Source organism: Cyprinus carpio, chromosome B22 (assembly GCF_018340385.1).
Source record: "Cyprinus carpio isolate SPL01 chromosome B22, ASM1834038v1, whole genome shotgun sequence".
In the NCBI taxonomy this organism is placed as follows: Eukaryota; Metazoa; Chordata; class Actinopteri; order Cypriniformes; family Cyprinidae; genus Cyprinus; species Cyprinus carpio.
Window position 1 is genome coordinate 31,454,145 of NC_056618.1, and position 71,421 is coordinate 31,525,565.

The 71,421-nt window shown below is 34.9% G+C and overlaps 1 protein-coding gene across 3 annotated transcripts; it reads left to right on the top strand.

Moving 5' to 3' along the window:
- The first annotated feature begins 5,995 nt into the window (after positions 1-5,995).
- Positions 5,996-17,836, top strand: LOC109047407 (nicolin-1-like). 3 transcript variants are annotated; one of them, XM_042749584.1, is made up of 7 exons: positions 5,999-6,294; positions 7,517-7,651; positions 7,765-7,935; positions 14,144-14,258; positions 15,453-15,520; positions 17,224-17,328; positions 17,403-17,836. In XM_042749584.1, exons 1-7 carry the CDS (start codon positions 6,292-6,294, stop codon positions 17,442-17,444), a joined length of 639 nt encoding a protein of 212 aa, XP_042605518.1. In that variant the 5' UTR covers positions 5,999-6,291; the 3' UTR covers positions 17,445-17,836. The 3 variants fall into 3 exon arrangements, with proteins under 3 accessions (XP_042605520.1, XP_042605518.1, XP_042605519.1); XM_042749585.1 differs by having other exon boundaries at positions 6,001-6,192; XM_042749586.1 differs by lacking the exons at positions 17,224-17,328; positions 17,403-17,836 and adding an exon at positions 15,797-16,030 and having other exon boundaries at positions 5,996-6,294.
- The last annotated feature ends 53,585 nt before the right edge of the window (positions 17,837-71,421 follow it).

Sequence of the window (71,421 nt, forward strand, 5' to 3'; positions counted from 1 at the left end):
TTATAACGTCAGTGGTCTGACAGGAAGTTAATTCCAGCACAGATGAAGGTTAACCGCAGGTGGCTGCTGGCTTCTCACCGTTTCTCAGGAAAAACATCACCTTTGCCAGACTACTCAAAACAAGACGCGTGAGTGACAGCGAGAGAAACGATTGATTCTTGTTTTTGTACCAGTCAATGTTCCATCAGTGTGAATCTAGTTTGTTGAAAATAATGAGGGAAAGATGAGGGGGAAAAGATGCATACGAGTGATAATTAAACTTAAAAAAACACACACTTGTTTTTTTTTTTTTTTCGAAGAAAGAAAAAATATTAAAGGACTAACATGATTAAATCATAGTATGCTGGGGATTGATGTGCTTGAGCTAAAAGAGTTTTGTATTGAATGGCTTCGCTAGTTGGTTAATTAGCACTCAAATGTATCCTATTTAAAAGAATAAAATAACCAAACGTTAAAATTAACTGAACTCTCCCTCAGACCATCCAAGATGCAGATGAGTTTGTTTCTTCATCGGATTTGGAGAAATGTAGAATTACATCACTTGCTCAGTGAATGGATCCTCTGCAGTGAATGGGTGCCGTCAGAATGAGAGTCTAAACAGCTGATAAAAAACATCACAATAATCCACAAGTAATCCACAAACACCACTCCAGTCCAAAACAAATATGTTTGTGGATTTTGATGTGAGATGACAACAGGAGATTGACTTTTCCCTGGAGGAAGCGTTATTATTGATTATGGACTTGTATTTTGGCCAAAAGTGACCATTTCAAGTTAAAACCTATTTGATGAGTTTGTTTCTTACAAATACTCATCATTTTTCTTCTGAAGACATTAACTGATGGACTGGAGTGGTGTGGTGTGAGTTACTTGTGGATTATTGTGATGTTTTATCAGCTGTTTAGACTCTCATTCTGACGGCACCCATTCACTGCAGAGCATCCATTGGTGAGCAAGTGATGTAAAGCTACATTTCTCCAAATCTGATGAAGAAACAAACTCATCTACACCTGGGATGACCTGAGGGTGAGTCAGTTTCAGCACATTTTTATTTTTGGTGACATATTCCTTTAAGATTATTCAGCTATAGCTGCAGCATAAATGCGATATTACATCTTTTATCTGCACAGACGAGAGGATACGAGAGCTACATATTTCAGTCAGAAATGCCACAAATGAACCTAATAAGCATGAAATGACAAATACAATGACTAAATTTAAAAAGACATTTTCTCTAAAAGACTAATACACTGAATTTGACCTCTGTGAATCCGTTCTCTTAGCACGCCTTGAGCGTGTGCTTTTGATTCTTAACCAAGCACCAAGCAATTTTCAAGAGAAAACCATTCACAAAACCATCAGAATGTTCAAACCAGATACAAAAATAATGAAAGAAGGAAATATGTGTTCTTTTCTTTCAAAATGTCCCACAATACTTCAATCAGCTTTGCTGTAGCGTTGGCTGAAAGCACTTAGCAGCCTTTTTCCCCCGATGCAGACCCTGATTCACAATGCACGCACAATGAACACATGCACAATTTGTCGCCATTCTTCACACAGCGATACAGTTAATGGATCTCTTGATAATAGCATCTGCAGCAGGCATTAGCTGTCTCCTTCTTCAATATCTCCCTGATAAAAATTGTTTCCTCGATAAAGCAGATAGGATTTTTCCGAAACTACAACACAAATGCTGAGACAGAAGTGACATCTGAGCTCAAGGCAATGGGCCTGTAACGTTTTAGCAGGCACTTTCAGATACAAAGTCCTAAATGGCCTACATACTGCAAGTATGCTACACAAAAAAAGCATCTATTATTCATAAAGCAGAGGCTCCCTTAAAATGGGAATTGGGGTATAAACTGAGTGCAGCACAACCGAAAACCAGCCGTATGCAAAACTCCTTCTCATGTTTTGCTGATGTTTGTATATTCCTAATGGAAACATTTGCACAGATTCAGAAGAGATGTAGCACATTTGTACAGATACTGAACATTTCATATTTTTTTCAAATGTTAAAATACTTTTAGTATTAGTACGCTATCTGTATTCCCCTGAGAAGTGTAAACACTATGCCACTCTCAAAACATTGTAGTTTGTTTGAGATTCCCGACCTGCCTGACAACAGCAACACTGGTTTAACCAATTAGGTGAGTGTTTTTCGACAGCCAATCATTATCATTGTACAATTCCTTTCATGTTAGTTGACCAGAAATTACACCAAAAACATACTTTACAAATGTTTGGTGCATCACTGCATTGAAAAATATGTCGTGAAAAAATGGATTCTCTCTTGAAATTGGGTCTCTCCAGCAACTTAATAGTTAATAGTATAGTAAGGAATTAGTTATAGTACGGAAATTAAAAGAACAGTTCAACCAAAAATGAAAATGTGCTCACCCTCAGGCCATCCAAAATGTAGATGTGTTTGTTTCTTCATCAGATTTAAAGAAATGTAGCATTACATCACTTGCTCACCATTGGATCTTCTGCAGTGAATGGGTGCCGTCAGAATGAGAGTCCAAACAGCTGATAAAAACATCACAATAATCCACACCACTCTAACTAACATCTGTCCTCTTTTCCTGGACATGTCCACACCTGCATTTCTAAACTGGCTAAAGTGTCCAGTTTTTGGCTTTGTTTCCTATTGTTGCTGCAAGTCATGTCTGAAATGTAGTTTGACCAATTGCGTCCAGGCGTTTTATAAACGTTACACTTGGTCTGTTTTTAGCATTCGATTTGTGTTTTCAAATTTTCAAATTTTCTTCATAGTATGATAAAAACAACATTTGAACGTTTGTTCGTAAACAAGCAAAAAAAAAAAAAGTCAGATTGACAATGTGAATGGTTGTTTTGGTTTAAACAGACGTGTGGTTCGAAGCGTGTATTAAAATGCCAAAGTCACATGATTTCAGTAAACGAGGCTTCATTATGTCATAACTGTTCTGAATCGTTTAGAAATTTCAATGGTTTGCCATTGGGGTTGATCTCTGTGAACCCCTGAATCAAGCGAGTACACTGAGATTGCCCCCCAGTGACAAACCATTGAACCAGCTTCTATGGTTTTTACCTGATCTCGGATCAGTTTCATCCATGTGTAGAAATTTTTGATGAGACATTTGTGTAAATAAAATGATAAGAAGTAGTCTTTTACTGTCCTCTATTTACAAGCTCTGCATAAAACAAACAAAACGAGCCTTGCAAATTATAATAAAAATATTTTTAAAACTATATTTTATACAGACACTTCACATTTAATGGTATTTCCTTATTTTTATTGCATTTTATGTATTATAATTTCAATAAGACATTTGCAATGGGTTTTTAAAAGCTGTTTTTATGCTTGTTTTAGCCTGAGTTTTTGTTGCATTTACACATTATTGACCAGCAGGCGTCACTAGCATGTGGCGTTTTGAGTGCTTTGAAAAAGTGATTCATTTTGCGAAGCAATTGGTTCAACAGGAAAAAAAAATGTAGGCTTAATCGTGTGCACGATTTACTATTTTGTTCCATCGATTTATGAATTGTGCACACGATTTACTAATTTGTTTCCTCGATTTGCTAAATCGTGCACATGATTTATAAATCAGGGGAACGAAATAGTAATCGTGTGCACATTTTAGTACATCCAGGGAATGGATTAGTAAATCATGCGCACAATTTATTTATTTTTTCTTGCATATCATGTGCGGGGCTCCTTAGATTTGAAGCTTCGAAAAAGGTTTGTTTCTCCCATCACTACAAATTATAGGGTGCTATGATTTCTGTGAACCGCAGAATCCAATCATAAAAACGGAATTTACTGTTTTTTTTAATATGTTTGTTTTTAATATTACTTTAAATTTTAGGGTATTTGACGAATTTTAGACTTCAGAATTTTAGGCTATACATCAAAAGTATGTTAGTACACCTTAATCAAAACGTGTGAATATTAAGCTGCAAAAATACCATTTAAATATGAATCCTGCATGTTCTGCATGTCTCTGTGTGAATGAATTGCGGAGACGTGCGGTTCAACACACATACTGAAGTGCGCGACGCTCGCTGTGTTTTCAGCCTCTGCTGCCTCAAAATGAGTACGTGAAATCATAAACATAATCTTTAGAACTGCTCTGAGACTAACATCATGAGCATTTTACCATTTATTTCCACTTCTTTAAAACTATCATCACATCATTATACAAACAGAAACTTAAAAGTGTTCACAACAACCCGTCAAAATAAAAGTTCAGTTTAACTTGAAGAAACCGTGACCGAAATATGACTTAATGTAATGATAAAACTTCTACTACTAAATTAAAATATGTTTATGCACCGAAGATTCTTCTTGGTGTGACCAGACCTAAAGGCTGCTTACAGGCTATTTTTTTTTACATATTTTTGACGGATAGGAATGCTTAAGAGTGTGGAAAGAGCCGTGTCAGTTTGAAATCTACTAAACAAACAAACTACAGCTCCCGCCGATCATGTCAACGCCTGGCGTAGTCAGACGCACTGTTTGAGTTGCCTGGCTCACAGTGGCTTCTTTGGAAACATGTTTGATGATAAATCCTTCCCCTCAGAGTCGCTTCCCTTCCACTAGGCTGTCCTTGAAGGTATTTCTCATTGCTTCAGAAGCGCGTCTCTGAGGGGGTGTTTGATTCTCTGGCTTTGTCTGAGTGCTGGACCACGAAAAACCTCCGTTTGAGGCGAACAGACACGGAAACGCGACTGTGCACAGCAGCGTCGATAACATAAACCCTGCGCCTAAATACTAGCTGCTCCAGTAGGCCAGTCATGGGCCAGCTGGGAAAATATTGTATTTTCAGCTTCTGAACCTGGGAAGAGCAGGTTTTTGAATTTGTCACTCATTTATGTACAACGAGGAAGCAAAATATTATTTTTATTATAAATATAGAGCTGTCAATGTTTGCTTTTAATTTACATTTTGTAAATGAAATAAAATGTTATAAATCTGCCGATGTGAGTCTACAGTAAATCATAGGAAATATGCAATAACGTAATAAGTAATGATCCAATACATTATAAATAATAATAATAAAAATATGTATGCACTTATAGACTTGATACACATACTAACAGCAAAAAGTCTTTTTTATATTAACACTGTAATACAAGAAACTCCTTTTCTTTCTCCACAGGGTCCAGTCTATTGAATCAACAATTCAATAGGTTTTGTGAATCTCATGAATAATTATGCATCCTTAATTATCATGACTTTGACGGAAAGAGCATGTTATGTCATGCATGGAGAATAAGAGACACGTTGGTGGAACAGAAATGTGTTTTATATAAGAGATAAAGCCACTCATAGAGGATTCAGCACATACTGTACAAGAAATGATTGCGTTTGAAACAGAAGAGCGTTATTGCCCTCTGCCGGTGACTGTGGGTAGTGTCATAAAAAATAAATAAATAAATAAAAATAAAAATAAAACAGTTTGCAACACTGTATGAAAAGAAAGGCTTTTTAGCATATCTTATATTGACCTGAGCCTATATTTCATAATTTACGATAGGATTATGCACAAAAACAGATGATTTGCAACATGTATTACATTCTTTCCCATTAATTGTATCTGTAGTAATCATATATATATATATATATATATATATATATATATATATATCATGTATTATATATATATATATATATATGAACTGCTAGCTTTTTTTTACATTGCTTTATTTTTTAATGTTTTATTCTCAAGTCAATGTAAATAAACACCATAGTCCTATTGTGTTACCTATTTATTATTATTGTTTTGTTTTCTTTATATTGTGTCCTGCAGAGTAAAATAGAGAAAATTAGTATTACTAAATAATATTGCACAATATTTACACCCAAATGGATTTTATTCTTATCAGACTATATATGCTATTAACTTTATTATTATTATTATGTTACCGATTGTTCTGTAAAGATAGGTTTCTTTGATTAGGCATTGATTGTTTACTTTAATGACACTGGCCCTTTAAGAAAACACGTCACATACACAACTGACCGGAAGCGACACGCGGAGCTGCAACTATCAACACATGAAACCATAAACCATCACAAAGCTGCTTCCGATTCCTGCACAGATTACTCTGCTGCTCTAAAGCGCCTCGGCACCATTTAAGGGCACGACTCGGCTATTTAATACAAGATAATTTTAGTCCAAAGAGCGAGTCACACAGCTGAATATAGTAAGTACTTCAGTGATGCATACTGGACGTGTTTGAACATAGACGGCATGTTCAAGCAACATAAACGCGCTATTCTCACAACGGCCTTTTTTGCCATACATGGTGTGTTTTATTTTTTTTATTAATTTTTTTGTTCCAAATGCTTTGATCAGATTTGTATGTCATCCAGGGTTAAAAACAGAAAAAAATCTAATTTTTGTTAAATAATAATTATAATAATCATAATAATAATAATCATAATAGAGGTCATACTGTTGTTGTTGTTTGGAAATGTCTTTACATTTACAAACAACATTTATTACCTCTCTCTCTATAAAGTTTTTGGTTATTGCAGAGCTTTCAGCAATAACTTTAATAATAATAATAATAATAATAATAAGAATAATAATAATAATATAACAATTTATAAACCTCACTGGAACATGAATTCTAATTAAGTTGTTACCATTTTTATTATTATTATTAGCTATATATATATATATATATATATATATATATATATATATATATATGAGAATGAAATCCACGAGTGTAAATATTATGTAGTACAGATCTGAATACAAAAAAAATGACAATATGTAAGCTATAAATAAAAAACAATATTTATGTTCTTGTGTCTTTACATTTATTAATACAAGACAAAGTTCAGAATATTCAAAATTATTTTAAAATGCATGAAGATTTTTTATTTATTTTTTTGGGTTGTATTTATATTTGTACTACATAATATTTACACTCATGGATTTTATTCTCTTCAAATTTAAATATATATTAATAACACTAATAATGAGCAAATTTGACAACAAATTAGCATTCATGTTCTTGTGAGGTTTTATGAATTGTGTTGTTATTATTAGTAGTAGTAGTAGTATGTATTTATTTATTTATTTATTTATTTAAGTTATTGCTGAAATCTATGCAATAACAAAATAATAATAATAATATAGAGATGTTGTAGAAGCTTGTTTGAACTGCTATATTTTATTTTTAATGTTATTTTTAAAGTAATATTTTCAAATTAAAACCATTAATTATTATTAGTAGTAGTAGTATTACTGTTGTTGTTTTTATTATAAGGCAGCTAGTAGTAACAACAAAGATAATTGTAAGACTAATCTAAATATTAAAAATAATAAAATGATTAGTTATTTTTATTAGTAGTTGTTTTAATGAAACTAAAATTCAGAAATAATATTAATAATAAAGCCTGAGGTTACGTGTCTTGATCATGGATCAGTTTTTTTGTCAAGTTTGAACCTACGTTCTTTAAGGGCCTCAGTCTGATCATATGCTTTTGAGTTCTGATCTGAGTTTTTCTCATCAGAGGTCAGTCATGAGTGCTAACGCAGTGAGCTGCACAATAAAATCACCCGTGGCGCTGCAGATTGGAGACGCTGTATCTGATTCATCTCGACCTGGCGTCTATATAACAGACATCACCCTCGCCGAGCCTGTGAACGTGAGTATCTCTCACATCAGTTCAGAAAGATCACAGTTATCGATCGACCGGCATGGGTTTATTAATGCCTGACACACAGCGTATGCTGCTATATCTCCTGTGCTTGTGTCTAGATTCAGGAAATCTCTTTCAAGAACTACTACACGGCGTATTTGACGGTCCGTTTGCAGCGGAGAGAGGACGGTTCTGCGAAGTGGGTCACTTGTTTGAGAAATTACTGCCTCATGAGCAACCCACATGCTGAGGACGGGTCACATGACTATTTCTCCATCTACAGACATCAGGTAGGAATGAGAAACAGACAGGAAACCAAAACACTGATCGTTTGGAAATGAACAGCGTGAACATTATGCTGAGTTTGTGTTTTTTTTCTTTTTTTGCATTTATTCAAGCTTTTGGTTTTTATTTTTTATTTTTAATTTATTTTTGATGGTGTTGAATTGATTTTTTTTTTTTGTTTTTTTAACTGAAATTAAAATTGTAATTTAAACAAAAAACAAAAATTGATTTTTTTTTTTTTTTACAAATAATTTAGTAATAATTCAAATTTATTTAAGAATTGTACACTTTTTAAAAAAATAATAATAAAAATACAACAACAACAACAACAAAAAGATGTGGAGTATGTTTTACAAGAAAATACTACTTCAGTTGTTCTACTTAAAAATTTTAAGTTTAATTCAATGTGTCACTTGTCTTTTCTTTGTAATTGTTAAATTTGTGAGTGATTTTTTTTCTATGTATATTTTTTTTAATTTTTGTTTATGAAGATTTTTTTTAAGTTGAGGTGTTTTGAGTGATCTGACACGTCACATTAAAGCGTATCAAGTCAACATTTTCTGTTTGAATTTTGTTATAAAATTGACAGAATTTTTAAACTGAGAATTGGTTTCATATCAAAAACAACAACGCACAAAGCCTATTGTGATTACTGAATTCCAGGTGTGCTATAAATAATATTTAGTGGCGTTGTTTTCTCCTATCAGCTAAAAACTATGATAAAGCAGTAAGCCCCGTGAAGCCGTGGTTTACAGTGAATTTATAACAGCTAAGGGGCGTTGTTATACACGATGCGAAGTGGAGCGACTAAAACCCCCGTAGCTGTTATAAATTAGCCGCGTTTCCACTGTCGGGCTTAAAGCGGGCGTGCTAGTGCGTGCCAGGGCCAGTCGCGTTTCCACTGTCACTTCCGGGGCTTGATCGTGCCTCGTCGGGGCTTCCTCGGGGCCAACGGCCAGGGTTTTTTGGCACAAGACGAAAACCTTGGGCCAAAGCGGGCCAGCTGGGGCTAGAGGAGTGGTTATGAACGAAGGCGGAGTTTCTCCGCGTCTGGAGAGCGTCAGCGCCGTTCATTTCAGAAAGATTACCGCTATAACATCAACATTAAAAACTTTTAAAAATAAGCTGAGCTCAAAACTCACTTTCAGTCAGCAGCGAGTGTTTGAAATAATGCGATCCGATGTGGATTATAATCACCATAAAAGGCAGAAATATTTATAAGCGATGTAAAAGACTATGCACGCTAAACATTAACGTTACCATAATAAACATGGTAAATGCAACCACTCGGAGAAATCAGACGTCAGCTTCTTATTCTCTATCACAATTGTGTATTTATTTAGTAACATATTTTATCTGTCATAAGTCTCGTCTCGAGAGTTTAGCTCCACGTAGCATGTCATCAAAATATAATAATGATTTTTGTTCGGGAGCTTTTATAAAAATAGAGTTATTATCATTCATTCTAAATGTGACGTATGTAGGCTACTGTGGCTACAAATAAAAAAAAACAGAAAACAAAAGGCCGCTGTTATCGGGTTCGTTTTGTGATCGCGCTAGTTCCAGTGACTTATTTCTCATTAGTTTTCTTTGTTGGTGAAGCGATGGGGTTGCATGACGTTGTTCCTGAGAGGCGTGTAAAGGGCAGGTTTTAGTGAAGCGCAGCGGAGCTTCTGCCCCGACGGTGGAAACGCTGCGCTATTCTGGCCTTGTGCTACTGGCCCGAGGCTATTAGCCCCGCTCGGCCCGTTTTAAGCCCTGGCTCGCACTGGCCCGACAGTGGAAATGCGGCTATTCACTGTAAACCACGGCTTCACGGGGCTTACTGCTTTTATAAAACAGTTAGTAAGCTATCACAAAATAAAACAGAGCAAATAAAGTGTAATGATATTAATAAAAACAGTGTTCTTCCTAATGCCCCGTTTACACCAGTCCGGTTTCGTTTTAAAACGGTGTTTTAGAATGAAAACGATCCTCGTATACACTGGCGTTTCTGCTGCGTTTCAGAAACGATCTCCGTCTACACTACACAACCTAAAACTCATGTCACCTGACCAGTCATGCAGGTAACGTTACAACCATAGATATGAATAGGTAGATTCCCTATTATTTAGATCGCGTCTACGTGCTTGGAGCGATCGAATGAGGAATCTACCTATACATCTATGGGTACAACAATGCGCATGATGTTATTGTTTACACGGCAGTTAAGGATACGCAGAGCGAATGTGGGCAGCCACGCCATCGTTTTCAAAAGTCTCCGTTTTGGTCCGTTTACACTGAAACGCAACCCCGGAGTTTTCAAACTAAAACGGGGTCTGGAGCGGTTTCAAAACTCTCCTCGAAAATGCCGGAGTAGTGTAAACGATAGGCGTAACCGTAGCAAAAGTTATGCGTTTTAAAACGAAAATGCACTAGTGTAAACATGGCCTAAGAATGCAGTTCCTCAGAAACAGTTGTGGTTGCAACAAAGAGGTTGTCGAGCAACAGACAAATGTAAACAAAGGTGTATGTTTGTAGTGTAATTTACAACAGCTTCGATCGTGGGTCAACCAATCAGAATCAAGGACCAGAACGATCCGTTTTATAATTTTTTTTTTTTTTCTTTTAAAAGGTAATTGCAACTTTACTTTTTTTCTTGGAATTATTATTATTATTATTATTTTCTCAGAATTGTTTAAAAAAAAAAAAAAACTTTGAATTGTGAGACACAAACTTGAAAAAGCAGAAAAGCAAGATAAAAAGTTACCCGTTTTATTTATTTATTTTAATTCTATGGTAGGAAAAAAAATTACATCTCACAATTTTTTTTTTTTAAGAGTTTATATTTTGCAATTCTGATTTTTCCCCCCCCTCCAAATAGTCCTTCAGCTTGTGACTTTATTTCTCAGAATTGCAGAAAAAGCTGAACTGTGAGATGTAAACTTAGAATTGAGAGAAGGAAAAAAAACAGAATTGTGAAATAAAAAGTCATAATTACTTTTTTTTATCCATAAAAGCAGCATAGACTAAAAGATCTTCATCAAAATGAAAGATTGATTAAAAGTGAGAAATAAGATTCAAGCAACATTAGTGTCCACACAGCTGAAATGTTTACGAGTTGTATCTTAAGTTGTTTACGTGACATAGATGCTGGCAGATTAAAAACGAGCTATCAGAGAAGTGCCAATTAAACTGTTTCACCCAAAACCGAAAATTAATTTTTGGCTGAATATTTTCAGCTGCCCAAAATTCTATTACGAGTTAAGGTACAGACACATTATCATTATCGTGACAAACTTTTGTGGGCCAAAAAAGTCCATTGTCTTGAATAATAGCGAAATCTACGTGGGGAAATTTTGCCCTCTGGCAAAAGTAAGGATTGCATATAAATGACAATGATTTACCAAAAAAGGAAAAGTTTTTCATTTGCGTTTTGAAAACATTTGTGTACAGACGACAATATTGTCAAAACGATCTCAATTCACACAGATCCACGAAAACTACTAAAAATGCATGTTTTATTAATACCAGGCCAGTAGATGGCGATGTCACATTGTAAAAAAAAAAAAACACCACGTACTTGTAGTTGTCGAAAGTTTGTGTGTTCAGACCCCCAAATGCCATTGTCATGTTAATTAACCACCAAAATGCATAAAAAGTTTTACGTTTTCAGTTGGAAATGGTGTTGTGAAATGACTGCCAAGCAGCGGTAAGTTTAATCGCACCTTTACAGATTTTGGATTCTTCAAATTGTGCATGTATGACAGTTTAGTTACCCGGCAAAAACCTAATTACTGCTTTTTTAAGCACACAAAAGATGCAGTCTTTGTAATTTTTTAAATAATTTCCTCTGAGACAGCACCGTCAATTATGCCCGCAGGATATCATCAGTTTTTCAATTAAAAAGCCCTAACAGTTTTGTCAGCCATCGCAGCGTAATCGCAGCAGCTCGCAGAACATTTTGTTTGTCATCACGGTGATTTGGCCCATTTGTGGCTCTCCGGGGATCTGATGTCCCAGTCTTTGATCTGTGAGTTGCCTGTAATGACTGCTTTAATGTATCGAGATCAGGCTCCCTCGACGCTTTTTAGCTCCATTTCAAAGACACTGGGATATTAGACGTGAGTCCTCGACTGAACTCTCAGATGATTGGACCGTGAGATCTGTGCTGTATGGCCACCTTTAGTGGCATCAAATGAAATTTGCATTGAAAAACCCACCTGGGACACTACACAGCTCTCACCCCATCTGCTGTAATCTGTATAAGCTGGTTTTTGATGTCAGCGGACACTGCAATGATAAATAAGTCTTTATTAAGAAATGATGGAAACAAAGTCCTTGCAGGTTTTTATAATTACAAGGACATTTCTTCTCAATTATATGGAGGTTTATGGTGAATTTAAAAGATTAGGTCACCCAAAAATTTAAATTCTGTCATCATTTACACCTATTTATTTACTCTTGGAATCCTGGAACACAAAAGATGAATTTCACATATAATGAAAGTGATTAATCGCATCCAAAATAAAAGTTTTTGTTTACATAACATATGAGTGTGTACTGTGTATATTTATTATGGATATATAAATACACACACATGCATGTATACATTTAAGAAAAAAAAAATTTACATTTATATATTAAATATATTTATATATGATGTAAATTATACGGATATAAACATGTAAATATTTTCAAAATATATGCTGTATGTTTGTGTATTTATATATATACATATACACAATACACACACATATTATGTAAACAAACTTTTATTTTGGATGTGATTAATCGTTTGAGAGCACTAAATGAAAGACAATGGGGTACTGACTATTTTGATATTTAGTTTGTGTGTGTGTATAGAGAGAGAGAGATTAGATGAAGAATGAAAATATTTAAATTAATATCTAGAAATAATTGGAATGAAATAAATGAAAGCTAAATAGAAATATTGTTTTAAAAAATAATAAAAAAAATCCTAAACTATAAACTAAAATTATAGTGCAGACTGAAAATGTAAAAATGAAATCTAAATTAAAATATATAAATACTATACTAGTATATAAATACTGCAGTAACACTGACACACTGATATAAATACATAAAGAACATACATATTATATATTATATTAAGTTTGTGTGTATTCATTAATAAGAAAAAGATATTAGATGAAAATTAGAACTTTAAAAAAATGTCTTGACACTTTACTGAAATAAAATAAGTTTGTTGCAATACAAAGATAACAAAAATTAAGTTCTAAATAGATTTTTCAAAATAAGCACATACCAAAATTACTTAAACTTAAATTAAGTATATTAAAATTGAAAAAATTAAAAACTATATCAAAATGTTGAAAAATACTATATTAGTATATAAATGTCACACAAAACTCAAACTGAAAATGAAAACGAAAATCGAAATATTAAAAAAGCAGTATATAAATAATACTTCAAAAGCACTGATATAAATACACATAAATATAAATAATAAAAAAAGTGTGTGGGTTTAGAATGACATTAGGGTGAGTAAATGATGCCAGGTTTTCCTTTTTTGTTTGAACTAGCACACATGATTTAAAGAGTTACAGTACATGCTCACAGTCACAGTGTGTGGCATCTGCATGGTTTCTCTTGAGATGGCCTTTAAATCTCTTCAAATCTCAGAGAAAACAAGCAGATAACTCGGCAGTCTTGGCAGGCGCTGTGACTCCACTGCATCAGTAACTTCCCAGTGTGAAAAAGTGACACATTTTTGCTGCGTCACTCTTTTTGACATCTTCATGTAGCTGTTCTTTGAGACCCTGTTGGTCAGTGAAGGTCATGGCAGCCTCAGCCTAAACATTTTCAGTCTACTTGGAAACATGGGCTGTTTGCTCAAAATAATGCTACTCTGCTAAACTTTTTTTTAAATGCATGCTGTTTTTTGAAATTTCTATTCATCAAAGAATCCTGAAACAGTCCCTTGAGTATCAGGCTGTCAGCTGAAGCAGAAGGAAACTTTGATGGTGTTTAGCTCGCACGCTTCACAAACATCAACCCCAACACAAACGTCAAGTGTGTGGAGCAGTTCTGTTTTGCAGATCACTACAAGAAACTTGTGAAATCAGTCTTTCTTTTGTCAGGGTTTCATTCTGTCTAGTTAATTGTTAGCTGCATGAAAGGCCCCAAATTCAACCAAATTTGTGTCACTTCTTGCTGAGGTCTTTTCTTCTCTGTATTTTGGGTTTTCAGATGTTGACGGAGCCGGATAACGTGACGACAGTGAGACTTATCTTGCGACAGCCCTCCTCCGAATGGCTCAATTTCAGCATTGAGGAAATTAACATTCACCCGTGTGCAAAAGAGGTTTGCATGTACAATATATTGTCGTTTGTGTCACAACATGAAAGGAACTGCAAAATTATGCCTGCAATTGGACTGTATGTTAAACGATAGATAGATAGATAGATAGATAGATAGATAGATAGATAGATAGATAGATAGATAGATAGATAGATAGATGTTTTTGTTTTTAGTTTGTTTTTGTTTGCTTTTATATTTATTTTATTAATTTATTCATTTTATGAGGGAGAATGCACATTATCAGTGCATACAATCAATGCAAAATGTGACACATTTAGCCAGTGTTGGCTCATTTTCATCCGTAGTCTCAAACCAAAAAATTTTTTGTTTGTTTGTTTGTTTTCTGTTATTTTATTTTATTTTGTTCTGTGCTTTGTTTGCTTGGTTTTTGTTACGTTTAGTTTGTAGTAATAGTTTATCAAAATATTGATCAGTAGATATTATTTTTGTCTTTCTTAAGAGGCTCTCTTTTGTTTTCGTGTATTTGTGTTTGCATGTGTGTGTTTGCTATTTATTTATTGGTCTGTTTGTTTAGTTATTGCTTTTCTGTGTTTATGCAAAAAAAAACAATAAATAATAATAGTAATAGTAATAATAATTGTTTGTTTTATTGATTTGTTTTACCTTTTATTTTTTTTTTTTATATTTGTTTGTATGTTATTTTTGTCTTTCCAGGACTCTGATATGTTTTCTTTTGCTTTGTTTTTGTTTGTTTGTTTTTTGTTGTTGTTTTGCTTTTCTGTTAGTTTTTTTTTGTTTTTGTTTTTGATTAGTTTAGTTGGAAGAAGTACCAAAACATAATTAATCAGTGGATATTTCTTTTCTTTTCTTTTCTTTTCTTTTCTTTTCTTTTCTTTTCTTTTCTTTTCTTTTCTTTTCTTTTTTCTTTTCTTGTTTCATGCTGTTTGTGTTTGGTTGGTTGGTTGTTTTTCTGTTTTTGTTTTAGTTTATTTTCAACCTACAGTTGATCAGTGGATGTTAGTTTTTCAACACTCAAATATTATTTTGCTTTTCTTACTTTGCTTTTCTGTATTTGTTTGAAGTTCATTTTATGCACTTTTATTATGTTGTGCAATTTGTTTGCCAGTTCTGTTATTATTTATTTATTTATTGCATTTTGTTAGATAGTTTGTTGTTTTTCATGTTGTTTTAATCAGTATTTGACTAAAACCTTGATGCGTTCTTTTTGTCTGAGAAGACTCGGAGCGAGACGTTCCTGCCTGGATATCCACTCTCACACCTGTAGAGGAACCTCTTGATTTGAATGTGAGTGTTTTGTGTCTTGCTGGGCAATTTTGTTGTATAATGTGCAACAGTTGTCATCTAATGAATATTGAAAAACTTGTTGTTTAACAGCATATACAATGCTCCCTTGGAAGACTGTTAATGCCATTTCATTTAGCAACAAACAAGCGTCTCTGTAGATTTTATGTATTTATGCAGCTGTCAGGTGTTAATTAACGCTGTGGCTTCAGAACAGTCTGAAAAGATAATTACGGAAATGTATGAAACTCACAGGTTGTCGTTTTTTCAATCACTCAGCATTGTGGCCATGTCCCAGTTCCCATTCAGCTGTCATTTGCATTAGAAATGTAAAATGCCTGTTTGATGGTTTGAATGTGTCTCTTAAGTTTATTGATGAATGCTCAAGTTAATGTTTATTTAATCAGTTTCACCACCTGAAAAGCAGATAAAGTAATCTTAATTCATAATTTATTTTTATTTTTTTATTTAGCTTTTGGTTTGAATAGCTCTGCAGCACTAGAATATGGAAATAACCATTGTTGGGGTAATGCATTACAAGTAACAAGTGTTATGTAATCAGATTACTTTTTCCAAGTAACTAGTAAAGCATTACTTTTAAATTTGCAATGAAATATTGTAATGCATTAGTTTTAAAAGTAAGTTTCCCCAACACTGAAAATAACATTTTCTGATCACACTGCAAAAAAAAAAAAAAAAAAAAAAAAAAAAAAGACCCTCTGTATTTTTCTTGTTTTCTGGTACAAATGTCTAAAGATTCTTAAATGAAGATACATGTTGATCAAAATGAATTAAGTTCACGATTAATACAAAATATGGGCCAACAGGCTCAGAAAAAAATCATCTTTATTCAAAGGCAAATAAAGTTTTATTACCCCACATCTGTTCTTGTTTCAAGCATAAACTAAGAGTAAATTTAATTTTAAAAAGAACAACCCTTCAGATGTTCAATTTGCATCTCAAGTTAATGTATTATTATTTAAAGATGTTTAGATATTTGTATTGGAAAACAGATACTGAGGATGATGTTCGCTTTCTTTGCAGTGCAACATTTAATGTCATGACTTTATGAATTTAAGACTTTCAGTTCTGATTTATTAAGACCCTTTGAGGCCTTAATTTGTGGAAGCATGAATTAAGACTTTTTAAGACCTGCAGAAACCCTGATAAATGGCCATCTAGCTTTGTTGAAATAGACATTAAAAACCCTTATATCATCTAACAACAGTAACAAAATCATTTAGACCAATACTTATGCAGCAGAAAAAAATAAAAAAGTTTTAGAAAATAGGTTAAACATAATATATGTGCTTTAAATATTTAAAAAATATTGATTCTTGCAATAACATTTCACCTCCTCTCTATGACAGTACTTTACTGCCACTTGCTGGTCATAACTGAAATCTGCAACTTCACAAATACAAAGATTCTTCCCATGTTATTTTTTGTTTTATTTTACACACACTCTGCTGGCTGGTGTTCTATGTACGCAAAAATGCTAAAGGTTAAAAACAGGTTAAATGTCAGGGTGAGCAAAGATGCTGATTTCTGAGTGTGCTATACCTTTAATAAACAGAGCAATGCTGCAGTTAATGATTGTGTGTGTGTGTGTGTGTGTGTGTGTGTGTGTGTGTGTGTGTGTGTGTGTGTGTGTGTGTGTGTGTGTGTGTGTGTGTGTGTGTGTGTGTTTTGTGTTGGTTCGCCAGGGACTTCCTGATCCAGAGACGGTTTCCTCCAGCATTCAGCAGATGTGGGCACTCACTGAGATAATGCAGGCGAGCCAAACCGCAGCTTCCATCGGACGTTTCGACGTGAGTCGCACTTCAATCAGCCTATATCATTATCCTTCTTTTGTACTGAATTAACATGTTTATTCCATTTGCAGGTGGAAGGCTCTTATGATGTCAAATTGCTATCATACACATGACGGGAAAGCGGAAAACTGAAACGTATTTCAAGATCATTGACTGTTTATTATGTTTATAATTTAATTTCTTAAGGTAGTGACTTAATATGTAATATTGGAATTACTGTTTATATACAGTGTGTTTTATTGATATTTTATTTCATATTATCTCTATCTATCTATCTATCTATCTATCTATCTATCTATCTATCTATCTATCTATCTATCTATCTATCTATCATTTAGGCCTACTATGATTTTTTGAGCCTTCCAGCACAGTATTGATACTCACAAGCAATTTTAAAACCATTGATCAAAAGTTATGGAGAGCCTGTATCTTATCAGTTGATATGTAAATTATTAAGATTGCTTTATGCACTTGTTACATGCAATAAAATAATCTTCCATGCGTGCAAATGTTTCTCATTCATCTTAGAATCTGTCGTAAACTTGTAAATAGTACTAATTAATCTTAGTATGTAATTACATTGATGTAGTGTGTAGCCTTCATTCTGAAGATTTATTGTCATATTTGCAGCATGTTATTAGTTAAATAGGCTCTTCTTGAATGGGGAAAAAAAGAGAAGAAAAAAAAATCTACCACGTAATGGCAAGTTAAATATTAAGATAATCTTCATGCTGAGGTTTCAAAGCGAATCGCTCTTGCCGGACTTCACTATCTTTTGACGTCTATTTTCAAATGTTAATGAAATGCGTCTCACTTTGTGTTAATTAAAACTCAGCGGACATGTTCATGGTTGCCAGGCAGTAATCAAGAGCAGCGCTGCTTCCTAATGCTAATCATTGGAAATCAATGGTCAGCGTCCAAGAGGAGCCTCCATCTGTCTCTGCTGGCATCTCGCGTACATCACAGAGACCATCGTCTATGCAACATTAGCCTGCAAATGGAGCTCCTCCACTCCATCCCCACAATGTAGGACAAAAAGATCTTCCTTGTGCAGAAACCGATGGCTAATATTCGTAAGTTAGCTATCTTAAGCGAATCCACGTTGTTATGTGTCACTTTGAGTCATTTGCAGTCATCTGCAGTATGATCCATAAACATTAAACTAGCCTGCGTTTAGGTGTAATGTTTTAAAAGGCCTCCAAATTTTATATGAATCCAATGTGTCGTCATTATTCTTACTTTTTCACAACACTTGCAGATAGCCTATTTAAGAAACATGCTAAGTTAACATACTTGTTTATCTGAAAAAACAATGCTACAGTCAGTTATTCTCCTTTGAAAATGTGTGTTCTGGGCCGGAATGTCGGTCTCTGTTTTGGTTTGTGAAACCCGCACACTGCCAGTTTACCAAATTGTATTCCGGCACCCCGGGTTGCCAGTTGGCAGAAAACACAGCATATTTCATTTAATTCATCGTCAAGTGCACTCATTCCTGTTTGTGTGGTCAAACTCCAATATTTTGAATTTGGACTGTAATACCTAGTTCAACCACTCGGTGTCAATCCTACATTCAGCAACTTTAAGTTAGGCTACTTACCAAGATTTGCACAATTCATTTGCTTGTGTCTCCAATAGATGGCAGCAAATAAACACTTAAACAACAGACGTAAAACCGCCTACACTGACATATTAATAAATAAATTGTTGCCTGCTAAATGAAAACTTATCGAAAATTGTTTTTAATGTTTGGGAAATTTAATATGTATAAGGCCATTCAAATTGTTGATGTTTTTGTTTATTTATCATTTTTTGAGTTGCTCACCAGATCATCTGCAGTGAATGGGTGCCGTCAGAATGAGAGTCCAAACAGCTGATTAAAAGCACCACAATAACCCACCAGTAAAAGTTTGTTCTGGGTTCCATAAGTTATCCAAACGACAGCTCCATTTCTGTGTGTTTATAATAAGCAAACACCATTATTAATGAGTTTTAACTTGAAACCACTCCCTCTGGCTAAAATATGAGTCCATAATCCATAACATTGCATTCTCCAGTGAAAAAGTCAGTTCATCTGATGGTTTAAAGTCGAAGCACCTTAATACTGGATTTGGTTCTTTCTCAAAATCTGTTACTATGAAGAAACTCATCTGCATCTTGGATGGCCTTAGGGTGAATACATTTGAACCCATTTTAATTTTAGGGTGAACTATTCCTTTAGGATAATGCTAAACATTTAAATTAAGTGTCTAAACTTGTAACTATATGTGAAAAAAAGTATATATTTCCATGTGTTGTAGATCTCATGACGTTAGTGTGGCTTGTCTAGTTATTTTATAGTGTCTCCAATAGATGGCAGTAGCTAAACACGCTGAGAGCAAAGAAATACAGGCAGAACTAAAATGGCCTACATTGATGGACTGGTATAATCAACTAAACACCACCTGTTAGTTTAGAGGTATTGAATGGATTTTATTTCACGCAAAATCTCAGGCAAGACCCATTACTCGCCACATTAGGTTAAAGTTTGTTCTGGGTTCAATACTATTGAAGCTCTATACAAGTAAAACATTATCAATAGCATTTTGGCATAATGTCAATTACCACAGAACATTATTTCGACTGGTTTCTACTGAAAATGGAAGTCTGTGGGATAATTGTTCAAGCCATAAGCAGGCAATTGTCAATGTGTTTGTGGTTTCACAAACTGGTGGATGTCTTTGTTGTTTTTCTTTCTGTGAATTGACATGCAGCTGATACAGCTTCTATTTAACCTGAAGCCTGCTGGACCAAGATATTCCTTTAATATCTTCATGACCACATGATACTTAACATTTGACTTATTGTAACATGGAAATTTTCTGCAGGCAGAATATGATTTTTCAGTTTGCAAATCTCAAAACTGAGACTAAGGGAAGCTGCAAATGCATTAAGCTCTCATTTAAGTCTTTGAGTTCAAGCAGATGTGTGAAATGGACTTTTACAAGATTTAAGCCCACAAAGGGAGAACGAACTTCACAAAACCATCTGTCTTCATTCTGTTGAATTGCTGATATGCTAAATTTGCAGATGGAAATGAACCTCAACCAATTTGCATCTTAAATCTTTAAATGTTCTCTAAAAGAACTCGGTGTTCCTCTTCATGGTGTTTATATACAGCAGTCAATCTCCAAAAATGGGGACAAAACTCCATAAAAGTGGCCTTTGTTGTTAATTTGTGTTATATTTTCAGTCTTTAAAGCAAATATGATAACATTGTGTGAGCAATCCACAAAATTGGACTTATATATTGGAATATGTCAAATATATGTGGATGTTTTCCCCCTGGATGTCCATCGAACCAAACAAAGAAATGGTACCGTTTCATCATATCATGTCTTTCCTGTGGCTAATGCTCTGAGGTTTGAATTAACATGTATAGTGGCACTGGAGTCATTTGAATTGATAGGGTGTCCTTTACAATAGGTCTTAATTGGCATTTTATCCATTTCAGAGGTTGGCCAGAGGACAAGTATCCATCACTGAGAAGCAGAACATCATCCTGAATGGGATTTTAATTGAAACCGAATGACAGAGAAGATTTGTCTGGACTCCGCCGACAACTGGTATTTGAATTCAATATTGACATGACTTGTGCGATTACGCTTCTCAGGGCGACAGATTAACTGTGAAGAAACAATTAGTTACTGCATTAAACAGAAACTTCTGCTGAAAATGAAGCAATTATCTTCCTTGGCGAACTCATCAGGTCCTTTATTAAGTGGAAAAGTGTGAAGCCTTTGACCAGTATTTAGTTCACACTTGGTTTGCTCTCAAACGAAAACCCAGACCGTCATTGCTGTCTGAATTTAAACGCCAAGAGAAATGCCTTGGAAAAAGTAGTAGCATGCAAAATGTTCACCGGCGGTTGATGTCCGTTACGCGTAATGGACCTGAGCACGCGCCTCAAGCATTATGACAGTTGTTGTGTTTAAAGCAAGTAGTTATTCCCCAACAGCGTACATCTTAACAGCAAGGGGTTGGACACTTTGTGAGAACAAAGCAATCCATTCCCACCCTAAGAAGACCTGACTCCTTCAATTCAAGCAGCTCAGGCAAACCTTTCACCCTTTAACGCTATCTACTCTTTGTCATGTCTGCCTCTATCAGATTTTCAACTCTTTTTGGATCTCTGAGTTTCATTTCCTTCACATTTTTACAGCAAGGAGTCCTACATCTCTTTCCAGTCTTTAAAATGAATCTCAGCTAGCACTATAGTACAGTTTTGGCTCTGATTAGAGTTGTAAGACTCACCCTCATGTCATACCAAACCTGTATGATTTTCTTCTGTCTGAGAAATGAGAAATCTCACAGAACCTTTCCATACTGCGATTGCTTTAAGCAGTTTTTGTATCACAACTGGTGAAAACTAATGACAGTTTTCACTAACCATTCCTCATTTGCTATTGGTAAAATAAACAATCATTCCATTGGCAGAAAGCAACCTCTAAGTGATCTGATTGGCTAACACACACGGTTCACAGGCAGATTTATTTTTGTTTACAAAACAGTCTAGGACTGTTACAAAAACAGTTTCAGTGCTCTGACTTTGTGAATTTTCCCTAAAATAATTGCTTATACACTTTAAAAAATAAAGGTTCTTTATCTGTGTCGATTGTTCCATGAAACTTTAACATCCATGGAACGTTGCCACTATACAAAAGGTTATTTATAGTGGAAAGTGTTTCTTTAGAATATTAAAATTAAAAATGGTGATTTTTTTTAAGAATGCTACACTGAAATGTTCTTTGGGAAACCAAAACTGGTTTGTCAATGGAGTCACTGTGCAGTCCAAATCCAAATATTGTAGGAAGTTGTTTCCCCCACCCCCTCATCCTCAGGCTCAGCACTCACACTGGTTGCCAGATTGAGGAACTGCCAAAGGAATGATCACAATTGACAATGGAAAGTGACGAGCCTTACAACTGTTGATTTATCTGTGCTTTAATATGACTCTGGTCATAGAGCTTTTCAGATGGACGGCTACGTCGAGGCTTTTTATGTCATTTCACATCGCTGCCTTTTCCAAAAACTGGCAACCCGGGATGTTAAAATAACATTTGGGAAAACTGTCAGTGGGCGGAACCACAAAGACTAAAACACACACAAAACAGACATTCCAACATGAAACACACATTTCAAAGTAGAATGATTGGCTGTAGCATTGTTTTTTGGAGAAACAACTTAGCATGTTTCCTAAATATCTGCAAACATATGGTATTTTATGTTATGCTTTAGATTATTAAAATTATTAAATACAATTATTAATAACATAGAAAAAAAATGCAAAAAATAAATAAATCCTTTTAGAGCCTTTCTTTTTTTAAGAGTCTAGCCGTTTCAACCATAGGTTAGTCTGGGAGATTGTACTTGTAATAAGTTGAAGGTGACGTCTTGCAAAAGTCTTTGAAATAAATGATGTGTAGTGATCAATAGATCCAATCATATAAGAAACAGTAGAGTGTCCAACCAAGCTCCATCATATAATTTAGCCCCGGTATCATACGAAAACCAACAGCATACTGAGTATTGATTCGTATATCGACTTTTTTCATACTCCAAGCTGCTGGATTTGTGAATGGATTTGTGTTTGTCTTACTGCAGTTGTATTTTAGGGACCGAAAGTTCCTCCAGAGTTTGTGCGGTTCTCAAAACTCCCACATTAGCATGCATAAGCTTTGTTCTCAACCAGAGCAGAGATGGACTGGTCATGTTGTAGCTAATTACTGTAATGAATTAGTCACCACTTACAAGTGTTTCTCTCAGAGCAAACCACGTCCAGATATCTGTGTACGTGATATCCAGCAAATCCCGGTTTTTGTGGAACTATTAGAAACTGGGATACAGCAACCTTTTTGGATGTTTCCACAACATAAATAGCAGCTTGGCCTTTCTTTCTCAGACTTTGCAATGTCCATAACTCCCAATACATATTCTAGTGGTTAGCGATAGTTACCAAGCACAAGATAAAGGTTGTTAGTCCTTCCAATAGTAACTTTACAAATGTTACACTACAACCAATTTGCATTGGTTAAAGCTAGTATTTAATCAGAATTTGTGACCTAGGTTGTGTGCTTTACACTATCTCTCCTAACGCCTCCATCAATTCCCATTTACTACGGCATAATGGGGAAAGCTTATGAGATATAAGTGCTCTTTGCTTAATCCATTCTGCTATTTAAATGGCACATCATCACACCCGCCCCTTTATTACTTTAAAGCAAATTACAGTGATAAACTTCACCACGAAGAGATGCCTTCACGAGAGACATCAACAAGCAAAAGCCACATTAATCAGGCCTATAAGCATCCCTCATCTGTATTTTGCTGTCATCAACTTTTGATTGTCATTGCAAATGGTAGAAAAATAGCAGTGATTGCCAGTCGTCACAGATAGCAGTTCTGCACTGGGTGTATGTAATGAAAATGAATTATTATTGTAAATTAATTCTGTTTATGCTAGTTATAGCTGCAAAGCAACACATTAAGCAACTTGATAAGCAATGCAAATCTAAATGATATAACAAATACAGTTACACTACAGTATACACACACACACACAGAGAGAGAGAGAGAGAGAGACCTGGTTATTTACTAATTACATAATAAAAACTATAGTTAGTAACATAATCTAGGTTACCCATTTTTTAGGTAATGTTTTCTGACTAATTTTGGATTACTTTTAGATTACTTTTTATCTAACTTGTTTTAAATTTACCATTAAACATACCATACTGATATGAAAAAGGCAAAGAGCAAGAAAATCTATTCAGTTTCCCAAAGTGCACTTGAAATATTATATGGTGAGAAAATAAAGTCTCCCAGATCTGTTTGTTTAAGAGAAATGCATTTTATAACTGTGTATAACTGCCAAAATGAAAATGCATTACTGGTGAAATCTTGAGTAAAAATCTTAGGCAGGTTGTAATATATGTCTCTGCTCTCCCTATATCTTTATTGTTCATATCTTTCCCCAACTGAAATTGATTTGACATTTGGCAGTGTGTTGTGTAATGCTAAATATGCATTCGTTCCTCCTTTTACATCATCTTTATCATACTCATGCTCTTTGTATTTTCCTCCTTTTCACCTCCATTTTCTCTGAATTATGTGGTAATTGTGTTCATGCATTGAGCAGTGAAATGTGTCTAACCAGCGTAGCTGCGCATGCTGGATCTCTAGATGTAATGATTGTAGACAGTGGGAGGACGTCAATCAAATGAACTAGAATCATGTCAATCAAGTGAACTTCAATCATTTTGTTTTCTGGTGTCAGTCATTCTGGGGTTGCCATGTGTCAATCAAAATTGACCCCATTTACTTTCCTAATACTATTTTCTTGGTCTAATTGGAAATGATTTATTGGTGCAAGCTATTGCATAGATTAAAAAAAAAAAAATGCTTGTCTTTTTAAACTTATCAAATATTACTCTGCAAATAACTATTTGGGTAATTTTCAACCCTGTTACCATAATGTTTCCCCATTTTTAAAGTAATGTACTCATCCATTAATCAAAAACTCTTTGTGGTAATAACACTATCATCCTATCAGAAAGTGAACTCTTCAAGAACAAGCAGATGTGTTCTTTATTTAACACTTTACCTTGTTTTGTGTCAAACTTAAAATGTCAACCCTGTTATCGTGATTTTGTAATGTAAACAACTCAATTAAACTAGGGAAAGATCAACCTTAAATTCTCTTTCTAATACGCATTTAAAGTTTGATAACTTTAAAGACAACGCTTGTAATATCAAATGAAACAATAAAACTGTCAACTCTGTTACCTTTCTAGAGACATACTGGGAATATATCCATACATTACACCCCATTAATTTGGCTTAAGATGGTGCAGTGGAATTTATTACCATCTATGCAAATTATTTATCTAAAAAATATATGAAATGTAGCATAGATTTCTAAACTTTTTTTTATTAAATCTGACGTTGGCATGTGGCAAAATGGGTTAATTAGATCTGATGTTAGCATGTTGTGAAGCTAACAACACAGTACTATAATTTGAATATTGGGTCAAATAATCTGTTTTAGATGTAACATTAGCACATTGCTAAGTTAACAACACCGAATGTCTCTGTTACGTATGCAACCCTCATTCCCTGAAGGAGGGAATGTTATGGCTTGACTCGACATTAGGGTATTTACTTGGGAGCCCCAATCATCTCTGACTTCAAGAGAAAATGCCAATGAATTTTGGCTAGTGCATTTTGCATACCTCAGCCACTGCCCATGCAAATGGATTTAAATAGGCGACAGGTGCATCCACTCATCAGGTTTTACACTGAGGAGCAGAGAACTTGTCTCTGGCAACCAGCGATGGTTCGAGGTTGTGGCATGGGGACATAATACCTCCGTTCCCTCCATCAGTGAACAAGGGTTACGTACGTAACCGAGATGTTCCCTATATGTCGGTCACTTCGAGTTATGCCGTGACTCGACAACAGGGGTCCATGGAAAGCACCACAACTGGAACCCCGACACAACCCTATGGCAGGGGTCTCCAACCCTGCTCCTGGAGAGCTTTTGTACTTTAGGTTTCTGGTTCAAATGAGATGAATAGCACCTGAACCAGCTAATCAAGGTGTTCAGGGCTACTTGATAATTACAGACAAGTGTGTTGGAGCAGGGTTGGAACTGAAGTCTGCAGGATGGTAGGTCTCCAGGAGCAGGGTTGGAGATCCCTGCCCTATGACATTGCAAATTTGGACAAGCAGCCATGTGCCAAATGCTATGCAAAGGTTGTAACCTTCCCACCACCCCAGCGCAAATCCACTGACCTTGGTACCCACAGGGAGCAAAGGTGAGTATATCACTGCTGGTGATAGCCAAGCCGCTGTTCCTTTCACCACAGAAATTTCTTAACAGAAGGGATTTCGACCTTCAATGAAAGATTGGTTCAAGTCTTTCCTATTTGTCGTTACAGCTTGGCAGTAACGGCGGGGAAGCGGGCTTTCCAGAGAAGGGCACTATCCTACCTGTAGGGAGGTATCATGTGGAGAAACTGATATTGATTGACCTTGGCCTGGAGCAGTACTACCTATGGAATGGCTCTCTGCCAGCAGAGACTGACAGAATGATCTGTCAAAGGGAAGACACAGGTTCACCAAGAGGTAAACCTAACTGTGGAAGAATATATATGGGATCGCCCAGAGGGAATCAAGCCATATGGACACTTAACCCAGTACAGGGGCTGACCGGAGACCCGGGCAAGCTAACACTAATACTCGGCCTGGCATCAGACTCCTCCGCCGAGTCTGACTGCCAGGGGTGCTGGAGGATACTCCACCAGGGTTCACCATCCGGTGAACTGTACTGGAGGAGGAAAAATGCGCTTGCATCCCTAAGTGAGGGGGAATGGCGAAGCAAGTGTGACACACTGGCCAGCTCTTCCTGCCACTTACCTGTTATTCAACGCACAGGAAGAAAATGGTTCAACGCAGAGACTGTAAACTCTTGCAAAGGTGTTCGGTGTCACCCTGCCCACAGCTCTACAGATGTGAGACGGCTTCAGATGCTGTCCATGTATTTGTGCAATGCACTTACGGGACACAGCAACGCCAAGGCTGGATCTGCCTCATTCGAGGGCAGTGCTTGCAGGTTCACCACCTGATCGCACGCATCCAGGCTGGGGTCTTAGGACAATGTGAGAGTAGGCCGGCCCGAACACAAGGCGCTCTTCACTTACTGAAAATGCTTTGAGGTCCCTGACCCTCTTGATGGAAGTGAGCGAAGTCAGGAGCACACTCAGCACAGACACATGAACAGTGCACATTTCTCTAGTTTAACATTAGATTGAGCAGTTATGTAAAGTTGCTTACTTACATATTCCAGATGATAAGCCATATTTGAGGTTGATGAATGATTTGGATTTGGATGTCCTGCCTAATGTAGTGTATTACTATAAACTAGCCATTAACAATCTGTCTGTCACGAACTGCGTGGCTTCACCTGTGGATTATTTTTTTTTTTATGCGACTAATAAAATTTTGGTCGACCAAGCCTCTTCTGATCAACTAACGATTAGTTGACTATTGGGGCAGCCCTAGTTGTGAAACACTAGCCAAAGTTTAACCATGGTATTTAAAATGGTAATCAATGGCAAAACATTTTTTACTACAATAAAACCATAGTTAATGTAAATAGACTACTTTAATTAGATCTGACATACCACTATAATTTGAACAGGGTAAAATAGTATGTTTTAATTATATGTGATGTTAGCATGTTGATAAGCTAACAACATAATACATTAAATACAAAATAAACATGAAATATTGGGTAAAATAGTCCTATTAAGTCGTATATTCGTATATTGTAATGAATACAATTGTCTTATCCTCTTTCTGCAATGATCCCCCTCCCCCACTGAGGCAATGCACAATGCATTCTGGGATTGCTTTTTCTATGAAGCAAAGGGCCTAAATGTGATGCTGGTAAAATTAGGTCTTTTCAAGGGCAAACCTTTGTAATAGCCTTCACATCAGGATCATACATATGATGCCTTAAAATGCCTTTATACATAGGCTAGTCATTAGGTTTTATTACCTATATCGCAATAAAATCACACAAGGGATTATATAGCACTAATGGTGTTTATAGAGTGAGTTGATTGGCTATCAGATGTCATGAAGACAGCATGGGTCTAATAGCATAGAAATGAGCTGATTATTCACTCTCAAGTGAACACATGCTACTGTCATTTAACACACAGGGATAGATGTGTGCATTAGCCAATCACCATAACATTCATCTCTCTGAGTGAAGGCATATATATCAAACTGGATTTCACACACATAGAACATGCAGCATGGGTTTCCATATCATTTATCTTCAGTAAACAATCCGCAGTTGCAGCAAAGATAATAACTGAAGGAAGTGAAGGAAATGTCTGTGGGAGTCACAGATGGGAGTACGTGGATTGTGTGTGTAAAACATACAGGCCAGCACAGGCTTGGATTTGCACCATAGATTACATGGTGTCCCTCTAAATAAAAGGAAAGAAAATGGTGTGGTGTCAGTACTTTTAAACGAAAGAAGAACTGACTAAATAAATACATATTTACATAAAATACATGATTATTATAAATGTATAATATATAAATAAATTCATATATACAAACGTAAATATGTAAATAAATAAATACATACATTAATATGTAATTATGTATAAAACAAATAAATATCTCATTATTTAATTCATTCATTCATTCATTTATTCATTCATTCATATTTAGTTCCTTCACATTCATGATGTGCCGACAACCGTAACCCTGAAAATGAAATGTGGAGGAAATAATTGAATGAATAAATTAATATTTATTTAGTTAGTTAATTTAATTATGTATTTAATGATTTATTTATATATTTCAACATTTAATCATTTAATTTTGAGTAATTTGGCCCTCCATAAATAAATGGCTTAATAAAAAATAAATAATTTTTATTTATTTATTTATTTATTTATTTATTTTTTTTTATTTATTTTTTTTTTTACTTATTTGTTTTTTGTAATTAATTTGTTTTATGTATTTATTTATTTATTATAATTAAATTGTAGTTCAGTTTTAATTCTAATTCAAAATAAAAAAAGACAATTATTTTTCCAAAACAATTAATTACAATTAATTACAATTACAATTACAATTACAATTACAATTACAATTTAAATGCAAAATAAATAAATAAATTGTATGATTAAAAAAAAAATGCTTAGGTTAGTTGTTTGCTTAGTTCCCGTGCAGAGAAGAAATGATTCTATGTTTGTCTCCCAGAACCTGTCAAGATTTAACTTTTCATTATGAACAAGACTAATGTCATTCAGCACTTGCTCAGATTCAATCACACAGAAGTGCTCCAGACATAATCATAACTCTCAGAAAGAGCAGTCTCACTAAAAAAAATAATTTTGTGTCTCTTATGATTCAGTACCAAGCTTCAGCATAATGTGTGTGCCGGCAGGTATTTCTATGATTTCAAATTGAAGACCAATTACACTGAGTCACTCAGCATTCATGTTGACGCAAAAAAAGAAGGTAACCTCTCTACCAAATTCAGAGAAAAAAACAAAAAAACAAACAGCATTAATAGCATATGGTAGCAAATTTGATTATAGTTCATGTGGGACTATACACAGTAAACATAAAAAAAAATAACTCAAATCTAACTCAAAACAGATCAAATATTATAAAATCAGTAACAGTTATCAGATTGTATGCTGAATGTTTGGAGTGAAGTGTTTTCCTTAACTACAACAAAAGACTGTTGAATGTTTATGGATGAAAATTCAGCTGATTTTTTTTTTTTTTTTTTTTTTTTTTTTTTGATCATTCTTGTCCATTTCTGCTGTGAAAATCATAGACAAAGCACTTCCACTGTCAGTTCTGGTATATAAACAAATAGACCAATTTAACTCTGATTAAAACAGAAAAAAAAAAAAAAAAAAAATCAGAAATGCAACTCAGTGCTATAGCGTAGATTAGCATTTTCAATTACGTTTGTTTTATGAATCATTAATGACCAACACTTTTTAGGTTGCTATAGACTGTTGGTATTGTTGTAGCGAAAGTTTGATGATAGCATTAGTTCTTAAATCCAAGTATGGTCATGCTCTTTTCAATATGCTAATCAATTTAGCTTAGGATTAGCATAAATTCTTATCGCTGTTGACTGTTTTTGGTCAGAAAAATGTTGCTGTTGCAGCATCTACTAAAGTCTGCTAAAGCTAACTAGCTAAATTTTGACCCCCTGATTCCTCCTGTACAAACCTTCTGTGTTTGCTAGTGCTTCAATATTTTTGTTGGAGATATTGTAACTGTACCACAACCCATCTGGTGCATTTTTGACAACAGTCCAAATGCACCATCAACCTCATAATGAGAGTCCACCTGTCGCTTTGGCTCAGTTTTAGACCAGTAGCATCTGGTACAGTTTAATATGCCAGTGGCAAGATTTTATTCCTCTTTGTAATCAATATTGTCATCCTATGCACATTAAAATGAGCGTTACCTCACTGCCAATCAAATATTCTCAAGAATGAGAAAGTCACTCCCCACTAAAACCTAAATAATGCTATATATACCAACTAAAAGTGCTACAATTGACCAATCAGAATTTACCACTCAATGTTACAACTGACCAATCAGAACTGAGTGTTATCAGAACCAGGAATCAATGGTACAAAGGACCAGTCTGAATCGATTATTCCAGAGAACCATGTAACAATTCCATAAAACTGATCAAATAAACAGAATAAAAATGTCTGACCACTCAATGCTATAACTGACCAATCAGAATTGAGTGTTCCAGAGACCAGTGTTTCAATTCCATAGAACTGATGAATTAAAATAAAAAAAGTTTAAGTTCAATGCTACAACTGACCAATCAGAATCAAGAATCAGCACTACAATTGACTAATCAGAATAAGTGCTACAAGCAACCAATCAGAATCCAGTATTCCAGAGAGCCATGTAACAGTTCCATAAAAACAAAAAACAAATCTGACCACTCAGTGCTACACCTGACCAATCAGAATCAAGAATCAATGCTACAGTCAACCAATCAGAATAGAGCATTCAAGAAAGATGTATAACAATTCTATAGAACTGATTAAATGAAATAATAATAATAAAAAGTCTGACTGTGCAATACTGCAACTGACCAATCAGAAAGAAGAATCAATATTACAATTGACCAGAATCGAGTATCCCGAAGAATGTGTAACAATTCCATAAAAATGATCAAATATACTAAAAAAAAAAGAAAAAAAAAAATCTGTTACAAAAAATGCTACAACTGACCAATCAGAATCAGAATCAAAGATCAATATTTCTGAAAGCTTTATTAAAGTTTTTATTTAAATGTCAAATCTATCAAAATTTCCACTTAAATTCAAAAGGCCTGAGAGCGCTTAAAATGATCAAATATAAGTGAACCCTTCTTAAATCTTTGACAAACCACTCTGTTACATTCAAGAAGCTAAAACAGTAGTAGTTCTTCAAACAACTAGATGCTTTATTTGCTCTGATTAAGCATAGTTATTTTGTCTTGATTTGGCATTTGTAGTTAAAATGCTGAAGTAGATTGATCCGTCTCAGTGCTTCATAGAAAATCAAGATTTTCTGTCCGACTGATGAGCTTCTTGGGGACCCCGGAGACTTTAAAATGAGTTGCAAATGAAGACAAAGCTCTGTCTCAATGTGTTCGTTTTCGGAGGTGAAATTAGTCAATAGCAATTTCAGTTTAACTTTTCTTTCCCTTTCGGCATTCTTTGACCTTGTACGCTCAACTTTTCCTTTAGCATTTTATGAATTGGGTCTTTCATAATCTAGTGTAATGAATGACCTGTAATGCTGAGGGAATATGGATTAAATGCGCTTCTCTTCATTTGCTGTTTCAAACCTGTGAACTCAATATTGAAGTCAAGGAAAACGTCCCTCAACCTCCACATCCTGTGTACACTTTGTGCAATTTGTAATGTTTTTTCAGAAAAACAGCCCGTAAACAAATACAAAACAAACATATTGGTCACATTATGTGGACAACAACGCTCTTCCTGTCTGACTGGCATTTTAAATATTCTTCAGAACAACATTCTATTCCTGAAAAGATGTTTTTAATCATCGTAAATGACCTCTTAAGAGTTACATCTCCAACTTCGTAAATCAGATGGTGTAGGTGTCGGTGGTGTAGGCATGTGACCTATCCGTGTTTTTCCTTCCTTGCAATAACTCAAGCACTAAGTATCAAATGATCAGCATCATAATCATCAAGTGTCCAAATGCGGCATGATAATCACGACACTTGAAACACGCATCCCTGCAGTCGCCGGAGAAAAGGTCGACCCGCGGGTCATAGCAGGTGCATCAGGCTCCGTTCCTAATGCGGCTGTCGGGACATTATGATGGATAGCGGAAGGGATGTGTCATTACCCATCAGGCTAGGAGAGATTTCCGCATCTACAAGTGTCGGCTCAATTGAGAGGAAGTAATGCAAATTGATCACGCTTCATTGGTCCTCTAATTGACGTTGGGCTTTGGTGACTGTTTTAATGGGACAAACACATGAGGCTTGTCTTCAGTAAAAAACGCAATGCTCAGAGGACTGGTAAAGTCATTTTTCTACATTTCTAGATGCAAAAAACATTACTCCATCATCATTTTATGCTTTATAGTTTACTCAGTTTCTTTTTTAATAAGTAGCATCCAGGTCTTCTAATGGATGAATTCTATGTATTCCATGTCCATGTCCTGGTTCTTCCAAGCTTTATAATGGCAGTGAATAGGATTAGGAAGTCATATACACCTAGGACAACTCAAAGGTGAGTAAATCAGGGTTAATTTAATTTTTTTGGGTGAACTGTCCTTTTAACTCATGATAAAGTATAGAACCTTAATGTACAGATAAAAAAAAAAATTAAAAATAGGTTCACATTTTGTGCCTCAACTAAAAGCGACTGACATTGTTATAGTTTTATTTTCTGCTAAAAGACACTCAACAGCCCCTCGACTGCCACATTACTAGAAAAGCATTATGTTTAGCTTGATGGAATATAAATGGAATATAAATGACAAAGAGTCTGTAACAGTGATGTTTCATTGATTTCAGACCAGTGAAGCGCGTCTGCTAACTATTCTCTCTGTCTGGCCTGTCTATTAGCTCCCAGAATTGGATTTTGTTCATAACTTTAGTTTATGACCTGCACTAGCAAGTCAGCAGAAATCAGTTTTACTGTAATGTCTGTAAACATACACGCAGCTGGAAATTACACATCATAATCACTGGAGGAAGTTAAAACATAAAGCGGTCTTTGAAATATAAAATCTGTTATCCTCATTCATGCATTAAGATGATTCACACCACCTTTCGGTATCATAAAAATGTCAGTGAAACACAAAAATGAGGCATTGCTTTCCAATCAATCACACATCTTTCGTGTGTAAAGTTTGTGTGTAATGGACAGAGGTGAATAATTATAATTCACTTTGCTGGAAAGCATTCTTCAACACAGTTATGTGTAAACAGCCAATAGTGGCTGTCAGAAGTCGGATGAAGTATGAGGACTCGACAGGCAAAGCCGCTTTGATGAGTTTAATGCTAAACTTCTCCTCCTGCAAAGGATTTTGGGTATACTACTGTGATTTAGGCAAACAATGACAAGCGTGAACAAACAGGGTAAAGATTGGATGGATTTGGAGTAATCAGAATGATAAATGCTTTTGGGAAGTCTTGAGGTAATTAGGCTGATGCAAAGAATGCAAACAAATCTTTGTAAATTAATTTTTATGGAGCGATTAATGGGATTATGAATTTGTAAATTAATATTTTGACGCGATTTATATATATATATATATATATATATATATATATATATATATATATATATGAAGAGTTTGGTTCCTAAATGCCATTTAAAAAAAAAAAAGTTTCTGCCAAAATACGATATTCGCAGAGTTATTAGGTCATGTTTTCTTCCTTTTTTTCCAAACCGATGACTGATTGAATGTATTTTTAGTCCAGTGCCTGTATATATGATTAGTATTGACCAAGTTCAGAGGCTGTCATATGTGAACAAACAAACAAACAAAGCCCACCGATTCTACATCACTGCCTGTTTTAGCCCCGCCCACTGATTCTACATCACTGATTTGCACATGTAGCCTAGCGTTTATGAGAGAGGCACAGCACACAAACTAAACGATAAAGACAACAAGATGCTATACAGTGCCAAGATGTGGAAAAAACAGTCTTTGCATTGACTTCCTTCTGATCCCGGTGTTAGGAAAGAGTGGATGAACTTTATTTTAAATGAAGATCCAGACCACGTCAGTAAGAACTCTTGTCTTTTGTTCACTTCATTTTACCACGGATTTGTTTACAAACAAGGCACAATTCAATGCGGGATTTACAAAAAGATTGAAGCTAAAAGATGATACTGTGCCAACTATATTGGATCCGACAGTAATGTCGCAACACAAGTGTGAGTAACTGTTTTCATTACATGGTCACTATTGTTATTACAGATTGTTTGATTTGTATTGAGTTATGCATTCTACACTTAAATCACAGAAGCATCCATCTGTGAGGGACATAGACTGTCAAACATACGCAAGCCAATCATAGCAGTGGGCATTTACTTCCGAGTTTACAATCCGCCACACCTATCCAAACAGAGTGTTCTGATGAGAGGGGATAAAAAGAGGACACAAAATAGCATATTACTTCTAAATTATGTTTTTTGATGTAAAAATCTTGATAACATTATAAGTGAACCTCAAAGAACAGTACAAAAAACAAAGGCAGTTCATGACCCCTTTAAGAAACTTTAAAGAGTTCACCAATAAATAAAACAGACCTGTTGGCGTCCAATGATTTACTTAGAAGTACAAATCCCATGTTTCCTATTATATATGTCAGTTTAACTATTTTATCATATATAAAATGAACTTAGCATTAAAAGTAAATTAGCTTTACACATGAGGTTGGTGTTCCCCCACTCCATTAAAATGATGATTTGGGATTTTGTGCTACTGTAAAAGAGAGAAAAATTGTGAAAAGTTTTTTTTTTTTATATATATATATATATATATATATATATATATATATATATATATATATATTATATATATATATATATATATATATAATCTTTTCATTTATTTATTTATTATATCTGTATAATTATATTAATGTCTTGCAAAATTAATCAGGCCCTTTCATGCTACTCAAAGTATTGTAAGAAAAATGTTTCCTATAAAATGTATGAAAATTTATTAAAATATTATGTTATTATATTTGTATAATTACATTTGTCTTGTAAAAGTATTCAGAACCATCATGCTACCAAAAACAGCAGAACGTGTTTTTTTGTTTTGTTTTTCCCCCCTTTGAAATGTAGGCAAATTAAAATTTTTTTTTTTTATATTTTTTATTGTTTATTGTGTTTATTTATTTATTTTATTTATTTTGTTTATTTTTTTTATTGTTTTTATTTTTTTTATGTGTATTCAGACCCCTCCTGCTACCAAAAATATTATGAGATTAATATTTTCCCCAAACAATTTTGGAAATTAATTCAATTTTTTATTTATTTATTTATTTATTTAAATTGATGTATTTGTTTAATTATATTTGCATATATCATATTTTGATAATAATAATGAATTTGCATATAATTGCACATTTATTAAAAACAAACAAGCTAACTAAAAAACAACAAATGTCACAAAGTATATACTTTCAAACCACACAAATCAGGGTTTTTATCTATATTTAGGTGTGTCCCAATTTTTAGTAACAGGGTAACTTTCAAACCTTATTTAAAATTAATAGGAAACAAAATGGCTCATATAATATTTAGTTTGACCTTCTGAAGTGTATGGATTTTCTGAAGGCTATGTGCTTTCTTTCCCAGACCCTTGAAAACATAAAACTAAAAATAAAATAATTTTGAAGCATTTTCATTAACATAAGAAAAATATAAAAGCCTTATCTCACTCCTGACCACTAAATAAATATCTGTTCATTGACTTCACTTGATCATATAATGCGTAAGAGTTCAGTGTAAACAGATTTGTTGTGCAGAATAATTTACTAAATTTAAAATGTAAAAAAAAAATAATAATTGCGTCCCAATGTGCATACTATCCATCCTAAATTCTATGTGACATTAGTAATTTTCAATACTACTTAGGGCAGATAGTATGCACATTGGGATGCAGGGAGAATCTTTCCTAAGTATTCATAAGAACAGTCTTTTGTTTTTACTATAGGCTGTTTTTCATTTCTGCCTCGGTCTCAATCCTCCCCAAGACCACAGTTCAGAGTCTGCAAGAGCTCACAGAGCCCATAATGGAAGATGGGATTTGTGCCACCCAGGAAGTTGAACAGGAGAAAACCTGCTGTGGAAATCAATGAGTCTCAGGATTGAACAGTGGAATCAGGTTTATCTGCCTTAAGGGGGCAATGAAATTCATGGTGCACCAGAGTTTGGGCTTTTTTTTTTTTATCTGAACACCATATTAGTTCAAAGTTTTGTCTGATTAAATAAGTTTTGAAAACAAGCATGTTTGTAGAGACCGAACAAGTAGAATATATTCCTGGTTGTGCTTCAGTTGAGTTTAACAACACTGCGTAATCTATATATTTTGATAAACTTTATTATAATTATTTAATCAAGGGTACTTTTGGAACTTTGTTGTATGCTCCATGTTTAAAGAGAAGTGTCAGTGTCAGTGACGACACAGTCACCCGCGTTCTAAAGATTTGCACCTTCATTGTCACATGAGTGGATTCTCTCTCTCTCTCTCTCTCTCTCTCTCTGTGTGTGTCTGTAATGGCGGGACAGAAAGGAAATTTCAGTACTGACGGTCGATTGAAGTTACTTCATGAAGCTTCATTCATCAAACCTGTGCTTAGGATTTTGCGGGTTTCGTACAGGACTTGACATGTGTCTCTGCTTCCGTTGTGCCGCGGAGCAGCATCCGGTTACTGGCACATGACAGCCGATTTGCTCGAGGACACTCTGGGGTGATTCGCCAATGCACACTTGGACTGGGAGCAACGGCGCTGAGGAGCCCCAGGCAAACGCAGGAAACCAGACCCATCCTCAACAAAGAGAACTGGGTGGAGAAGTGAGCTTTTCGTTTTCGTAGAGGGTATAGTTTACAGGTGCATCTCAATAAATTAGAATGTCATGGAAAAGTTCATTTATTTCAGTTATTCGACTCAAATTATGAAACTTGTGTATAAAATAAATTCAGTATACACAGACTGAAGTAGTTTAAGTCTTTGGTTCTTTTAATTGTGAAGATTTTGGCTCACAGTTAACTTTAACAATTTATTTATCTCAAAAAAATTGAATATGGTGACAAGCTAATCAGCTAATCACCTCAAAACACCTGCAAAGGTTTCCTGAGCCTTCAAAATGGTCTCTCAGTTTGGTTCACTAGGCTACACAATCATGGGGAAGACTGCTGATCTGACAGTTGTACATAAGACAATCATTGACACCCTTCACAAGGAGGGTAAGCCACAAACATTCATTGCCAAAGAAGCTGGCTGTTCACAGAGTGCTGTATCCAAGCATCCAAGAAAGTTGAGTGGAAGGAAAAAGTGTGGAAGAAAAAGATGCACAACCGAGAGGAGAAAACCACAGCCTTAGGAGGATTGTCAAGCAAAATCGATTCAAGAATTTGAGTGAACTTCACAAGGAATGGACTGAGGCTGGGGTCAAGGCTGTAGCCTAATATTAAAGCCCATGTTGCAGGTTAACCACCACTGTTGATTAATGGGTACATAAATCACTCAAGATATGTATATCATTTTTAAAATGTCTCAAAAATGGCCTTAAAGACCATTCATTTTACGTTTTTGGTATTAACGGGGTTTTTTTACGCAATTCGGTGATGACGTCACATTGGGGAGAAGTGGAGGAAAGGTAGCCTCAGCCTAGTATGATGCGCGTTCCAGGCAACCCGTAACCCGTGTATTTCCAACCTTAAACCCGTGAAAGTGCACTGGAACGGCAGTCAAACCCGTGACTTTGAACCCGTGAACTCGTACTAGATCAATGTACTCCGAGTTCCGACGTCACACAGGACGCGAAACAACAATGACAGCCCCTAAGGATAATACTGCCTACGGACGCAGTGTTTATGCAAGTGGTACACGTTGAAAAAATGATTTTTGGACATTGTAACATTGCGATAAAAACTGGGATGAGGAAGAGGTGGCAAGAGCCAACATGTATGATGGCCTGCAGCCCTATAACTTTGAACCAGCCAGACGTGAGAGAGCAAATGAGGAATTGCCAAGAACTGATGGCCGTCAAAGCCAATTAAATGCATGGTCCGAGGAGAATGAGTGGAGAGTTGGTGAAGTGTCCTGGTGAGTTGCTATCATTTAGCAATGCAGCAATGAGCACTGGAGCTAGTCTACGAGCAGCAGTGCACAATAACGACACACACATATATATATATACATATATATATATATATATATAATATATATATATTTTTTTTTTTTTTTTTTTTTTTTTTTTTTTTTTTTTTTTTTTTTTTTTTTACTGTCATTGGATAGCACCGAGTGAAAAATAAACGTTTTTCTTTATATCTAGTGGCAGTGAAACGTACGTTAGTTCAGATAAGTACCAGTAACCTAGGGCTGGACAATATATCGAACGATATGACCATGTGCATCTCGTCAGTAAAGCCAGTTCCATGATTAGCGGCAAATCCCCATCACCTGCTTTCAAATGGAGCTGCATTTAATACACAGAGCCGTAGTTTATTGACAAGCTACGCTATATCGAGTTCATTATCAAAGGCGATTCATCTTCAATAATGAACTCGATATAGCGTAGCTTCTCAGTGAACTACAGCTCTGTGTATTAACTGCAGCTCCATTTGAAAGCAGGTGATGGGGATTTACCGCTAATCATGGAACCGGCTTTACTGACGAGATGCACATGGTCATATCGTTCGATATACTGTCCAGCCCTACAGTAACCTTTGTCAGAGTGTCGTACTGGTAAACTTTGTCTTTGTCATCTAGAAATAGAAAGCATCATACTAGCTATATGGGCGTTTCTAAGCGTTTATCTCTTCCTCCGGTGAAAATGTTGTTGCAAACGTAGCCGCGTGTCTGTCGCTATGTTTGGCTGGTGCTTGTGTGGAAACTGCGTTGGAAAGCTGGTGCTGTAGGGAAGTGAGTGCGTTTGGTTGCTGTTGGTCGATATCTATCCATCGATCTATCTGTCTGTCTATCTATCTATATCTATGTATTTATCTATAATCTGCGCTATCTGAATACTCTCGTCTACTACTCGTCTCTCTAGTCGCTCTCAAGGCGGGCTTTGGTAAATTCTCTCCCCAATGTGACGTGACGCAATGTATTGTGGGGGAAAGGAGAATCGTTGCAAACCGCTGTAAGATAGTACCCTACTTTTTCGTATTTTATTCCATTTTGTGATACCCAACAACATAAAATACAATGGATAACAGTTTAAATGTTCATTACCAACAAGCAAATTGCACAAATTCATTGAAAAATTAACCATGCAACACGGCCTTTAAGAGAGTTGGACTTGTAACCCGAAGGTCGCAGGTTCGGGTCTCAGTGCTGGCAGGAGTTGTAGGTGGGTGGGGAGTGTATGAACAGCGCACTCTTCCACTCTCAATACCCATGGGTGAACCCCCAGTTGCTCCCTGGGCGCTGGATATAGCTGCCCACTGCTCCGGGTGTGTTCACTTCTCACTGCTGTGTGTGTGCACTTGGATGGGTTAAATGCAGAGCACCAATTCCGAGTATGGGTTACCATACTTGGCAAATGTCACGACTTTCACTTTCATTATTTTTTTCACTTTCAAGAGCCACCACACACAGTCACAAGGAATTTGCTGAACCACAGACAATGTCAGAGGCGTCTTACCTGGGCTAAGGAGAAGAAGAACTGAACTGTTGCCCAGTGATCCAAATTCCTCTTTTCAGATGAGAGCAAGTTTTGTATTTCATTTGGAATCCTAGGTCCTAGAGTCCGGAGGAAGGGTGGAGAAGCTCATAGCCCAAGTTGCTTGAAGTCCAGTGTTAAGTTTCCACAGTCTGTGATGATTTGGGGTGCAATGTCATCTGCTGGTGTTGGTCCATTGTGTTTTTTTTGAAAGCCAAAGTCACTGCACCCGTTTACCAAGAAATTTTGGAGCACTTCATGCTTCCTTCTGCTGACCAGCTTTTTAAAGATGCTGATTTCATTTTCCAGCAGGATTTGGTACCTGCCCACACTGCCAAAAGCACCAAAAGTTGTTTAAATGACCATGGTGTTGGTGTGCTTGACTGGCCAGCAAACTCACCAGACCTGAAGCCTATAGAGAATCTATGGGGTATTATCAAGAGGAAAATGAGAAACAAGAGACCAAAAAATGCAGATGAGCTGAAGGCCACTGTCAGAGAAACCTGGGCTTCCATACCACCTCAGCAGTGCCACAAACTGATTACCTCCATGCCACGCCGAATTGAGGCAGTAATTAAAGCAAAAGGAGCTCCTACCAAGTATTGAGTACATGTACAGTAAATTAACATACTTTCCAGAAGGCCAACAATTCACTAAATTTTTTTTTATTTTTTTTTTTATTGATCTTATGAAGTATTCTAATTTGTTGAGATAGTGAATTGGTGGGTTTTTGTTAAATGTGAGCCAAAATCATCACAATTAAAAGAACCAAAGACTTGAACTACTTCGGTCTGTGTGCATTGAATTTATTTAATACACGAGTTTCACAATTTGAGTTGAATTACTGAAACAAATTAACTTTTCCACGACATTCTAATTTATTGAGATGCACCTGTATATTCTGACAAACACACATTCACCATAACCATAACAACCCGTATTTTAACTGAAATAGACCAACTGGCCTTAAACCCAAAACAAGACAAATTAGAGTCGAAGACTGTTGAACAAATTAGAGCCGTGCTGTGGCTTGATTATTATACTTCAACTTTATTTACTTATAAACTGATTCTTGAAAAAAAATCTTGTGAGAAGCAGCTGTGTGTTTGTTTTCAGCTGTGTAAAGTTCTGCCACTGCACTGTGTTTGTATTGGATTATCAGCTCTACCCAGTAGAGGGCAGTGTATGAATGGTTTATAACTGAACAGTATGCTGGTATTAAAGGTACATAAAGCAGTGGGAGTCTGCGTCGTGATCAGATCCCCAATGTGAATGTAACATTTTGGTTTGTTTACTGTTTTAGCTTACTATCATGTCATGGTCGTTGTGATTTTGCCAAGTAAGACATGTTCCTGGATCAACATCTTTTGATGACCCTGGATCAACATTAGTGTCCAAAAATATAGACTTAACCCAATCCCTACCCCTAAACCTAACCCTACCCATAATTTATTCCTAAAATCAGTGGGAAATGATAGCTGATTAACAAGTGTGTAGAAGAACCTAACCCTGATTGTAAAACACCAGTATTTTTTATTATTATTTTATTTTATATTGGTGGGGAAGTCGTGGCTTAGTGATTAGAGAGTTTGACTCCTAACCCTAAGGTTGTGGGTTCGAGTCCCGGACCGGCAATACCACGATTGAGGTGCCCTTGAGCAAGGCACCAAACCCCCAACTGCTCCCCGGGCACCGCAGCATAAATGGCTGCCCACTCCTCCGGGTGTGTGTTTGCGGTGTGTGTGTGTTCACGGTGTGTGTGTGCACTTTGGATGGGTTAAATGCAGAGCACGCATTCTGAGTATGGGTCACCATACTTGGCTGTATCTATGTCACGACACTTTTATCATAAATGTCCATTTGAGTTATATCCCATCATTTATTTATTTAAACCTAAATAAAATAAATAAATGAATGCATTATATACATATATGATAAATACATAACCCATAAATATCAGTAATTTTTATAATTTATCATATCTTGTGTAAAATATTTTTATTTTATTTGTTTGTTTTTAATTATTTTTTATTTTATTTTATATTTTTATGTATGATAAATGCATAACCCAGAAGTGAAAAAAATCTATTACTATTTATATTCTCATGTAATTTCACCGAGTTGTGTAAATATCCCAATTATTTTATTTGTTTTGTTTTGTCTGTTCAGTTTTGTATGATGAATGGTATACAATGGGCTATACAATATATCACCCAAAAATGAAAAATATTACTATTTTTCTCCACTGACAAACCAATTCGAACACATTTTCTTTGGAAAATAATGATTGGAAAATAAAATCATTATATAGGCTGGGTAAGATATAACAATTATTTTATTATTTATTATTATTATTATTTAAGTTTGTATGATGAATGGGATACAATATATAGAGGCAACTCTCACTATATGTTTTTTCCAGCCTCATGTCATTTTAAACTTGTGTATATATATATATATATATATATATTTTTTTTTTCTTACTAGTAATATACCAGTACTATTTACATTTACACATGGTTCCTACAACTTCTGTAAAATATTCCAACTCTTAGTTTGTTTTTGTCATAAACGTGATCTATATGACTTGAAATAGTTCAACTCATCTGAAGATCTATCGCAGCACTTCAAAAGAATTCAATCAGAATTCAAAAGAATATTTTTTACTCCATGGCATCAGAACAGATGCTGAATAAATTAATGAATTTATCAGTATAGAGAGTATGAAATCCAACATACTCCCTGCTGCCGTTCTTTGACCATCTGCTTGTGAAGATCGAAATTGCCCAGTGCCTCCAAAGCCCTTAGCTTCTGAAAGGCTAGCGTATAGTTCTTTAGCGCGAAAGGCTACCCGGGGAATTCGTTCTGGCAGAAAGACATTGCGTTTGGCCACGTTCATCGTTTTCCATCTGAGGAAAGGAATTTCTAATGAAATATACTGACTGAATTAATTAATTATCCATATCTTTAAAGGTTTAGAAACCCCAAAGTTTCCAATTTTATGAAAAAAATTAAATAAAATAAAAAAAATGTTCCCTGTGACAGCCCACGTTGCCTCAAGTAAGACTGAAATTAATGACCTTTGGAAGTGGAGCTGAACATGCCAGCCAGCGAGCTAAAGGCCAGCCCTAAAGCTGTGTAGTTGGACTGCGGTTTGATCCTCAAAGGACTCAAATTTGCCGTGACAGCCCAGACAGCATAACTGATGAACCAGCCTCACTCCATTACTAGCGCCAGGGGAAAATAAATAAATAAAATAAAGTCCTGCACTATAGACTCAAAGGCCTTTTGTAGCGTAACCCACCTCTAATGTAAGCTGATTCTGTGTTTATTGCACTCTGCTAGTGCAGATTTGGAGATTGATTGTGCTCTTTAGGTGGCAGAGTTTTGTAAATCTGCGCTGGCCAGCTTAAAAAACAAAGGTGGATAAGATACTGTACATCCTGATGAGAAGGGACATTGCTTCCACTCATACTTTTTCTCTGTCTCCTTGAACAAGGATTGTTCCTCTGAGAGGTAAAGTTGTCCACCATTATAAGTAGCCTAGAAGTTCTCCTCACATACTATAAATGTACAACAAAGTCAACTTGTAATCAAAATTGACTATTTTCTATCTTGCTTAATACACATTCCTAATCTAATTCTCTCATTAAATACCCTATTTCGCTTTGAAATGCATCACATTATGGAGGTAAAATGGGTTGCGAATGATGTTTCATGTTGTAGTCTCCTTGAAATCCAAACCAAGGTTTTATGGCTTTTACCCTGTTAATTAACATTAGCATATGCTAGTATTATTATTATTATTTTAAGTGACACATTCTTTTACCTGATTTTATCACATTATATAAGTAAAATGAGTTGTTGAATTAAAAAAAAATAAAAAAAATACCATATGTTATAGTGATTTTTACCATGGTAAACAGGCATTGTTAAACATAACATGAGATGTTTTATGAACTAGTCTCATGCTTGAAGTCTCTATTATTATTCTAAATGTTCTTTACCAGATTTTTATCGCAATATGGAAGTAAAATGGGTTGCTGTTTTAGGAACCAGTCTTATCCTTGAAGTCTTCATTCAATCAAAACAAACGTTTATAGCTTTTTGTTTCTGTCAGTTAGCTTTAGCATGCTAGCATGCTTTTAAAAGTAAACAAATTGTGTCTTTTTTCTTTTAGTAAAGCAGACAAACATATTCATGATTTGGCTTGTTTGCTGGGGCTTATACACGTTTTATGTGTAATAAAATTCTCTCAAAGTTGTTTGATATGTTTTGATTCAAATTCCTTTTTGAACAGTTCACACAGGAAAGAAAAACACATTCAGCAAACCATTTAGCATGGTGAGATCATTGTAACACACAACCTGAAGTAGCTAATTACTTTTGTTAAATAGACATGTAGTTAAAATAACTCTCATGCTTTGTGGCGGTAACTGCTAACTGTTAGCTGTAACTGTTTAGAAATAAACTGCCTGCTGAATTTAAACAGGAATGAACTGATATGTATTGCAGGGGTGGAGAATGTTGGCTTTTTTACAGTGGATTCAAACTTTTGGTGGTCTTTAATACCAGAACAATCTCCAATTTTAAGTTTCCATTAAAGTATACTGACTATTATTAAAATCTTTTGCATTTTAGCTAGATTAGAAGCACCTGAGGCCAACGCTTTATGATAACTGACTAGCATATCAATGATATTCACTTTGAACCTTCTTTTAGCTGCAGTTCTGTGCCAATTACCTGATCTGTCCTTTACTGTTAATTAGCATCATTAGGTTTTTCACATGATGCCCTGGAGTGTTTTCACTACAGCTGCCCATTCACTTAAAATTCTCTTTAAAGGATGTACAAATTGATGCAAAATACGATAATGCCATATTTCTGCAGATCCCTAGATGTAAAACATTTCATTTCTGTAATTATAGGTATAATTGTACCTCAATTTCAGTGGTGAACCTTGGGAAACACATACTTAAGCTAATACCTCATTAATGTGTGTATCAACAGCAGTGTTGTAAGGCACTCAGAGGTCACACTTGCCCACACAAGGTCTGGAGTCGCAGAGATGGAGAGATTTCTGCAGAGACTGGGCTTCTTAAACACGGGTTCTTAGGAATAAATAAATCCTTTCAGATTGGATGAGCTCTGCAGGAAAAAAAAAAAAAGTTTGGGCATCTTCCAAGTTGGAGTAATCTGTATTTTCCCCACACCTTCATCAAAAAGCCAGAAATGGTGAATGTAAAAAAGACAAATAATGGCTGATGAGAATGATTGCATAACATTGCAATTAGTTTTTCTTGAAAGACAGGCACCACAGTACTTTACTAGCATGCTAAAAAGGCATATAAAGTTAGATTTAAAAATAAGGCTTGTATTTAGTACAAAATCATGTTTTTTTTTTTTTTTTTTTGTGCCGTCAAATGATTAATCGCTAATAATCGCATTCAAAATAAGTGTTTTTGTTTACATAATATATGTGTGTGTACAGTACTGTGCATATTTATTATGTATATATAAATACACATACATGCATGTATATGTTTAAGAAAAATTTTATATATTAAATATATTTATAAATTATATGAATATACATATATGCATGTAAATATTTTCGAAATATTTACATGCATGTGTGTGTATTTATATATACACAATAAATATACACAGTACGCACAAACATATTATGTAAAAAAAAACTTATTTTGGATGCGATTAATCGTTTGACAGAACTATTTTTTATGCTTTTAATCATTGTAATTGTTTTCATATCGAACGTAACTATACTGTATTCTATATAAAATGGAACAACAGTTTAAAAAAAACATTTTTCAATAGTATTTACAAAAGGATCTACATTTTCATGGGTTTAAATAAAATATTTTTCTTATAAGATATTATTTTTATATTATATTTTGTGTATATATATATATATATATATATATATATATATATATATATATATATATAATCGATAATAAAAAAAATTGTGACAAGCAAGCCAAATATGTCATTTATTTAAGCCATGAAATAAACTTAATTCCTTAAAATAAGTATAATGAACTATGCAAAAAAAAAAGCCTTTAGAATGTCTCCAGGACATTTTATAATTACCCAAAATATCAAACATTTTCATACCTTACGCACATTATCACGTCCGTCAAAAACATCGGCTGGTTATCGGTTGGAAAATTAGAACAAAAAAATTTCCCACTCATGGGTATCAATCACTTCACAGAATACTTGCTGGCGAAGAAATTATGTATATATATAGTCTGGTTGTCGGTTGGAAAATTAGAACTAAAAAAAATATTATATATATATATATATATATATATATATATCGGTTGGAAAATTAGAACTAAAAAAAATCAATGTAACACACTATTTGGTATATATCAATTTGTATGTTAATTGATGGCGTGCATAATGAGTGGTAGTTGGAAGAAGCCTTCCAAGGTTCACAAGTGCATGAATTACTAGGAAAACCCAGACTCCCAGATGTTTTGTATATGTTATTGCTTTCCAGGAAGAAGAAAATAGTGGCATTAGCTCAACGTGCTGTCTATCAGATACTGTAATGTACATAATATATAACACTTATTCTATTTCACATGCTGTTTTTTAATTCTATATTAATATAACATATACTGTGTACTGTTTAATACGCAGTATAGTGTACACTAATATTACAGATATGTCCTTTGATACCGCACACTGTTTTGCATACTATTAGTCAATAGGCAGTATACACTAAATAGTATGCAGTAAAAAAGTACACTAGTATTCTGACAAAATGCATAAGAGGACCGCAATATGTTGACATTAAGCATGAATAATGTTGTGTATATTGTTGGTTTTCTGGAACTCATATATCCAAGATGAGGGTCTGGCAGCCATAGTATCCAGCATGTTTAAGTGGCTTTAAGTAAGACATACGATCCTGCAGTGCTGGTATCTATTGAATGGATTGTTCTTCTATTCCCTAATTCTCTCTTTTTCCCCCCGAAGCAGAGTTTTCGCTCAGCAGTTGTCTGTCACCTCAGAGCGGAGGAGCGACACGTCTCCTAATGGCGCCACATCAACCGTGTCCTTGTGCTCTCGATTTTAAACGACCATCATTCACTATGCATTTATGACTTCATGCAATTACATTTTATTGAGGGAAAATGCTGTGTTTGGATTATTAAAGGAATAGTTCATCCAAAAATGTCATTATTCACTCACCCTCGAAATGGACTGAACCCATATGCTTTTTTTTTTTCTTTTACAGAATCTCTTTTCCTACAGTTCATTCAATAACAACTCATAGTGACCAAGTTTGTAAAGCTTCAAAAGCACATTAAAGTAACAGTTCACCTAAAATTGAAAACTGGCTGAAATTTTACTCACCCTCAGGCCATCCAAGATGTAGATGAGTTTTTTTCTTCATCAGATTTGAAGTAATCTAACATTCCATCACCAATGGATGCTCTGCAGTGAATGGGTGTCGTCAGAAAGAGAGTCCAAACAGCTGATAAAAACCACAATAATCCACAAGTAATTTATCAATTAATGATTACTTATCACTTGTGATGTGAAAAGCTGCATGTTTGTGAACTATATCAATAAAATAGTCCATACAAAATGTGTGCTTTCAGAAGATTTGAAATATAGTGCGATAGCTTTACAGTATGTAAAAGAAATACATACAGGAAGCATTTTATTCATGTTATAGGAGGTATTTTCAACTCTGTTACCTAAATTATGAAAATTATGACATGCCTAAACACTGATTAAAAGTGATACTAATGTGATATTGATACTGTATTTTCATTCGATAAACATTAAATAAGCTTCTAAATAACATACTGTACAACATGTATAACATTAACTATGGAAGAATGAGTAACAGGGTTGAACATTTAAATTGAACTATAAGTAGGCACAGGGATGGGACCAAATGATGGTTTGTAGTTATTAATTATTTTTTATTTCCTATTAACTGAAGAAAAATATTTTTTTTGTGGGATCATTTTTTCTTGGATAACAGGGTTGAATGTTTGCACAGGATGAATGCAGTCAACACTAAAATTTGTATAAAAGTAGGAAAATTAATTAGATTTATTATTTACTAGTCCTACTGCCATGTCCAAATTTCACAATTTTTAATTTTTAAATATGGGGGGGAAAAACCTGCAGTAATAGGGTTGCAAGTATAATGTGAGAGACAATTAATTAGAATTAGTTAATACTTAAAATCAACTATATGATGTTTGTGATTTTTGAAACTCTGTTAACAAACAAGAACATGTGATTTATTTTCTCTCTCTCTCTAGGAATAAACATCAGTTAAACATCTAATTTAAATTTACTGCACAGATGAGATACTGAAAACACCTGCGTGAAGATTATTTAGAATATAAATTTTTTGTTCAGCAGACGGAAATATAGTTGAAGAATTTTTTTTTTTTAAACTTTATCCTTTAAATGTTTCATTTAAATCCCTCACATTTCTGTCTATGTTTGCAGGAGTAAACTCTCTGCTCAAAAGGTTTATGGTCTATTTATAGATACGTAGAGGCAGAAAGTAAATGAATACAGCAGAATATGGTTGAGCATGAAGAATCTGAATAGGAAACTGGTTATGGTGGAACCACTGAGAACACTCTGTGAGGTTGTGTGCCAAAGCCGAGTTTTCATCTACACCGTCAACCATTTATACTGCAGATGGTGTCATCCACATGTCACTTCGATGTGACAGTTTCAGGCTGATCGTGGAAAAAATATCTTGAGTTTACAACAACAAATCAAAGCAAATGACATGCTTTCAGTCACATTTATTAATGCTGTAAATATAGAATATTTTGGTCAAAAAGGAACTAAAAATTCAGGTGGGGATTATTAAAATCAAGTCTGGCTGTTTATGGAATGAAGTTAATTATAAGGGAAAAATTGAATCCCATAAATTGAAGTAAGTATTTGTTGATCATTTTATTCTTGGGTAACAGGGTTGAATGTTTGAGCGGGATGAATACGGTCAAGTATTAATTGTACTAATACCATGTCCAAATAATAAAAAAAAGGATAGAAAACTTGTATGAGGGACACACATCAGGAAGTATTTTGGTTATTTTTTCAACTCTGTTACCAAAATTGTTGCAACACTGTTTAAAGTCAAATTTGTGATATTGTTATTTCATAGCAATGGACATTGAATACAATTTTAAATCAAATAGTTAACATTTATAACACCGATTATGGCACAATGAGTAACAGGGTCGACCAGTTAAGTAAAACTGTCAGTAGGGACTAGCTGGTATTCGACCAAATGTTGGTAGGTGTTATTGATTAACTTATGTTTTCCATAAATTAAATTAAAATATTCATTGGATCATTTTATTTTATTTTTTCTTGGGTAACAGGGTTGAGTGGTAGAGAAAGATGAATATAGTCAACACTACAGTATCTCTAAAATTATGAAAACAGAATGAGATTTCTTATATGTTTTTGCTTATCTTGCCATCATGTCATATATACAGTATATATGGGGTTCTCAATGTCTACATTCCTGGAGAGTTTAGCTCTAACCTTGATCAATCTCGCCTGCCAGTAATTTTCTACTGATCCTGAAGAAGATTAGCTTGTTTAGGTATGTTTGATTAGGGCTGTATATGAATTCTGCAGGAAAGTGGACCTCGAGGGCCAGAGTTGAGAACACCTGCTTCAAAAGAAAGTCATTGACATCAATGTGTAAACTGCATTGAACCACACAGAAAGTTCATTGTGTTTTATTAGAGGAACATAATTCAAAAATATTTATTTTCCTCCAAAGACTCGTAGATAAAATTGAGAGTCTACAAGAAAAGCTGGATATGGAATTATACCACATTTGAAAATAAACGGTCGTGCTGTGATCTGCCAGGTGAGGAGAACATTGTATTCTCTTCTCTGATTGTCTCACAACGACTGCAAAACAGCATTATCATTTAGCTTTTTATTTGCTTGCTATATGTTTTAGTTTTCTTTCCCCCCTTTTTCTATTGTTCCTCTGTGATCCTGACTGATACATCAACTTCTCCATCGTAACACTGATCATTCTGAGGGCAAAGGAAATGCCATTTCATTTCAGAAGCATGGCCATCAACATCTCCTTTTCTCCAGCAAAAATCTCTAGAGAGCAAAATCTCTACAGCAAGAGAATAAAGGTCATTCCTTTTTAGATTTAGCAGTGCAGTACAGCTTGTACAGGAGTCAAATGGAAAAAGCGTGTCCTTGACCTCCAAATCTGATGTATGCCTTTGCACGGTCTGTACGGATGAGGGAACAGCATGCAATGGCAACTTCAGGTTGGCTGGCAAATAATACAGTTTGTGCTCTTATAAATAATGTTTGTGCTTCTATAAAGTTACACCAAAAAGAGTTTTCAAATGTAACTTCAAATGTATAGTTTTTTGGTGGTTATGTACACAATACAAAAGACATTTCAGAAGACTTAATTGCAAAAACAAAGCAAAAATTATATGGTAAAAATGTTTTAAATAAGACATATCACACAAATTTTTTTGTAAAATGATTATTAATACTTTAACAAAATATGAATTATCTTGCAGTTTACAGTAAAAAACTATATTATTTAAAGGTTATTTAATTTTTTTTGTTATTATTTATGCATTTATATGTATTTGTATGTACTTGAGTATTGTGTTACATTTGTCATTGTTTAGCTGCTTTAGTAAATTTACTGTATTTGAGACCAATTTTGTTACATTAGATTTTTTGTTTTGATTGATTTACTGTAAACGTTTTCTCCAAAAATTCTAAATAATAAACAGATCATAATAGCTTTTATACAGTATAATTTAGAGCATTTCCACTTGTTTGTATTTTAATGTTGCATGTTATTGATACGGTATAAATTATAATCATTAATACTGTGATTTCATAAATGATTTTATAAATTAAAATATAAACAAATGAAAATGTTACTTCAGCTTTTAACATTGACAGCATTGATTACCCAAGACATATTCCTTAAATACTGCAATTTTCACAATTCGAACAAGGTAAACTACTTTAAAGTCACTGTTTGCCTTTTGAAATGGATTCTGTCATTAGACTGGGTTAAGACATGGTCTGTGTCTAGAAAACAACCAGAAAGAAGAGAGAGAGAAAAAAAATTGACAAGCCTACATGTGCACATCTCCAGTGAATCCCTTCCCTTCAGTGATGACTTGGGACCAAGAGCATCATTTCCCACACCGCTGTGAAGTCCTCTGAGACTCACATCCATCTGTTTGTAAGGCCCCAGCAGTTGTGTTCCCTGACAGGAATTATGATCCGCTCCACCTGGACCCGTGTTCAGCAGTAACCACACGTGAAATGCTTCCAGAAGTCGTAATTTCTGCACTGCTGCATGACTCGTTGATGATTTTTAGCACTTATTTTGGCTTACAGCATCATAAAATGTGCAGCATACTGCACTTTGGGGGGAAAATAGGACTTTTATCAAATAATAAGAGCTTGAACAATGAAATACTGAAAAAGAAATAAGCAAGAGAGTGCCTCAGAAATGGACAAAAGGTGTTTGTTGTCGTGTATGTCACTTTTAGGGTCACCTGGGTTTTCAGAGCCCAGCAGCAAAGTATTGGACAAGTTGCAATGCAAATGTGAATCCCTTCACATAACCCAACCCTTTCCTGAAGCGTTTTCTTCAGCAAAAAATAAAAAGTAAAAACTGAATTCCATTGCATTACACTGCATTGCATTGCGAAATGGATGATTGAATGAATAGCATTTAAGCTGTATTATTTTGATACAAAATTATATTTTTAGTTATTTTCTGAAGCATTTTCTGATTGCACAAAATAAATGTGTAAATACAATTTTTACAATAAATACATGAACAAATAAATAATTTGTATATAAGCATTGCTATTTTGAAACAAAAATCTATTTTATATCTGTTTTTTCAATACAATATTTACACATCCGAAAATAAGATGGAAAATATTTTTTCTTTGTATTGTTTAAAACCTTACTAAAGTTTAATTAGGATGTATAATTAATAGGGTGAGAAAAATAACCTTAATACTTTGGTGTATTTTCTTATGTTGCGTGATCAGTAATAACAAAGATAAGAACAGAAGTTTGTGTATCAGACTAATTTTAAGGCAATACTAGTGTTATGCTAATTTATTATGTAGCTTGCATCCCAAGTTATTCATAGAAGCTTTGCTTACTGGATGTTTTATGAATTTCAATTGATTTGCCACTCCAGTGATCACAGATCCTGGACGAGAGAAACACTTTTCCATTTAGAAAATTAAAACAGTGATATGATCATTTCAGGGTACTTCAAAAAACAGCGAAAACAGACAGCTCTCATGAGAGCTGATATTACGAAATATTCTGGAATTTAATGAATAAATAAATACATAAAATCGCAGTTTATTCCTTTTACTTTTGTATGTATGTAATAGACAGTATTATTGCACGAATTTGTATTAATGCAAAAAATTTAAAGTTAGTAATATAGTATATATTTGTATTTATTTTTAATTATGTAAATTTTATTATATTTTATTATATTATATTAAATTTTATTACATGTGAAATTCATGTTATTGTGTAGTCAAGTTTTTTACTTAGCTTTACTATTTGTGCATGACAATCACTTTGTCAAAAAATAGATTTGCAGTGTATTATTGCACAGTAGATGGTTGTATTTGTAAAGAAACTACACAAACACGTAGCTGTTTCACAGTTTTGTAGACAATAATAACATCATTTGTAAAAACTTGCACATTGAAACCCATTTTCAAAATTTGCATTTTTAGGCCTCCAAATGCTGTTGTTGTGTAAACGAATGCATAAAAAAGTTTTTCGTTTTTAGTTGAAAACAATGTAAACGCCCCCAAAGACAGAGGCTTAGTTGAAAACAATGTAAACGCCCCCAAAGACAGAGGCTTCTGTTCAATCTACTGTATATCATTACACTTTTGGCACAGATTTACAACTCAACTGAAAAGAGTAACTAGACCAACAATATTTTACAAGAGTACAAAATGAACACTTTAAAACATGGATCAGCGTTTTACCTCTGGCTGTGGTTGAGGTGATTTGTCGGTGGTAGATTATATTATTCTGGCTTCGTGACGGTATTTAATGTTGTCAGTGGTGTCCGGCGTTCAGGCTGAGGGAGGTCCGACTATTTGCATGGCAAATGAGGAAAGTCGACATTTTTGCTTGGTGGTTGAGGAAAGTCGGCTTCGTGGTTTTTTTTTATGTTGTCAGTGTTATTTCGATTTTTGATTGAAGTGAGTATGGTTTTTATATGTAGTGTGTGTTTTTATTAGACTTTTCTTTGAATTTTTATTTATTTTTTTTTGTGTTTTTATTTTTTGGTGTTTGTTGTTTTTCACTGTATGGACAAAAACAACCAAAAGATTCCTAAAATGTTTTTGAGTTCCATATACGAAAGAAACTCATACTGTTTTTTTTTTATTAGAGTGAGGAAATAATGATTCACTGTATGGACAAAAACTACCCCGTCATTTTACAGTAGATGGTGTTGTACACTTGTGTTCATCAAAAGAAACTTTGAACTACTTCTAACACGAAACACTTTAGCTGTTTCACAGTTGATTCACCAATTTTTGTAGACGCACGTGCTTTCAGATGGAGCGGCATTTACCACACAGAGCCGTAGTTCACTCATGAAATCAAATAAATCGTTCTGCGATTATGAAAGCTATTTGACCTTGCCCAAAACCACTCACCACAAAAACTTTTTGCCCAACCTGACAAACTTTGCAATTTACTTACAAAAAATGCATTCTTCCACAAAACAACTATGGAGGTAAACCACACCAATTTGTTTCCAAAATTTTGATCAACCTTGCAAGTTAACTTATTGCCAAATAGATGCAACAAACGTCACCCAAATAGATGCCAACAAACGGTTCACATACAACTATGGAGGTAACCACACCAATTGCACCTTGCAAGTATTGAACAAGTACAGTATGAGTATTATTAAAAAGGTTCTTATTTGATACCCAAACTATGCTGAACTTGAGACAACAAAACCCACATTCTCAATAGTAAAGACCTTATTAAACCCCAAGCCTCAAGATAAATGAACTGAATTTTCAGAACTGTGACCAATCGGATGTTTTTCTACATTTCTATTTACAGTCTGAAACAGTACTAATAGTCTCTTATATTTTCAGGACACACTTTAATCGGAAAAGATGCTGCTGCATCAGCTCATTGCGATGACCTCTATGAAAAATGTTAAGGTCAATTATTGATCTGTTGCATGTTTGTCGTCTACATCTACAAACCATCGACTGAATTCACCGAAGTACACTACAAACCAATTTGCAGAGAAATTGCCATCATCGACACAATTCCCTCAATCGCAACGTCTGCATTCTCTCCAGATTTCAATCTCACATTCCATCTGCGACCGCGGCACTTGACAGAGTTAAGAGGTAATGATCACTCATTTGTCCAGACGCCGTCTCACACCGGCATCCCTTGTAGAGTGGCAGGCACACCGCCGTGGCAAATCTGGCAGATTGCATGTTGACAAACATCGACACAGGGAATAGATTTCAATCTCAATGGTCGGAACCTGAAATCCATCAGGGAAGAAATCCGCACGCCTGAGAGGAATAGCTGTCTTAGCTCTGTAAGCGTGGAGTGCTCTCAAATGGCCTGTCTGGATCTGTATTCTGGTTGCGATATTTTCACTCAGCTCTGTTAGATGTGTCTTCACGGTTGCAATTAGGTTTTTGTCTTGTTTTGCTTTTGATCCAAGCATTGTCTTGCTGTCTATATGGATGATAGGGCAGATTAACTTGTCTATTATCATTTAAAACCTTGATTATTGTCATGCAGTGACCTCTGCATATTGTTTATCTAATAATTTATCTAATTTACTCATAATACACTGTGTTTGCAGCTTCAAATACTTCCTGTATAGTCCAGAACATTTAAAAGTCATGTAAATAAAGTAAGTTAATTAGCTTTATATATTAATTATTTCAAATTATATCGATATGAAGTATCAATGCTGTATACGTCTAATCACTACATTAAGCAATTCGATATATTATTACACACATTATACATAAAACATTATATAATTCATACAAATTATATATTATAATACATTTTTGATGTTAATAAAAAACAACTATGTATACAGTACTATATTTCAATGTTTTCAGTGGTATATTGAAAACTTTATACTCCTATATAGTATAATAAAACTTACATGTATATATTTAATACAATACATATTTATTACACATTTAAAAAGATTAGAAATTAAAAATGATGAAAAAACATTGAAAACTATATACTGCTATATATTTTAATAATATAAAAAATATATTAATGAATACATAAATTATAATATTTATATTTTAAACCAATGTATACACACAGAACAATATACATAGAAAATGTTGATAATAATAATAATATACATTTTCTGATGAAAACCTAAGAAAACTGTTTATTGAAGAAAGCAACTTATTTTTCAGTATACTTAAAACATAAATATACAGTTCCTTTAGAGAAATAAACTGTTAAAAATAAAATATATTATTTCTGTAGTGGGGTCAGTAAAAATATTAGCAGGGCAACTAAAAATCTGAACTCAGCAGAAAGAAATCCTTATTTTTAAGTCTTCATAAAACAGATAGCTGCTTCTCTGCTGCATTTTTCTAGCCTTGAAAGGCTTTAAATTGGAAAGTGAAATGAAATGTGCATGTGGTAAATATGCAATTCATCTCTCTCCCTCTCTCTCTGTTTGCCATTAACATCAATGAGAGCAACACCTGTGATCATTAGATCTTCACGCTCGTAAAAGCTTGAATGATGCCTACAGTTAAAAAGAAACCTTGCACGTTAATTCACAATGTCTCTTTTTATGTCTCATGATTACTGTATTATGCAAATTTTATATTATTATGTCATGTTAGGAAACTGAGAGTGTGTGCAGGCCGTGTTCTGAAACTCTTTGTATTTTAGTTTTTGTTCCGAACACAAATGTTGAACATTGCGTGTGGCGAGATCTTCACAGGTCTTCATCGTCCCAGCATCCTGGGGGTCTCACGGTCACTGTGTGGTGTTTAGCGTCAGTCGTCATTGGGATTCTGCTCCCGGACTCGCATCCAGCCAGACTGCCGGATTCCCCGCCGTTCCTTCATTCTGTGGGAGCACATCATCCTTCCCCCCTGGCAAGCCATACATCACTCCTTCAGCAGAGTGCTCGGCTCTTTAAGTTACATAAACACAGTGTCAGCGAGTCACCCACACCTACAGCTGATGAATGACACTTTGTCCTGCAAGACTGTGAGAGACAACACTGCATCCTGACTGCAGGAGAGCTGCACGTGTGTGTCTGTTCACACACATATATCTCAATATCTGAATGTCTATCTACATATTATCTGAATAACTATTAGGTCATCTAAATATCAGTCTATCTATCCACATGAACATCTATCCATCCATCTAAATATTATCTGAATATCTATTCATTCATTCATTCATCCATCCATCAATCTGAATATTTATCTATCTAGCCTACAATCCGAATATCCATCCATCCATAATCATGAATCTATTCATGTGAATATCCATCCAACCATCCATCCATTCGAATATCCATCCATTCATCTTAACAGCTATCATCATCCATCCATTCACATATCATTCCATTAACCTTAACAGCTATAATCCACTCATCCATCCATTCATCTTAACATTTATCATCCATCCATCCATTCGAATATTCATCCATTCATCTTAACAGCTATCATCCATTTGAATATTCATTCATTCATCTTAACAGCTATCATCCATTTGAATATCCATCCATTCATCTTAACATCTATCATCCAACTATCCATCCATTTGAATATTCATCCATTCATCTTAATGGAAAATCTTATTATCCATCCATTCATCCATCCATCATCTGAATATCTATCATCCATCCATTCATGTGATTATCCATCCATCCATCCATCCGAATATACATCCATTCATATTAACATCTATCATCTATCAATTTAACAGAACATCTTTCATCCATTCATCGGTCTGATTATCTGTCATCTGAATATATATCTGCGTATCCATCCATCCATTTGAATATCTATCATCCATCCATCTGAACATCCATCCATCTCAATATCTATCCATCCATCTATTCATCTGAATATCCATACATCCATCCATCCATCCATTTCAATGAATATATTTCTATCCAGCATCCATCCGACCACATATCCATCCATCATCTGAATATCTATCCTCTATCCTTCCTTTCATCAATCTATCCATGTGTTCATCCATCTGAACATCAATTCAAATATCTAACTGAATATCTGTCCATCAATCAATTTATCTGATTATCTGTGCATCTGAATAATATAGTAGCCAAGATTGCCCATAGTATGGCCGCCGTGTTGCAAGCTCTGACCAAAACTGCCAGCTTTTTGTTTGTTTTGTATGTAATTTTGATGTTTCTTGTTCTGGATGTTGTCTCCCTAATTGTTTACAACAGACAAATACTTCTGGATATTGGTTCTACAATTACTCACCTTAAACCAGACTTTAAATTCCTCAACACCGACCCGTTGTTAACAAACAACACTGCAGAGCCCTTTATTTGGGCCTCCCAACCACAACGTTTGGAGAGGAGAGGAAAGAGCCGGCGTCCTCATCAGATTAAGACACTGTGCAGACTGACCATCACTTCCAAATATACTACTGGCTAATGTCAAGTCCCAATGGGACAATAAACTCTGTGAACTGAGAGCACAGATTTCTTTCCAGCATGAGATCAGGGACTGCTCCATTATTTGCCTCGAAGAAACCTGTCTCGAGAGGTATAAGACTTTGCCATTGAACCCACGGGATTCTCTGTGCATTGCACGGATAGAATACCAGATCTCTCAGGGAAAAGGAAAGGAGGAGGTGTATGCTTCATGATCAACTCATGGTGCGATCGGAAGAATGTACATCCTATATAATATCTATGTTCTCCTGACCTGGAATACCTCACGCTTCTGTGCCGGCCATTTTGGTCACCGAGGGAATTCACAGCGGTCATCATTACAGCTGTTTACATCCCACCTCAGGTTGACACAGATGCAGCACTCAAGGAACTTTATGGGCATTTATGCAAACCGGAGACTGTGCACCCTGATGCTGCATTTATTATAACCGGAGATTTCAACAAAGCCGATCTTAAGAGGATTGCAACACACATGGAGATCAGATTCTGGACCCCATGTTACTCCCCCTTCTGCAATGCTTACAAGGTCCTCCCCCGCCCACCTCTAGGATCACTCTTCCATTCTGCTCCTGCCTGCTTATAGGCAGAAGTTGAAACAGGAAACACCCGCCCTCGAGGCGATTCAGATTTGGTCAGACCAATCGGATTCTATGCTACAGGACTGTTTTTTCACTCGACCCACTGCAGTTTGCCTACTGCAATAACCACTCCACAGATGATGCAATTGCCTTCAACCTGCACACTGCCCTTTCTCATCTTGACAAGAGGAACACATATGTGAGAATGTTGTTTGTTGACTACAGCTCAGCGTTTAATAACACAGTGCCTGCTAAGCTTGTGGTGAAACTCCGGGCTCTCAAACTCATCGCAAATCTCTGGTGGTGGATCTTGTAGTTATTGTCAGGCAGATGGCTCTGGTTCTGTGTCTTTAGCAACATCTCCTCCCCGCTGACCCTCAACACTGGGCTGCATTCTCTGTCCTCTCCTGTACTCCCTGTACACACATTACTGTGTAGCCATGCATAGCTCCAACGTCATCATCAAATTTGCTGATGACACAATGGTGGTAGGCCTGATTACAAACGATGATGGATCAGCCTACAAATAAGAGGTGCACACCCTGACTAACTGGTGCCACAACAACAACCTCTCTCTGAACTTCAAGAAGATCAAGGAGCTGGTGTTGGATTTCAGGAGACGGACCAGTGAGTACTCCCCCGTCACCATCGATGGGACTCCAGTGGAGCAGGTCAGCAGCTTCAAGTTCCTTTGTGTTCACATCACCGAGGACCTCACCTGGACTACTCACACACAGTCAGTAGTGAGGAAGGCCCACCAGCATCTCTTCTTCCTCAGGCGACTGAAGAAATTTGGTCTGAGCTCAAAAATCCTCAGACAGTTCTACAGTTGCACTGTGGAGATCATCCTGACTGGCTGCATCACTGCCTGGTATGCAAACTGCAACGCTCTCAACCGGAAAGCCCTGCAAAGAATAGTTCAGACAGCCCAACATATAGTCAGAGGTGAGCTTCCCTCCTTCCAGGACATCTACACCCAGACATGTGTGAGGAAAGCATGGAAGATCATCAGAGACTCCTGTCACCCGAGCCACAAACTCTTCTCGCTGCTACCATCAGGCAGAAGGTACCGCAGCATTAGGACCTGAACCAGCAGAACGTGAAACAGCTTCTTCTCGTAGGCCATCAGACTACTGAACTCCAGATTGCAAAACGATAATCGCCCACCTACCCCTACCCCTCAAACTGGATTCCCTCAACACACCAGCCAGACTGAATCTGACAGCACTGTAGCATATCTTGCACTGCATAGCATAGAACACATGCAGCTCCATATTCTCTTCTGCACTAACAAACTACTGTACGGAACTTCACAGTAAAACACTACAGTATACATCACTGTAAGTCATATATAAAAGCTGTACATTTATAAGTCTCTTGAGTATACTGTGTGTATATGTGTATATTATGGAAATGTGTATATTGTATACAGTGAACAATTGCCTATTGCATATTGTGAAAAATGTGTATATTATTATTTATGTATACTGTTAATTTTTCATATCTTGTTGCTTGTGCTGCCATGGCAAAGAGTATTGTACCCAAGAATTTCAGCATTGTTACACTTGTGTACACGATATGTGACATTAAAGAGAATAAAGAATATCCATCCATCCATATATCCATTGTATTTAACATGAACCAAAACAACCTGCAGCATGATAAATGTAAAAACCTTTACCTTTATTTTAGCGGCCAGGTCTGTGTTCACACACCTCGAGAAAGTTTATAACATTCCTCAGTTCCACAGTGACCGAAATCTCAAATTCATAAATACATAAAGGTCATAAATGGCTAAACTTTGCCATTGCTCTCTTCCATTTACACAATATGCTTATCTGAAAAGCTGCAGTTTCCATGACAACTAAACCAGAACAAATAGGTGGAACTCTGGATGCTTTTAATAGAAAGGTGAGCCCAACATTTCACTTTTTCTTTTGTTCTTCATCTCCATTTTTTTTTTTTTTTTTTTAATCTAAAGTCTAGATGATCACAAAATTGTTTTTGTACGCATTGGAAATGAAATGGGAAGTTAAATGGACCAGCTACAAATCAAAATTCTACTGTGAATATACTAAAATTACCAAAGTAGATAAAATTTTTTTGTGTGCATTATAATACATTTTAGGTGGTCTCTCTTTTAAAGGAATACATTTTAAGCTGCAAAAAGGCCAAAAAAGCACTATAAAGTATTTTACAGTATATTACAGGTCATTTTGATTATTTTTATAGTGGATTTCATTATATGGAAAAGAGCAGCTCAAATATATTTCTAAATCTTTCCTTTTTTATTCGACATTAGCAAGAACGCCATATGAGTTCAGAACTACATGAGGGTGAGCGAATGATATAAGAATTTCATTTTTAGGCAAACTGTCCCTTTCAAATATATAGCCCATTTACATAAGCTGTTTGGATGTAAGCATGTTATCTCAGCCCATCCGTAAAGGAAGGCCTCTTTATGTGTTTGTTCCTGTTCTGTTTCTCTGTCACTCCTCATAAGATTTCCTCCCACTCAGGACAGCACAGTGTGCTTCTTACACCCACTCAGCCTCCAACAAGCCCACAAAACTGACTTCACTTTCCTGCACATTTTGCTCGTTACAAATTCTGCTAACTCGTATTGTACAGTTATGAGCTCTAATTCACCACTGTCTTCAAAAAATAACCATACTTGCAGTTGGACTGTAGAAAAGCATTAAGTCAGAATTCAGAAATGTTAGATGAAGCACAAGGAACCTGGGTTTTCTTGTGAGACATGGGATAATGTGAAAAGCTTCTTAAAGCAATACCTGACATGCACTGAGCTCTTAAAGAAATGTTATGGGTTAATTCAAACGTTACATAATATTCATTTTAGTTCTCATATTGCATACATTCAGTTCACTGGACTGAGACTGACACGGTTCATTTCATTTCACTTCACTTCATCATTTTCCATACCATATAGTGAAACGTCTCAGTGCTGTTGAAATAAATATGTTTAATATTGGAAGAACAAATCTGAAGACTAAAGTGAACATTGCGCATGTCATTTGGATTACTTTAATGGTGGGTTTTGGATTTACAATCCAAACTCCCAATCAAAAAAGTATAAATATATATGACATGCACAATGTTCATTTTAGTCTTCAAATTTGTTCTTCCAGTATTAAACATATTTATTTCAACAGCACTGAGACGTTTCACTGTTTGTTTCACTTTGCATATCTGTTTGCAACGATACAGACAAGACTGTGTGAGTGATAACAAATACAGTTTTAATCATTTAAATAAATCTAAAGATACAATTTATTTTTATTTATTTATTATTTGTTTATTTTTACTTACTGACTTGCTTGTTTTTATTATTATATTTTATTATTATTATTTTTTTTTTTTACTGTGTATCACAGTTTACAAATTAATATTAAGCAGTAAAGACTGTTTTCAACATCGATTTTAAATTTTAATATTATTTTACAGTTTTACTGTATATTGCATTTGATTTGCATCTGCATATTTCCAATCTTAAAAGGACTATATTAGCACTTTTTTTTTTTTTTTTTGCAAAAACAAACAAACAAACAATATATAAATTATTTAACATGTATGTGCTTTGCTTTTCAGCTTTAACCCATCTGAATTACTCCATAAACTTCCATTCAAACTGTACAGTTTGGCTTGTACCAGGGACATTGCTTAAAAAAGAAGCACTATACTAAAAACAGTGTTTGGGTTGAGTTAGGGCTAATTTTGTATAGCTGTCTGAGTAGATTAGTATGCATGTCTGAAGCTGTCTGAAAAGATATCTGTTTCTGCCAACACTGTTTGAACAAATTATAATGGAAAATTACATCTGTTTCCCCCCCCCGAAAATTATCATTCTGGTGTCGACAACATATCTGACTCAGTTCACAAAATATTACTTATGAGCCCAGAAATTATGAGCACAGAACGGCTGTCAAGGGGCGAGTGAGTAGTATGTTTTAAACACCAAAATGTTTCCACTTATTTCAACCTATAAATATTAAAATGTTTAGTGGTTGCCTTCAATTTTTGCCTTGATGAGCACAAGAGACTCCATTAAAAAATATTAAAAATCTTACTGATCCCAAACTTTTGAATGGTAGTATATTGTCAATTGTATTATGTCCTAAATGTTAGATTTTAAAAACAATGAATTTATACTATATACATATTCTTCAATTCAGTAACTCTAGACGCTGTTTGGGTTAAACGTTGGATATCCCGACCCTATAACAGCTCTTGCACACTTGCACAAGTTGTCTCAAATTACTCTTGTCAAGCCAAACCCTCTCCAAAATAAGCCTTGTAGACAGGTCATGTTTACAACAATATTTAACTAATGAATTGCAAAGTGTGGAAGATAGATAGCAAAAATGAGAGGCAAACACATCAAAGACTAAATGTCAGATGTCAACGGGTCTGCCATGACTGAGTGTGTTTTGGGAAACTGATTTGAGATTGATTCTGACAGAAGTTAAATGACACTGAGCTCTGGTGACTTGAGCAACAATTCAGAAGCCTTGAGTTTTGCCGTCATCCCGCTCACAATCTGCAGGGAACTCATGGCTGTCAATCCTGGGAATCTATAATGCTGGATATTGAACTAGGGGTACGTCTGACAAACGTTCAATCAATGGAAAAAAAATTAAGATCCAATCCATTAGCTCACTGATTTTGCCTACTTAGTCCAGTTTTTCCTTATTTAGCTCAACTGGTAGAGCACTGTGCTAGAATATTGCCAAGGTCACAGGTTCAATTCCCAGGAAACCGCTGATACACTTCAAAATCACCGCTAATGTAAACATGAGAGTGTATTACATGAGGGTGAGTAAATTCTCAGCAATTTTTCATTTTTCATTGTTCCTTTGAACACACAAATATCCCATGTTTAACTGCTTCTTTTGTGCACAAGAAGTGACCTTGGGCCTGTGCAAGGTCTCTTTAGACAATAACAGGAGGATAACAAGGTGACCCTAATTTGCACCCCCACACCATTAGAAACTGCCTGTGTAATGTCTTATATGGCTGACTGCTAACAATCCTCTCACTGAGACGTCCCTGAACATGGGCTATTTGCCTTCAAAATGTAATCATGCATGTAAATGTTTCACCCCCATTACAAGCCCCCTGAATACTTAATGCAGTTAAATGATAAAGACTTCCTGGGACTTGATGAGGTTTGTTTCTATTCAGTACCATTACAATATCTATTTGATCTGCACTACTGAGTATTTCAAGTGCTTGTTATGTACCTCTGACATTTATAATACAGCAACAAAATCAATTAAAATACTACAACAATTACTACTTCTACTACTACTGATAAAATGAGAATAGATAAATGCAGGTTTTGTTTATTGCTAAATATTTAAATGTATACAACTATTTAGGTTGTTTGTCTTTGAAGACTGACAAAGAGCTCATGGTAGGGCTGTCTTTTAAGGGTTTATATGTTATTATCATCAAAACATTTCTCCATGGAGAACATGTATATTAAAAACAATGTGATATTTAACCATGACAATTTATGTATTATTTTTGATACATAGTATAATTCGAATCTTGGAGGGTGTTTTTTTTATGCAGTGAAAGTAAAGCAGTGTTTTGAAGCCATGCGTTTACAGAGTATCTTATTTCAGGACAATGGACAGCAACCAAACAAGCGCAACATCCAGACAGGACCATGGACAGCACCCTAAACAGCAAAATATTCAAATAGCACCATGGACAGCACCCTAAAGAGCAAATAATTGATGGCATAAAGTAAGGTTTTCAAAACATTGAATCAATTAAACCTATTCCATTGTAAAATGATTCACTGTTTCAAAGCATTTGAAATGACACAAGCTGGTTAGAATGATGTAAATACAACTAAAACTCAGCTCAAATATACTTACAAACATATTTTACAAACCAACTTCTAATGTTTTATTGAAAATAATCTGCAATAAACAAATCATTTAATACCATTAAATATGAACTGTCTGTATAATGTGTGGTTTTAATAAATAGAAGGGCTTGTTTTGTCTGATTTATGTAGGGCTTGGTTAATCAGGCAAGATGAGAATATTAAGTACAATGCTTGCCTTTTATTATACAAATGTATCATTGAAATGAATACATTTATTTATAAAACTGATTTAAGTTGACGTAAAATCCACAGACACTGAGATCAACACCCCCAAGGGAGAACCAGTGAAATTTCTAAACAGTTATGATATAACGAAGCTGCATTTATTCATATCATGTGACTTTGGTGTTTTGACATGTGCACTGAATCACTTGTTCAAAACAATTGATTTGCAAAAGTTTCAAAGCTTCAGTGTTTGAAAGTACCCATAACACCATGGATAGCACCATGGACAACACCCTAAAGAGCAACATGACTAGTTAGCACCATGGACAACACCCTAAAGAGCAACATTACTAGTAAGCACCATGGACAACACCCTAACAAGCAAAATGACTAGCTAGCACCATGGACAACACCCTAAACATCAAATGACTAGATAGCCCCATGGACAAAACCATAAAGAGTAAATGACTAGCTAGAACCATGGACAGCACTCTAAAAAGCAAATGACTGGATAGCACCATGTTTATATACAGAGATAGTATGTTAAAATAGTATGTTAAAAGCACATTTATTTCACATTCACGGTGTCACAAAATAGCACAGTTGTGTACACTTAGTTAATCTTAAGTTTATCTTAAAAAGTCCTAAAGAATCTTATTTAGTATATTAAGCACAAAATTAGTTTGCAGAAATAGAGCAATTTAAGTACATTATATAAGTGTGCTTTTTTATTTTTAACCTGGGCAGAACTATACTAGACAAACTATCCAGACAGGACCATGGACAGCATCATAAACAACAAAATGTCCAGACAAGAACATTGACAACAGAAACAAGAATGGAATCATTGTGCAAATAAGATCACAACCCCTTACAATACAGCACACATTAGAGCTTACAGTGTAAATACGGGCTTATCAGATGTCAGCAGATTTTACTTTAAAAAAAAAAAAAAAAAAAAACCTGCAGTAACCCATCACAGCTCACAGCAGGCCCAATGCAATTTTACACCAGGCTCAAGACGGCTCAGACAGACTCTCAGCAGTGTGATGTGGCGTGTAAAATCCTGGGCCTTTTCCAGGACAGTGGTCCTCTCTGATTCTGCTGTTGTCTAGGTAAGTGAAGTGGGCAGTTTTAATAAGCCGGGACATCGATTCCTCCTGGTCTCCTCTCCCCTGCTCAATGAGGAAGCAAACAATCGAGCACTGTTCCCTCCACAACACCTTTCCATTCCATTAGCTCCACATGACTCAACGCGCATTTCCCTCCTCCTGCCACCTGGGGTGTCAAGAACAGAAATAATGTGATCAAGCCAGGACTTAATGCTTGTATATAAAGCTTTTCTTTTCTCTTCTTTTTTCGCAGACTCTCATCCGGCTGCTCTTTCGAAGAGTGTTTTTGTCTTGCCGTCAGATGTTATTTGTAATATTCCATGACAATGTGCTTTACAGACAAGGATGTTGAACAAGTAAAATGGAGCGTAGAACCTAATGGAGGGTAGGAATTCCTGGCAAAACAGCGAAATACATTTGTGGAAAACAACAAGAGGAGAGCTAGTGCAGTTTTAGAACTCAGAACAGTCAGAAACGCGGTTATTTCAGGAGTCTACATTCAGTGTGCATGGAAGGGGAGTTCAAGCTATGCATTTGTAGGTTGTATCTTTGACAGAGGTTTGTACGTTTGTTTCAGGTCAGGCTTTGATGTGGTCCCTGCCCATGACCTGAATGTTAAATCAGACGCCTCCAGACATTTCCTGCTGGCTTACAAGCTATGCACAAAAAAAAAAAAAAAAAAAAAAACATTACAGCAACTGCACCGACACAGAAACATGTTTGCTGACAGCCTGCTTTTGTTACGCTTAGAGAATGTTAAGTATGATTATAGTCAGTGTATATTTGCAAGTTGCATATCCTGATATTTCCATTGTTTATTGTGCCATTCTATCTATCTGTCTATCTATCTATCTATCTATCTATCTATCTATCTATCTATCTATCTATCTATCTCTGCCTACATACCTATCCATCCATTCATCTAATGCAACAGTGTAGACCTATGGCAGGTGACCAAGGTGGGTTTTTCCAGATAATTTAGCGATATTCTGTGTCCACTACTGCTATTATCTCTATTGTATAATGCTGGTTCTCCCTGTCAGGCTATTGTACAGTAAATGTTCAATTATGAGGAACTCCGGAGGGTGTGAGGCCTTATCTTCAGCCCTTGAGTCAGAGTAGATAGACGCACACCTTGCTGGGATAAATCCTTCGCACACTCCACTGGGGATAATGCAGAGATAAGATTTCCATGAGAAGTCAATCCCTTACTTTAGCTTTTCTACACTTCAAAAGAGGCAAGAGTAGTATAAGGAAATATGGCCAACAATACAGCAGGAAGGGGAAACCCGGAAACTTTTCAGAGATTTATACAGTATATAGAGTGCTGGGAAGTCGTTTTAGTGAATCACTTCATTTGGACAGTTCATATATAAATCCAATCAAATTGATTCACATAACGTAAAACCACATTAATCAAAATAGTTTTCTAGTTTTGACAGCTGCACTGTTTATATTTGTATATTTGTATTACTTATTACAAATTTTGTCTATTTTATTTATATAAAAATTTATTTATATACAATTTTATATATATTTAATTTTAGTAACAGGGTTATAAAAAAATGTCATAAAATATACATTTATTTTGACCTGGTGGACGATATTCAGGTGAAGGAACCTTACTTATAAAAAATAAAAAATAAAAACATTTAAGTTTGAGGCCCAATTTTCTGCCCTGTTCATGGAAACTGCCTTGAAATAGCCAAAAGCTTTTTCCAGATGGATTATGTTGCCGGCGTTTCTCGTCCTCTCAGATGTTTGGCCTCTCATAAGGGTCAGCACACTGTTCTGCTATCAGCTCTCTGTGCATTCTGGCCCTTTGCAAAGCTATCTGCCAGCACAGCCAGTCTGTTCCAAGTCTATTCCAGCCACTATTTCAGGGAGACATGTATTTTTGGTCGCTGCATGATAGTCATTAAGTCTTTAAATGTGTCCCATGGTGCAATTAGACCACCCACACATGTGAGAAGCTGGCTGGTGATTGGAGGGGGATGTCTCCTCGGCTGGCAGTATCAGCAAGTTGCACGCTTTCACCACAGCTTTAGATTATGACAATGAGAACCATCGCAGGTTAAGAGCAAAGCTGTGATAGATTTTATGTGTGAAACGCTTCAGCACAATTTGTCGCTTGTTCTAAAGCTGAACAAATTTAGTGGATGTTGATTATTCCAGCTGTGCAAACACAATATGATATGATATGATATGGACTCTTATCTTCTAGTTAGATACTATATATTTCTAGTGGAAGGATTGCGCTTAATAAATTAGCATATTAAAATGGAACCAGCAAGGCCTTTACACAGTATTTGATCTTATATTCATTATTCATTATTAATTTAACGTATTGTTCATTTGATTTTAATTGAAATTATACAGTATTTGATCTTTTAATATTAAAATTCGTATTACTTTAATTTTATTTTTGTAAATTCTTAAATTGTGCACTTAAATGTAATAATTTAATACATTACTGAATTTAATTTAATATTCATTTAGTAATACCTAATTAATTCAAATTAAACCGTACATAACAGTACAATCTAATATATTAGATCATATGTTTTATAATAATTGTTGTTATTTTTTTTTCTTGTTTCTTCTTTTAATTAAATATGTTATGTTAATTAAAATTGATTTAATATTCTTTCAGTTTAATTGTTAATATAAAAAATAATACTAATAATATTCATTTATTATTAAATACATTACATATTTTTTAATATTACTAATAATTAGTTTAGTTTTATTGTTTGCTATTTTAATATTAATTAAATTGAATTAATATTAAATTGTTAAATAATTACATTTATATCAAATTAAACAGTCTCTGATCTTATATTTTTTATAATATTTGTTTAGTTTCATTTTTTTCTATTTGTTCTTTTAATTAAATTATTTAATATCATTTAAACATTTTTAATAATTAAATAAATTTTTACATTTCATAAGTTGTAGTTTTTAATAATTGTTCTTTTAAAAAACTCATTTTAAATAAGTTACCTTTTATTTACCCTTCTATTCTTATATTATATATTAATCCAATTTAATGATTTCATAATTTTAAATGAAATAAACAGTATTTGATCTTATATTTTATAATTTGTTTAGTGTTTATATACAGTATATGTGTGTGTGTGTGTGTGTGTGTGTGTGTGTGTGTTTTAGAAAACTGTAATTAAATAAAATAGTACTTTAATCATACCTCAATTAATAATTTAATAATAATAATAATTCAATTTTAAATTTAAACACTATCCATTAGTCTGTGGCACTGTGTTAATGTCTTCTAGCAGCTGTTAATGCATTTAAATCAGCTCTCTTGTGGAGGAAATTTCTAATCAATAACATTTTTGAAGTCAAACTGAGATAATTACAGAGTCCAACATTTGCTTTTTTTGCAAGAATAATCTCTTAGCAAAATCTATTATTAATAAATACGATAGTTGAGGACCATTTCTCTATGTACAATAGGTGCTTAATTTATTTTTTCCTTATAATTTGCACACTGCATGTTTGAACGTAAATGGCTAAAAAGCTGTTATTACTCTTCTTACTTATTATGGAATTTCTGCACCACTAACATCACGAAATAAACCTTCAAAAGTGTTTCCCAACATAAAAAAATAGCATATCAAACCATGTCCTACACTAGATAGATTGTGCAGCCCTTCAAGTGTCCCACACTTTTGAACCAAAGCATTGTATCTGTTCTCACAATGCAAAGCAGTTTATTGTGTTTCATGTTAGTGCAGCAAATCCTGCAACAATTTGCCTCGTAATATTCTTAGCACCGTATTGACACAAGAAAAATTTCAGCTGTATCTCTCAGTCGCCGCTACATGGTATGAAATGTATTTATCCAACAATATGCAATATGCATCCAGTCAGCACACAGGAAACAAATTGAAAACACTATCAATGAGGCCTGTAATGGTTACCATTGTGTCTTTCGAACATACATCAGAAAAACTGTGTCATTTTTTAAATTGCTAATGCATTCTGGAAGGTTTATAGATGGGGATTGTATTGGTTACCTTTGGATGTGAGTTTCTTCATATTGTGTCTGCATTCTGTCCCATTCTGTGTCTCTTTGTTAGGTTCTTCATCTTCAGGGCCTTCAAAGGTTAGTTCACCCAAAAAAAAAAAAAAAAAAGTCTATGAAAAGCGGTCATTGTTTGCTCATCCACAAACGATTTCTTCAGTCAGTGACAAAAAAAAAAAAAAAGAAAAAAGAAAAAAAAGCATTTTTGAAGAATGTTCAAGCGGCTCTTTTCTATACAGGTATCTAAAAAAAAATAATAATAATAATAAGTAAGTTTTAAGATGGAAAATCAGTTTTAAAAGACATGCAAAATGAGTAATTATCCTGTTTTGATATGACATAATTCAAGGAGATCTTTGAATTATCTTGTTTTTTTTATACCCAATTGACTATATATATATATATATATCAAAAGTATGTCAGTACACCTAAATGAAATTCTGATATGTTTTCAGCTTCTGCCACATCAATATATGAGTACATGAACACATCTCTACAACCAAGTCACTTCATGAGCATTTTATAGTTTCATTGGAGAAAAAACTATTGTCATCATATAATATGTAAAAAGAAACTTAAAGGTCTTCACAGCAAGCCGTCAAAATAAAAGGTTGGTTTAACTTGAAGAAACTGTGACATAAATATATTACTTAATGTAATGATAGTACTACTACTACTACTAATACAATTATTATTAAATAATCATTTTTAATGAATATTTATTAGAAAAAAAAAATTGGAATTTGGTAAAAAATAAAATGATTTCATAGGTTTCATAGGGCCCTAATTATAATTCTAAAATTCTATGCACACAGAGAAATGACCTAAAACACGTTAGACATGTTCTAACACATGCTAGCAACTTGATAAAACATGCTAGCATTATGTTAAAACATGCTAGCAACTAGTTAAAATATGCTAGAAACGTTCTAAAACTAGCAGTTCTAAGCTAACAATGTGCTAAAAACATGTCTAAACTTGCCAAACATGCTAGCACTGTACCCAAAGTGTTAGAAACTTGCTGAAACATGTTATCAACTTCATGAAACATGCTAGCATCTTGTTAAAACAGGCTAGAAATGTTCTTAAACATGTTAGCAATGAAAAACATGTAAATTATATGTACTGTATGTGTGTCGTCTTGTTTATGAATGTTTAACTGTCAGAAAAAAGTCAGAAAAACACTGATTAAAATAAGACTAAAATAAGATTTTGTAAATGTAATTTTCAGTGCAAAGCTTAAAATCATAATATCCCAATCAAGCAATTTGAAACCTAATTGTCTCATGAGTGCTGACAGCCACAGAAATATTCTAATTGGTTTGTTAACATGTTTAAAGAAACCCTGAGACCTCAAGCCATCAGACTGAGTGTGGTTAGATGGCCTTTGACACCCTTAAACAACAAGAGACAGAGATAAGTGGGATCTGTGTGAAATATGATTAAACTAGAGGCTTGTGCACTCCTATGATTTAAAAAGTGTGCTGCAAACAATTCATCTTCACAACCCACACACAGTCAGCTTTTTTTTTTCTGGAACAAAAAAAACTAAAAGCGGGAGAGAGGAGGACACATTATGGGGTAGGTGGACCAAACTGGGCAGAAAATACATGTCTCTTTGGGAATATTTTAATAGGTAAACACCTATAAATTTAATATGTGCAAATGCCAGGGTTTAAAAGCAGTGGAAACGCAGTGTTCTACTTTTTTGCTGTGCTTTATAAACATCTGGTGCAATCGCAGTTTCAAAAATAAACATAAAATAACACACTTACCTTTTTCCAGCCATAATTAGCACATTTATCGTACAGTTGTTGACGTCCAAAGTGTAAATGTATTGTTTTTACATGCTCTCTGATAAAGATTTAAACTTCCCTGTCCAGAGAATCGCAAGAACCTCCGAAACACCAGGGGGCACACTTGCTCTCAAAGATGATTAAGTTTCGTTTTTTGGATTTGGCCAGCGGTTAT

Excerpts from the sequence above, each read along its gene's own strand:
- LOC109047407 (XM_042749584.1), top strand. Across the intron at positions 7,652-7,764 it reads CCCTCGCCGAGCCTGTGAAC|ATTCAGGAAATCTCTTTCAA; the intron begins GTGAGTATCTCT and ends GCTTGTGTCTAG. Across the intron at positions 14,259-15,452 it reads TCACCCGTGTGCAAAAGAGG|ACTCGGAGCGAGACGTTCCT; the intron begins TTTGCATGTACA and ends TTGTCTGAGAAG.